Here is a 72089-nt window from a genome sequence, read left to right as displayed (position 1 = left end):
GCAAGCCTGAAATTGAAATACCTAGAAAGGTGACCTGAATCTTTGGGCCTCTAGAAAGATTTATTACCTCCTCAAGCAGCATCAAACAATTCCATGCGTGCACCACAAATCTATACCAAGTTTGATCAGGATCTACTTTTCCAAATCAGAATTAGCGCTAGAGCAAGCAAGATCAATGATATGGCCGTGGGACAGAGAAGGAACGAACAAACTCACCCCTCTCGCGACCTCCCTGGTAGATGCGCCGCCGCCGTGCACGACAGAGGGAGAAAAATGACTTGTGAAGGGGGAGCCGGAGGGAGAGGGCGGCCGGAGTAAGGCGGCGGAGGCCGAAAGGAGAGGGCGGCCGGAGGAGAGAGAGGGCGAGCGGCCCTATGGGGAACAGAAAGGAGTCGTGCGAGAGGGGGGAGCGATCTGGTGCGGGCAGGGGAGATTTCTTTAGTTCTCTTTTAGTGGGCCCGAGGATAACTAACCCAATTAGAACCTCTCCACTGGGCTAGTTTTTTTAGCTGGATTAGAGCAAACTAGCTCAAACTAACCCCTCTTGTTTCGATAATTTGAGGCTATTTCAACCCAAACTAGCTCTAACTCAGGGATCCAAACAAAGAGGAGTGTTACTGTACATGCTACAGTGTGGACCGTAGCACATTGTTTTTTATGGCCATATCACCACATTGTTTTCTACTGCTGGTTCACTGGGCTACCATGGTTCGCACTGCTGGTTCACTGGGCTGCTGTGGTTCGCACTCCTCCGACCTGAGTAGTACTCCCTCCGTTCCTAAATATAAGTCTTCGTAGATATTTCACTGTGGACCACATACAGATGTATATAGATGCATTTTATGTGTAGATTCACTCATTTTTCTCCGTATGTGGTCCATAGTGAAATCTCTCCAAAGACTTATATTTAGGAACGGAGGGAGTAGTATAGTACTAGTATATACCGCATCATTCTTTGCTCCTTCTTACTACTCCGATATGTGGGAAAGCCAGCATCCGGGTCGACGTGTCATGCACCAGATTAGAGCGCGGAACGGAAGGGGGGCATCACCCCGGTCGGAGCGCCAGTAATTCATGACTATAGTGAGTGGTCATATCACAAGTCTTTCCAGTAGTAACGCGCCGTCAAATCGCATAGCCCCACTCGCTCACCCTCCTCGCCTCTCTGTCAAACCGCCTACCCGAAAACTGCCGCGCGTACTGCCCGGGAAAAGTCCCGCCCTCAACTTTTAACTACGCGAAAATAGTTCGAGCTTGTTCGTTCTATATAAATACAGTACTTACTGTATGTTTATTCACCCGTGGGGTTGTTCAATGAATGGAGGGGCGGGGAGCACAAGTGAACAATACTGTAGTACTACTAGTAGTAAGTAGGAGTCGTACAGTAGTCACCTTAAATAGAGAGTTTCTTTTCTTTAATGCCACGTACACAAATTGAAACGCTTGTTGTGGAGAGAAAAAAGATAATCACTCCACTATATATGGACGCAGGGGCCTGAGCGCTTGCTTTACTAGGGTTGCTCTCTTCATTCTCTCATCCTCTCCAGATATAAACAAGACAGTGGTAGCGACATTTTCTCTCTGCTCACCGCTGGTCACAGATCCGGCCGGATCCCTTCGGCCGGTGTGTGTAGAGGACTAAAAGGTGCATCGTTCACGCGGTCATCGCCGCCGAGGGAGGAAACCCACAGCTGCCGGAGGGGCCCGATCCTCTGCCCGTGCCGTTCTCTCCGACACAGCGCCGGCTCGGGAGGTCCTCCGACACAGCGCCGGCTCGGGAGGTCCTCCGACCCTACTTCCTCCCTGTCGTATTGTCCGCAGATCCGACCTGTCGCTGCCGACATCCCGGCGACCCTCAGGTATAAGTTCTTCGAAAGCGGCCTTGCTCTACTGCCCTAGCTCCCCACGTGTCTGCATCTGCATCTTTTTCTACTCCCATCAGCTCTTCCAAAGCCACCTAAATTTTTAGTATTATTAGAGGTAAAGCTACTTCATGCATTCGAATCTAGTGCTTTGTTCAAACAACGAAGAAAGGGGGGAAAGTTGTAGCATGAATCTAGGACTTGATTCAAAGAGGAAATAATATGGTGAAAGTAGTAGAGACCGGATACCCAACCGGTCTCTTGGTTGAAAAGGGAAATAATGGGAAAATGCAGTACAAACTGGATAAGTAACAGATCTATTATTGGTTGAAAAAAGGATAGAAAGTGGCGGCTGGTGGACAAGTCAACAGAGTATATCCAGGATTAGATTTGCTGCCATCACATAGTAAAAGGTCTCCAAGATTAGATTTGCTGCCCTCACATAGTAAAAGGTCTCAGGATTAGATTTGCTGCCCTCACATAGTAAAAGGTCTGAGGATTAGATTTGCTGCCCTCACATAGTAAAAGGTCTCCAGGATTAGATTTGATGCCCTCACATAGTAAAAGGTCTCCAGGATTAGATTTGCTACCCTCACATAGTAAAAGGTCTCCAGGATTAGATTTGCTACCCTCACATAGTACAAGGTCTCTAGGATTAGGTTTGCTGCCCTCACATAGCATGAACAAACTCGGCATCACCACTTTATGCCTCCTTGTAGGTACATTGTGCTCATGCGTCCACTGTCGCATGTCCTTATACCAACCTTTTGCTGTTGTTAATGTAAGGGCGCATGTAAAATGAAGCGATCACACTGTTACCTTAGGAACATGTCTAGCCAGTGTTATTGTTAATCTAATGCCTCCAGTGATAAGATGCAATTAAACTGTGCTACAAATGGCACTCCTGCTGTTTTCCCCAGTATGACAAGTAAGTTGCTCCTTTACGCTGCTGAGTGTCCTGGTGTCCCCACGGTCCCATTCCCTTAAACCAACTCTTTAGCTGCTGTTGATTTACAGTGTCTGGTAAACAAGCAATGCCACCATTAAAGTAATCCCATATTTGAGGAATCTCATTGTTGATCGTAATGCTTCTGGTAACATGAAGCATTGCTGACGTTTTAAAATTTCTACTGTCCTTGCGTGATTGCCATGAACATAATTAAGATGCTTCTTTTCATTTTGTATATGTCTCTTATATTCTTATTGACCAGCAACTGTTTACTTTCTATCTTTTTGTGCAGATAGGGATATCCATTTCACCTTGTTGCTATTGTGACCTTTTGGTGAACTGCAAAAAACACTTTTTTTTGGAATGAGTGTCATGTGCAGTTCAACTAAAATGTCACGTGGGCAACATCTCTCAATTTTGGCGGAACTGCACAAAATGGTGATTGGAGTTTCCAAAATCTCCATCAAGTTCTGCTGGTAATCTCGTGCAACATTTTATTAGCCTTTGCAAGATGGAGCCGTCACTGTCACCACAATGGCACTTTATTTTAGTGGAACTGCACAAAAGGATAAGAAAATTATAGTTGCACCTTACATGAGCCGGACAGCCAACCTTAATGTTCCTCAATTTTAGTGCAACTACTAAAGAAGAACCTGCCAGCTCACAAGAGCAAGTACTTCTTGCTAGCTGAATGATGCAATCTTTGCTTCATTTCAGGTGAACTGCAGAAAAAGGCGCATGCATTGAATCATGGAACTCCAGGCAAACCTCATCCAAGTAGAGCTGGAGGTTGAGTTCAAGGAGGCCGCTATTAAAGCGTAATCATGCTCTCCTGTCTCCTTGTTTGTGCTGTGCAAACATGTTGTGCAAACAGGAATACTCAACTACAGATGTTGTGACGGTCAAGAGCATTCGCCAAGTTCTTCGATTGTATGACATGGCTAGCCAAGATGGATTTAATCCCGATATTCACTTTATCAAAAGGCTCTAATTGGTTGGTTCTGAATCTTGCAAGCTGGGAATCAGTGAGATGTGTAGGCATCTTTGTTGTACTTATTATTTGAATCTTATTTGTTGGTTCTGAATCTTGCAAGCTGGGAATCAATGAGATGTGTAGGCATCTTTGTTGTACTTATTATTTGGATCTTATTTGTTAGTTCTGAATCTTGCAAGCTGGGAATCAATGAGATGTGTAGGCATCTTTGTTGTACTTATTATTTGGATCTTATTTGTTCGTTCTGAATCTTGCAAGCTGGGAAACACGGCATGATGATGCAGAGGACAACAACCATAACAAACAGTTCAAACTTGGTAGTATTATCTTTGTGAAAGTGTGACAAATGTGCTGATCGTGTGCGTCCTGAGAATAATAATTCTAATTGTTGTGCATGTTGATCCTGTGGCACTGATAGAACGAGCGAATGCGTTGTTTGTTTTAAGTATAAATTTCTATTAAAGCTAATTAAATTTAAGTAAAGTGACCACTAACTCCTATTATTACAGTACCAATACAGACCCGCTCGTGAACCGACGTGTGGCCGAGGGTGCATCTTCTGCCGGGGGTGCAGCGGACGAGGGAGGGGTAGTAACTGTTGTCGCATGTACACACTCAGCTTACTGTTGAATACAGTTCCCCAAGAGCTGAAAAACGAACTGCTGCCGCCGCCTACACACTCGTTCACTCGAAGAGACTCCAATGGCGATCCGAGGGGTGAGCCTGCTGGATATGGACTTCAGCAAGGAGTTCCCCTTTGAGTTCGCCGTTCACTCCTATGGCTGCACCAAGTTGAATATGATGTACACCAACGATACGGACTCGGTGAAGCTCTACCTCACCTCAGTCCTATGGCTGCACCAGGTTCTGGAGCATTCGCCCGTTTCAACGGCAGCGCCGACTGCACCTTCGCTACGGTGGAGAGAAGGAAGAACGCGATGATTCGTCCATCTGGTGCAACAAGCTTGTCGACATCCAGAAGCAATACAAGATCATCAGCAACGGGCAGGAGAAGGACTCCATGGTTGACCTCGCTGAGACCATCATCGACCCCTGATACGCCAACATGAAAGAAGACGACGTGAACACGTGGGAGGTACCTCTGAATCTAGCCTACATAAGCTACGCGGCCAAGGACGCATACACATGCTACGACATGTACAGGCAGATCTTGGACATGAGGGCGTGTCTGCTTCCCGTAACCGACGAGTACACGGACAGCCGCAGCGTCATGATCAAGTGTGCCAGGAAGGTCTAGATGTTGTACTTTATCTATTTATAAGCACCTTTATCATCTGAGTGTTTCATGCATTAGCCTATGTGTCGTAATTATCTGTTTTGTCCGAAATATTTCTTTTAAGAACCCATTAACCCGATTGCTTTTTTTAGTGGCTATTTGCTTATGTATGTAAACTAGTTCACTTGTCCATAAAAAAACTAGTTCACTCGGCTGCCGTGCTTTGAATCTCCTTCCTCCCAACATATTCCCCTCCTCAGGTGGACCCGGCAGGTCTCTGAATTTTCTCCCACTTTCTTTTTCGATGTAAACTGAGTTTCTTCCCAGTACTTTCCCCTAGAACCAACTCAACTGTCCCACGTCTAGCCTAAAAAATAATAATACCCCACGTACTATTAACTCATCAAATTAAAATGATATTTTATTTCGTAAGTTGAAAGTTCTTACAAAATAATAATAATAATTGTTTATATATAACTTGGCAAGTTAACTCCTAGTGACTGCGTACATAAGCTTGCAAAGATTTTACTGACGTGCAATCATGTGTTTATGTTTTTATAACATTTCTCCGTCTAGCCCAACATGATATTTTCACCCAGCCCAGCAAGTCCGCGGATTTCAAGAAAAATGCAAATGGGATTTAAACAGGCTGCATAGATGCTACATCATTGTTTCACCCAGCCCACCAAATGGACTAAAAAAACAAATGGACTGGCTGACATGTGGGCCAGTAGGTCGAAGCCTAAGAAGGCGTTGGATTTACATCCAACGGCCGGCATTCTTCTTCAATCTCTCGTCTTCTTCCCCCAGCGCTGCCAGAACCGCCTGCTCCAGCCTTCGGCGTCCAGCGGCGTTGTTTTGCGCTCCTCAGCGAAACGCTACCCCGCCGACGGCCAGGCCATCCCTCCACTCCGCACCTCCTGTTATTCTCTGCCGAGTGTAGGCCCACCCCGCAGCCGAACCAGTCAAGTTTCCCACTCCTCTCCGTCTGCGACTCCACTGCCGCGTCTTCCCCATCTCCGGGTCGTTCCAGTCTGGGGCCTCGCCATGGTCCACCGCCTCGGTGCGCTCGGCGCGGTGTGGTCAACATACGAGAGTCATCAGAAGAGGACTGTACGTGGAGAGCCTGACGGCTGGGACCCACGAGGTCCATGGTCGCACGCAAGGAAAGTTCCTCCTTATTACGCACTGTACGTGGGAAGGGCTTCTGTATTTCGCGAAAAAACATTCCCCCCGCTGACAGGTCGGACCCACCAGCTATATCTTCGCACACAAGGAAGTGCCTCCTTATTACGCACCAAAAAATGAATACCCCCTGCTAGCTGGGACCCACCATAGTGGGTGGCTGACTTGTGGGCCTACTAAGTTGACGAGGACGGATGGCTTTGTCAACTTAGTCAATTTCAACGATTCTAGCTACAGTGACCGTACGATGTCCATCCAACGGCCATAGTGCTTCTTCAACCTCTGGTCTTCTTGCTCCAGCCGCCCAAAGCACCGCCGGTCGTGCCGCGTGCTCCTGCCTCTCGTGGACGGCTGTGATGCCGCGGAGGCCTCACCGCCCCTACTACTCCCACCGCTGGCCCAGGGTATCCCTCTACTCACCCACACCCCCTGTTATTCTGCGGCGACGGCAGCCTCACGCCGCAGCCGAACCAGTGAACCCTCGTACTCCTCTCCGCGTGGGCATCCACTACCGCGTCTTCCCCGGCTCCGCGTCGTCCCCTTCCTAGGCCTCGCCGTCTTCCACCGGCTTGGTGCTCTCGGCGCGGCGTTGTCAATGTGGTCAATGACCGACTTCCATCGGAAGAGTACTGTACATGGAGAGGCTGACAGCTGGGTCCACGGCCACAAACCCAGTTTTTTTGTGATTTGCCAAGTAAGTCGCTTTGTCAGGCCTGTTGGGCTGGAAATCTTTCAATACGAGGAGAGCTTCATTCGGCTGGCCGAGAAAATGGCCTATCAGTAATGAGAAATGGGCTGTACATTTTTAAAACACATCAAACTGGCATTTAGTTTCAAAAATCTTTTTTTCATTTCGAGATTTTAAATTACATTAATTTTTATGCGTGGAGAATTTGTTGGATTTTATATTGATATACATTTATTTTTAAAATCAGTTTGAATGTGAGTCGAAATTTAGGGATTAAAAACAGTTCGGACCGCACCGAAATATGCAAAATTTCGTATAATTTTTTAACCGTGGCCACAATATGGGTTGTAATGCTAACAAAAAGAATATGGGCTCCAAAAAAAACCTTAAGAATTAGCAAATGGGCTGTAAATTATTAGAAATAATGGCAGATGGGCTGTATGCTGTTTTCCACAGATTTGAGCCTTTCCTAAAAAAAAGGTTGACGCAAAAGCAGTGACTGTTGGATGTCCATCAAATGGCCGTCGTGCTTCTTCAATCTCTGCTCTTCCTGCTCTAGCCGCTCAAACAAGCGCTGGCGGGACTGCCTGCTCCCTCCTCCCCGCGGCCGGCTATGCTGCCGCGCAGGCCTCACCGCCCCACCGTACTCCCATCGCTGGCCTAGCCATCCCTCTACTCACACACACCTGCTGTTATTCTCCGGTGACGGCAGATGAACCAGTAAACCCTCGTACAGTCGTACTCCCCTCCGCGTGGGAAACAACTGTCGAGTCTTCCCTGCCTCAATGTCGTTCCCTTCCTAGGCCTCGCCGTCGTCCACCGCCCTGGTGCTCTCGGCGCGGCCTGGTCAACGACCGACATGCATCTGAAGTGGAATGTACGTGGAGAGGCCGACAGCTGGGTCCACGGCCGCACGCAAGGAAATGCCTCCTTATTACGCGCAAAATAATGATTCCTGCACCTGACATCAGGGACCCACCGAAAGGGCCTCTGTATTTCATGAAAAAAACGTTACCGCCGCTGACAGCTCGGACCCACCAGCTATATCTTCGCACGCAAGGAAGTGCCTCCTTATTACGCACAAAAAAAATGAATACTCCCCCTGTTAGCTGGGACCCAGTATAGTGGCAGGCTGACTTGTGGGCCTACTAAGTTGACGGGGACGGAGGGCTTTGTCAACTTAGTCAATATGCACGATTCTAGCTCAAGTGACCGTATGATGTCCATCCAACGGCCGTAGTGCTTCTTCAACCTCTGGTCTTCTTGCTCCAGCCACCCAAATGTAACACCCCAAAAATTTGACCTTGTTTTATTAATTAAAATTTTGCCAGGAAATTAAATTTTTATTTTTCTGGATTTCTCCTTTGATTTCAGAACCCCTCTTCTCTTTAATATTGTGGGTTTTTTCCTCTAGTGGAAACTTTTCAAAAGTATTATTGGACTTGTATGCTCTCTCAATAAAACAATTCTTTATCAGTGGATTTATTTGCATAATTGTTTTTCCTGAGCTTTATACTTTTAAAATGAACTTTCATAAATTTGGAGCCTCTTTTGCACTGCAACCCTTTGATAAATGTTTTTAAAATTTTCACCAAAATTTGGGGATGTCATGTGAGGTTTCCACATCACGTTTATGGAAAAATATTCTTTGGTCATTGGAGATTTTGAGCTCTACATCAATTTTCAAATCTGGTTCAGTAGGTATTTTTGCACTACAACCTATTTAAATATTGTTCTAAAAATTCTTCCAAGTGTTTGGAGATGTCAGTAGATGCTCATAATTCAACTTCATGCAAAAACCCAGTGTTGTTCTTTGAAAAATTTGAGTGAATCATCCTCATCTTCATTCTGCTTCAGTTTGGTGATTTGTACTGCAGCCCTATTTTATTTTGCTCTAGTGCCCTTGAGATTTTTCCTTCTTATAGTCCTCCCTACCAAACCCTTAAGTCCAGGAGATTGGACCCATTGGAGTATTTTTGGTGCATGCAATGATAGCCTTTAGTTTCTGCCCAAAACTGGTTTTCTCAAAAACTTGCACTAACAAATTTCTGTTTTTGGCCAAACTAACCGTACCACCTTCTTTAGCTCCTAAAGAGACTAGGATCTGGAGATTTTGGCCACCCCAAGAGTTGCCTAGATGCCCATGGCATTCTGTCGAACACCCTGTGTGTACGAACAGTTTTGGCATGTTTTCTAGTTTGCATTGTGAGCTTGAGCCCCTGACCCATCCAGCATGTCCACTAACCTCCTAGCTATCCCTAACCCTGGCCTGTTAACTACCAGCATCACCCAAGCTCTCTAGCACGCGCTGGCATTTCGTTGAGCTCCTGGCGTGCGTGCTCTGGGCGCGGCCAGAGCGCGCGTTTTGCACGTGCGTGCGCACTGGTCGCCGCGTCGCACCCCTGGCCCTTGCTCGCCTGCAGAGCCACGCCCTGCCCTCGCCCACTCACCAGTACCCTCCAAGCCTCCCTGGCGCCCTACAGCGCCGCCGTCAGGGCTCCCTTGGCGGCACGCCGGCGTCGGCAGCGGGCTCTGCCATGGACGGCGCCGCCCAAGCCACCCGCGCGTGCCAGCTGCCCCCTGGGAACAGCCCGAGCCTATCCACAAGCCGTCGGCACGCGCTCGTCGCCGCCACGTAGTCCTGCAGCTACAGAACAGCGGTCGCCGGCGATCCTATCCACATCCGCCGTGGGACCGACCTCGAGCGCCTATATAAGGGGACCCCAAGCTCAACCTAGCACTCAGGCAACCTCATTCTAACCCCCTAGTGCCCCCAACACCCAGCAATCGACGTCGGGAAGCTTTCTTCCCCGTCTCCGGCCAGTTCGGTCGCCGCCTCAATCCAGTGCAGTGCGTCGCAACCGGACCCTCCCCCGTCCATCCAACGCCACCAACCGTCTCCCCATAGTCTTGCGGAGCTGCCTAGCGCCTCAGCCTCGACCAAGGACCACCATAGCCCGAAGCCCCCTTTGCTCCCGAACCACCGTCCTCCGCGGAGCTCGCCGCCGGTGACTTCCTCCGTCCCCACCTGCCTAGCGCCCACCGGGAGGACCGCACTAGACTGGCGGATCCATCCCTGCCCTCGGGGCCCCGTGGGGAGCTGCCGTTCGTCGACGGCGATCGCCGGAGTCCTGCCACCGTTCGGGCAGAGAGGAGGGAGGAAAGACCAGTCAAACCTGACCAGTGGGCCCCCTGGACCCACTGTCAGTGACCCGCGCGCCCGCCCACTCTGGTTAAGTGAAAGCGCAAAAATCCCGAGTACGTCTCCTGTGCTTCGAAAGCGCATTTTCCCCCGAAACGTTTTCTTTTCTGGTTTTATTCAAAAACAAAACTTTGACTGGCTATATCTTTTAAAATAAAACTCCAAATGACTTGATTATTTTTCCTACCTCTCTCAAATTTCATCTAGTTTATTTTAAGATTTATTTGAAAAATATTTGGGACAACTTTTTGTACTGTTTTTGAAATATGTGTTATTTGAATATTTCTCAAAATAGGATTTTGGAGAAAAAGGCAACCTTCAAAAAGTGCACCCCCCACATGCATACACTTGAAGGCAAGCATTCTGAACCCTGGCTTAATATTTTTGGATGTTGTTGATACGGTTACAACATCACCTTGACTTGGAGCATACGCTATTTTATGTGACGATAAGATCATACGCATGAGTGCACAATGGAGATTTCTTTGCTGTTATAAATGGATATGCTGGTGATAGTGATCATCCTCGTAAGCTTCTCATGCATACCGGAAGGAAGTCGGGCGAGTCGCGGTCTTGGGTAGACGCGAGCTTGTCCCTAATTCCTCGTCGAGACGAGTATGTCCGGTATGGCATGGTGAGGCTTGATGAGTGGTGAGCTTACCTGTTAACGGAAATATTTTTTTTTGTTTTGATAATCATGCAGAGAATACTTGAAACTCCTGAGTCGGCCGTAGATCGAGTCTTGCCCAGTAACCCCCATACTTGCTTCGTACTACCACTTGTCCCTGCCATAGATAGGGTACGGTTCAGTAAGTTGTCAACCCCTTTCTAGCACACACCGTACAGAGAGGCCGTGATGAGGGTCCCATGGCCATGGATTAAAGCCAGTCATCCGGTCCGGGGGCATGGGTGTTTCGGTTGTAGCCGAAGGGGTAGCTCCCCTAGTTTGCGCGCGGTATAAATTTTGTGATCCCATGCTACGTCGAGGTTGTAGCCTCCCCACTTAGAGTTTCGCTTGACAGGTGTCGTGGGTGATTCCAGACACCGGTAAGTTAAGTTGGTGTGTGCAGGTCAGGCGTGTTTTCAATTAAAGGACCGTAGACGGAATTAGTCCCGATGGACTAAAGAAATCCGTTACCCGTGGGTAAAGAGTGCACCCTCTGCAGAGATTATACATCTATTCGAATAGCCGTGTCCATGGTTAAGGACTATAGTCTGGGATGGGTCAAGTGTCGGTCTTAGTGTCGGTCTTCGGAGGAGAAAACTGTTACACCAGAACTTGGATCATGACTTGTGACGATTATGATCATTATTATTGTGGACTAACCATTTACCTTATTTGAATTTTTGAGTATCCCTGGGACGGTTCTACCTCCTGGAATACCCACTGCAATTATTCTTTATAAGCCCTTTATGTGGTGTCGCATAGACGCCCGACTGTGGCATGCCTGCTATTTTCTCTATATTATAAGCCCTTTATGCGGTGTCGCTCAGACGCCCGACTGCGGCATGCTTATTATTTAAATTATCCTTTATAAGCCCGTTATGCGGTGTCGCTCAGACGCCCGACTGCGGCATGCTGATTATTTAATTATCCTTTATAAGCCCTTGATGCGGTGTCGCTCAGACGCCCGACTGCGGCATACTTGTTATTTAATTATTCTTTATAAGCCCTTTATGTGGTGTCGCTCAGACGCCCGACTGCGGCATTGTTAATTTATTTGCACCCTTTTCGAGGAGTCATTTCAGACACTCGATCACTGCATTCTATTTCTATATTGCATATTCATATTTTACCCACATGCGTACATCATGGATCTCGTATATTTCGTGCCAGACGTTATGATCATAGAATACTTCGGAGCATGTTTTGATATTTATTATACCCGTGTTCTTCATGTTTGCGAGTACATTCAAACGTACTCACTGGCTTGTCCCTGGCTATTGTCTTGGCCAGATTTCTTGCGTGGAGAAGAGCGTTACGACGACAGCCCCGGAACCTATGCAGTGTTGACAGCAGCCTCGCGAAGATAGGAGTTACCCTGGTCAGCTGTTCTTGTGGAAAATGGAGTCCCATAGACGCAGATGAAACGCAAACCGCTTCCGTCATCAACCACTAGAAACCAAGTGTTGTACTCATAGGCCACAATGGTCTTGTACTTCATATTTTGTACTTTGCTTGGAATTCTTGTATCAAGTTGGTGCCTCATCAGCTAACAGTAATCCTGGGGCTGGTGAGCACAAGGGCCATTTTTTGGAGAATTAATATCCCGAGAATCCGGTCCTGACACCAAACCAGCGCCGGTCGTGCCTCGTGCTCCTGCCTCACCGCCCCCTACTACTCCAACCGCTGGCCAGGCCATCCCTCTACTCACCCACACCCCCTGTTATTTTGCGGCGATGGCAGCCTCACACCGCAGCGAACCAGTGAACCCTCGTACTCCTCTACGCGTGGGCATCCACTGCCGCGTCTTCCCCGGCTCCGCATCGTCCCCTTCCTAGGCCTCGCCATCGTCCACCGCCCTGGTGCTCACGGCGCGGCGTGGTCAACATGGTCAAGGAACGGCTTCCATCGGACATGGACTGTACGTGGAGAGGCTGACAGCTGGGTCCATGGCCGCAGCAAGGACGTGCCTCCTTATTACGTGCAAAATAATTATTCCTCTACCTGACAGCGGGGACCCACCGGACGGGCCACCGTATTTCGTGAAAAAAACATTTGCCCCTGACTGCTGGGACCCACCAGCTACATCTTCGCACGCAAGGAAGTGCGTCCGGGCAAAAAAAACGATTCGCCCCCCCTGACTGCTGGGACCCACCAGCTACATCTTCGCAGGCAAGGAAGTGCCTGACAGTCGGGACCCACCTGGTCGAAGCGTACGTTGCGTTGTCATTCTGGTCGCGAACGTGTACGTACATATATACTGGTGGATGTAGAGTTGCGCATGTGTCGTAGTAGAGGCGCGTACGTGTCGTAGTAGAGGCGCGCACGTAGCATGTACACGTACGTACAGCAGCCAGGGTGCAAGAAAGAAAATACGGCCACGTATGTGTACATACGGGCGGGGTCTCCAACGCCTACTCGCGCATACGTACGGCCAGGGCTCGTGTACATGGCTGGGTCAGAACGGAGAAACAGCATCGTCGTCGTGTTCATGGGGAGGCAACGGAATGCGTCGTGTTCATGGGGAGGCAACGGAATGCGCCGTGTTCATCGGGAGGCAACGGAACGCGTTGGAGCCGACCGGCTGGGTCGGAACGGAATGCGTGGTCGTGTTCATCGGGAGGGGTTGGACGGAACATGCGATGGCAACGAGGCCTGGCGTACCGCACAACGGAGGAAACGGACCTCCTACGTTCGGAACGGGGTCCTGTTGATCGGGAGGGGTGTGGCGTACCGCAAAACGGAGGAAACAGACCTCCTACGGTCGAAACGGGGGTCCTGTTGATCGGGAGGGGTGTGGCATGCCGCAAAACGGAGGAAACAGACCTCCTACGGTCGAAACGGGGGTCCTGTTGATCGGGAGGGGTGTGGCGTACCGCAAAATGGACGAAACGGACCTCCTACGGTCGAAACGGGGGTCCTGTTCATCGGGAGGGGTGTGGCGTACCGCAAAACGGGACTCCACGGGATACTGTTCATCTCCACTGTCAACCTCCTCCAGCCTCCACGGGCTACCGTCGACCTCCTCCAGCCTCCACGGGCTCCTGTTCATCCAGCCTCCACCGCGCGCTACACCACCGGCTACTGTTCAACCACCCCTCCACGGGCACCCCTCCACCGTCTACTGTTCATCCAGCCCTCCACACCACGGGGTCCTGTTCAACCACCCCTCCACGGGCACCCCTCCACCGTCTACTGTTCATCCAGCCCTCCACCACACCACGGGGTCCTGTTCATCCAGAGGTAACGCCACCGCTCACTGTTCATCCAAACCCCCCCGCAACGCTCACTGTTCATGCCAGAGGCAGCATCGATCGGCTTCAGTTAGCAAGGAATCGCTCGATCAGGTTCAGTTAACAGCCATCGATCGATCGTTCGGGTTCAATAACGCGTAGCCTGCAGTGCAATCGCTCGGGTTCAGTTAGAGCCCAACGCCTCGCTCGGGTTCAGTTAGAGCCAACGCCTCGCACACACGCGCGTACGTGTACGAGAGAAACGCGCATCGCTCGGCCCCCGACCTCCGACCGTAACCGGGAACTCGCCGAAATTTTCCCGGCCCTCGCTTCTACCCCGGTTTTTTCCGTCATGGACGGCCCAAAGAATGTCATGCAGCTGCGCCTCCGGCCCGCCCAGGACGAAAAGCCCATTTTCTGTCATAATTTTTTGTCATAGAAGTAGGAGCCCACCAAATCTATGATGATACCGGGTTTTGTCACAATTATCGTCATAGAAGTGTCATATGTATGACAGAAAAAAATTTCGTTCGGCCCAAAATGTCACGGATGTGTCATTTTTTTGTAGTGACATTATTCTTCTGTGCAGCAATGAGGATAATCCTGAGATCACGGATCCAATCCGCATCATTGCTCCCATCATTTTTCAACTTAGTTTTCTCTAGGAACATATAAAAAAACAGGGGAGCTAAACGCGAGCTATTGATCTACAACATAGATATGCAAGTACTATCAGGACTAAGTTTGTGATAAATTAAAGTTCAATTAATCAAATTATTAAAGAACTCCCACTTAGATAGACATCTCTCTAATCATCTAAGTGATCACGTGATCCATATCAACTAAACCAAGTCCGATCATCATGTGAGATGGACTAGTTTTCAATGGTGAATATCACTATGTTGATCATCACGCTCGACCTTTCGGTCTCCAATGTTCCGAGGCCATATCTGCATATGCTAGGCTCGTCAAGTTTAACCTGAGTATTCTGCGTGTGCAAAACTGGCTTGCACCCGTTGTAGATGGACGTAGAGCTTATCACACCCGATCATCACGTGGTGTCTGGGCACGACGAACTTTGGCAACGGTGCATACTCAGGGAGAACACTTATACCTTGAAATTTAGTAAGAGATCATCTTATAATGCTACCGTCAAACAAAGCAAGATAAGATACATAAAAGATAAACAACACATGCAATCAAATAAGTGATACGATATGGCCATCATCATCTTGTGCTTGTGATCTCCATCTCCGAAGCACCGTCATGATCACCATCGTCACCGGCGCGACACCTTGATCTCCATCGTAGCATCGTTGTCGTCTCGCCAACTTATGCTTCTACGACTATCGCTACCGCTTAGTGATAAAGTAAAGCATTACAGGGCGATTGCATTGCATACAATAAAGCGACAACCATATGGCTCCTGCCAGTTGCCGATAACTCGGTTACAAAACATGATCATCTCATACAATAAAATATAGCATCACGTCTTGACCATATCACATCACAACATGCCCTGCAAAAACAAGTTAGACGTCCTCTACTTTGTTGTTGCAAGTTTTACGTGGCTGCTACAGCTGAGCAAGAACCGTCCTTACCTACGCATCAAAACCACAACGATAGTTCGTCAAGTTAGTGCTGTTTTAACCTTCTCAAGGACCGGGCGTAGCCACACTTAGTTCAACTAAAGTTGGAGAAACTGACACCTGCCAGCCACCTGTGTGCAAAGCACGTCGGTAGAACCAGTCTCGCGTAAGCGTACGCGTAATGTTGGTCCGGGCCGCTTCATCCAACAATACCGCCGAACCAAAGTGTGACATGCTGGTAAGAAGTATGACTTGTATCGCCCACAACTCACTTGTGTTCTACTCGTGCATATAACATCTACGCATAAAACCAGGCTCGGATGCCACTGTTGGGGAACGTAGTAATTTCAAAAAAATTCCTACGCACACACAGGATCATGGTGATGCATAGCAACGAGAGGGGAGAGTGTTGTCTACGTACCCTCGTAGACCGTAAGCGGAAGCGTTTATCAACGCGGTTGATGTAGTCATACGTCTTCACGATCCGACCGATCCAAGTACCGAACGCACGGCACCTCCGAGTTCTGCACACGTTCAGCTCGATGACGTCCTCGCCTTCTTGATCCAACAAGACGGGCGAAGTAGTAGATGAGTTCCGGCAGCACGACGGCGTGGTGACGCTGTTGGTGAAGAACAATCTCCGCAGGGCTTCGCCTAAGCACTACGAAAACTATGACGGAGGATAAACTAGAGGGGACGGGGTTGCTGGCACACGGCTTGGTGTTTCTTGATGTGTCTTTGGTGCTAGCCCCGCCCCTCTATTTATATGTTGAGCCCTGGGGTCGAAACTTGGAGCAAAAGCCTCCTCAAAGTCGGTTTTGCCCGAAAGGCAAGAGTCCCACTCGGACTCCAGGACCAAATGCCACAATCCTTGGCGTCTGGCCCAGACGCCATGGGCCTCGGCGTCTGGCCCAGGGCCAGTCGCCAGGGTCTCCGGCGTTTAGCCCACTGGCCTGCGCAAAACTCCTTTTGCACCGACTTATAGCCCTGTGGGCCTGACCCCTTGGCCTAACCATATCATCCAATATATGAATCTTTACCTCCGGACCATTCCGGAGCTCCTCGTCATGTCCGTGATCTCATCCGGGACTCCGAACAACATTCGGTCACCAACGTACATAACTCATATAATACTATATCGTCAACGAACGTTTAAGCGTGCGGACCCTACGGGTTCGAGAACTATGTAGACATGACCGAGACACTTCTCTGGTCAATAACCAATTGCGGAACCTGGATGCCCATATTGGCTCCTACATATTCTACGAAGATCTTTATCGGTCGAACCACATAACAACATACGTTGTTCCCTTTGTCATCGGTATGTTACTTGCCCGGGATTCGATCGTCGGTATCTCAGTACCTAGTTCAATCTCGTTACCGGAAAGTCTCTTTACTCGTTCCGTAATACATCATCCCGCAACTAACTCATTAGTTACAATGCTTGCAAGGCTAATAGTGATGTGCATTACCGAGTGGGCCCAGAGATACCTCTCCGACAATCGGAGTGACAAATCCTAATCTCGAAATACGCCAACCCAACAAGTACCTTTGGAGACACCTGTAGAGCACCTTTATAATCACCCAGTTACGTTGTGACGTTTGGTAGCACACAAACTGTTCCTCCGGTAAACGGGTGTTGCATAATCTCATAGTCATAGGAACATGTATAAGTCATGAAGAAAGCAATAGCAAAATACTAAATGATCAAGTGCTAAGCTAACGGAATGGGTCAAGTCAATCACATCATTCTCCTAATGATGTGATCCCGTTAATCAAATGACAACTCATGTCTATGGTTAGGAAACATAACCATCTTTGATCAACGAGCTAGTCAAGTAGAGGCATACTAGTGACACTCTGTTTGTCTATGTATTCACACATGTACTAAGTTTCTCGTTAATACAATTCTAGCATGAATAATAAACATTTATCATGATATAAGGAAATATAAATAACAACTTTATTATTGCCTCTAGGGCATATTTCCTTCAAACACCACTACCCAACTAGTTTTCCTTTTTCATGCCTCTCTAGCTTGCGGTTTTTAGATTATGAATTGGCGACTCTAGTGAGACCAGCTGAGCACTAGGCAGGTGGCGGGGCTCGGCTGAGTGCACGCGGTGTACATTGTAGCGTTCCGAGGGATTCCGGACCCGACTTCCGGTGACAGGCGGCTGAGTAAACCGGATTCAGGCCCAGCCGTACACTGACGACCAACAGTTGGGGCGTGCCATGCGGGCATCCAAGCTTCGAGACGTCGAGGCCACTACATGTTATATACAGAGCCACTGCTTGGATCCATACGAGGTTGTACTCAGTCGTGCGGAAGCCAAGGAGCATATGGCTATTGGGTGCAACCGGCAACCAGTGGGAGACGGTAGCACGAGATACTTACAACCGGTTTAGATGGTGGTCCAATAATAGACTAAGTGTTTAGTCATCTTGTTCTATTTTGCAGGTTGTGGCGCATTTACTTATCATTTTACTTACAACTGGTTTAGATGGCGGTCCAATATTTACCTTTTGCTTAATAATGCATGCATAATTCATATGCAAAGGCCGGGATAATCCTCCATTAAAAAAACATATATGTTACGAAATTGCATCTTTGTGAATGTCCAGACAGGGCACAGGTATGCAATTATTTAGTTTGCTATATAATTAGTTGTTTATTTTTATAGAATTAAAAGTTTTATTTAGAAAAATGCAAGGCTCACATCTTTTGGTGTCAAATGCAACATTTATTGATCTCTTCATTATAAACATTATATTTTCTTCATGCTTTTTAAATAACCATCTCTAAAATTCCGGGCATGCCACTATTCCACTCATCGGTAATAACAGAGGACGTAAGTGCTCCGTCCCGTGTTTGTGAGTTGGTAATAGATGCGTCTAGGAGAGAGAGAGGAGATATGTGTACATATTCATGAGTTCTATAAAGATCTCTTCTTGGTATAACCTCGGAGAGGAGTGGTCCTCGCCAATAACATCTGGTGCAAAGAATAATAAGTGCCCACCAAACGACAGTATCTCTCTTGAGGCCCCCTTCCTTGTTGGGGAGGGAGCTATCTCCTAATGAAATCCAACTCTGACCCTAGGCCCGATGGTTTGCCGTCGGTTTTCTCAATTCACTTTTGGGGTTCTGCCAAAGCAGTAGTCTTCTACATGTTCCAAGACTTCTTGTAGGGACAATAGCTAGACACGAGGCACAGATTTTATGAGATCCTTGTAACTTATGAAGTTAACCACGAAGTTAAAGTCAGACACCAAGGGTGGATATTTCTTAAACTAGACATCCAAAAGAAAATACTTTGTCAGTATAATCCGTTGTCAAACATGTCTCTCATGACTAGATGTATTCTTTAGAGAGACTGGCTGCTAATTCCGCATGACTCATTACATCTTTCTTAGAATGTGTCATACACGCCTTGTGTGTGGCACTTGCACATATATAAATTATTTATTCTCCATAACATGCCTCTTTTCCCGTTTTCCTTGCTATAGGCCACTTTGAACAGTGTGTATGACCGCCAATTATTTTCCCTTTTAAGGGAGAGTCTGATTGGTAATGTGTTTTGGAACCTCGGATCCGGTGAGCCCAATCAGAAATACCTTTTTTCTTATTGTAGAAAATTCTACAAGCAACTCCACATTTTTACTATTACAAATCCACAAAATATGTCTTTTTTGTGCAACTCACATGTTAAAGTATCTCCAAATGATTCTTGAAAAATAATTTATCTCCAAATGAAAATTCACACATATGTGGAATACACACACACACACACACACACACACACACACACACACACACACACACACACACACACACACACACACACACATATATATATATATATATATAACATGTATATGCATGAAATGCGACGACCAATGTAGTCCATCCTCTAGTTCTGCGATCTCATTCCACCCAAGCTCACTACCATAAGCTGAACTCAGCGGTGTACGAGCATGCCACCTTCTGCAACTCGTATTCTGGAGGACGCTATCTATTATGTGCCCGGTTAATATATAGGAGTGATGTCCAGGTGAGCTGGGGGCATCGTCATTTTTTTAGAAAGAAGGTGATTGCCCGGCTTTAGCGAACGGAAGCCCTTAAGTTCATACGAGGTTCCAAAGTAAATAAGACGATATGTTCACACACGCGCTCAAAAGCGAACATCCGATACAAACCCAAACTGGTCCTTGGCATGACAGTGAATAACAAGCAACACCCATTACGAAGACCACCTAAGTCGTTGTCCGGCGCTCCTCCTCTCTAAGGACGTGGACGTCATGAAGAACTCAATGGTCAACGTATCCGCTCTCCGGTTGATTTTCTTCCATAGCTGCATAAAAATAGTTATTTTGTATAGGGAGTTAGCCAGCTGCTTGATGAACACACCTTGATTTAGAGCTTTATTACGAATGTGCCACCGCGCCCAAGCCATGGCAGCAAAGGTAAACCATGCCATCCTACATGTCTGGCCCGGGAACCGGATAATAATGCAATACCAATCACCAAATGACACCGTAGTCCACAAACAACGGGTGACATCGCGGATGTAGCCCCACACGAATTGGGCACGATGCAAGAGAAGAAGATATGGTTGGAATGCTCCGCACCACACAAAGGACACATCCCATCTCAAGGGTAGACGTTCTCTAATCAATTACCAGAGGAAGATTTTAATTTTGACCGGAATTCTCGCCTTTCATATATATAAATTTAGCCGCACCACTGTGCAGGGCACTATATAAAGAGCTCGTGGTAAAGCCACCAGACGATTCAAGCTTCCAATGGAAGGAATCCTCAAGGTTAGAGGGGCCAATAAGGTTAAGCAGGGCCACCAACTGACGCCACTCGTCCCACTTTACGTACCAATTGATCGGCGAAAGGAAAGTCTCCATTGTTCACCCCTGCAACACTCACTAACCAAGGCATTCTGATCCTGACAAACAGCAAACATGTTCCGAAATGTTACTGCCATCGAATTGCCGCCCACCCGTTGGTCCAAACCAAAACAACCAAAACAGCATCGTCGATCGTGAACCAAGCATTGCATGCATGAAACTGCCTTTTTTCTTTGAGTTGGATCTCCCGTATTGTAAGATGATCCTATACTATACAAAAATAAGAGGGTATTACGTGTACCCCTTTACACAATCCTAGGAAAAAATCTTGACTAATTCAAAATCTTCAGTTTGAAAAACGATCAACTATAGTACGTACTACACAAAAGAAGCATCCGTAATTGTGTTCAATACTATGTTTTCTTCTCAATCCCTTAAATGCATGTCTTGCTTTCCACCCCTAATTAATCCACAAGAAACACAGGCTTGGCTATGTCATGCAGGTTGTTCTCCATTAGTTGTGCAAGGAAAGAAAAAAATTTCCAGCTGGGTTAGAGATTGTAAGACAGAGTAGTAATATTATTGGGTCACAACGCGCACTGTTTATTTTGTAAGATAAAGAGCTACCGAAAGTCTTTCAAGTCAGAGCAACCAATTCCACATAACTAACTTCCAGCGGACGACTACGAGCAGGATATGAAGGCGCCCTTGCTCCAGTGATGGTGTATAGTGCACGATTTCTTCCAGATGCATCCCAGTTTTATCTTTGTTGCACGCGCATGGTAGTGGTATCTTCTCCTCATTGACATCAGTGACGCAACTTCAGCTCTTGGTAGATAAGTAAAGACTATTGCTAGATAGTATCTTTCATTCTCATTTTGACGTGAGAGGCAGGCTCGCGACCCACGGGAGCGCATCACGCGCCCTATCGAGCACCACAGGCGTGACCGCGATGACGACCCTGGACGCGGCCGTGACGACAGGGACGCGGACGCGACAACTCGCGGAGCCGCGAGGGCTGGGGCGACCGCATCAGACGCAGCCTCTCACGTCAACCAAGGGACGCATCGCGCGACATCCGCCGCGATGAGGGGCGTGATGGCCGCCGTGATGGCGGAGGCCGTCGTCGCTCGGCCGAGCCGGCCACGGATGCTCCGCCTTCCATGGTGCTCCTGGGATCCGGCTCTGACAGCGGAGTCGTGGCCCGTGGCCTGGAGTTGCTCCCGGTGCAGGCCCCTCCCCTGCCTGCTCCTGGGCGTGGCCGCAGCCCGGCACGCCAGCTTTCGCCATGTTCCGCGCCGCGTCCTTCCCAGGATGCCCGCACGCCGCCTGCCTCCCCACCGCTGTCGCCAACAACAGTTCTCCCGCCAACGCCCCGGTCCAAAATAAGTGATGACCGCCCCTCCCCGCTCTCGCAGGCGCGGCCAAGCCAAGTACTGCTCAGTCTCTGCGCACCGGACTCCCTTCAGGCGCCGCTGCTCTCACCTGCCAAGCCGCCTGGCTTCGAGGCCTCCCCGACGCCTCCACTGCTATCCAGCGGGCCCCTGCGACGCACGCCCTCGCCAGTGCGGCTGCGAAGGAGGGCTGCTGGGGGTGGCGCTGTCGGCTTGCAATGCGTAGCGCCCCTCTTTGAAGAACGCCAAGAAGCCCTCTTGTCGTCCCCTGCTCCAACCCCGCCGAGGGTGCCGGCGGCTCGTCGGAAGACCATGGCTGGGATCACCATCTCCAAGACCGCTGGAGGGTTCGACATCAGCAAGCCAAAGGCTGGAGGCCGTCCCAAACCGGCACCAGCTGCTAGGGCAGCCGAGCTCCTTGTGTGCCGTAGCCTGGGCATCGTAAAAGACGGGGAAGACGTCACTGCTGCTGCACTGGACGCCTTCGCGGATCGTTTCAAGGATCAGCTGTCGCCCGACGTGATCGTGGCCATGCGTGGTTTGTTCAAGCTCGACGACGGCAGCGCGACGGATGTCGAGGACGCCCTCATCGCACATGGAGGGGGAGGTGCCCTGGACCTGGAGACGAGCGACGTCGGCGTCGCGACGCAGCTGGAAGCCAACTAGCTTTGGCTGTTTCAGCTCAGCTTCGGGTTATCAGTTTCTCATGTTACCAATGTATCTTTAGATGTTTGGATCACGTGTAAGGGTGCTCCCAGTACTGTGAGCAAGCTAACCGTCGGCCACTGGCCATGTAATCGTTGGACACCCCCTGTTGGCTTCGTTGGATGGAATGGTGCTGTTGTTATGCTTTGCAAGCCATGTGAGCTACTTCCGGCTTGTTCTAGGGATGTTCTGGGATCTGTTATTTCTGCTGGGACTGCGTTTGCTGCATGGCCAAGCTCCAGGGTTCTTCTAGTTATAAAATGTTAGAACAACCGATCAATTTCCTGAGTTGGAATGTGAGGGGGCTGAACTGCCCGGGTCGACGAACTACGGTCAACGCCACGATCGCCTCCTCGTCTTGTCATGTCGTATGTCTTCAAGAGACAAAGCTCGACAATGTAGATCAGTTCACGGCAGCCTTAGTAGGTGGGCAGAGACTGCGCAGTTTTGCGCAAAGACCGGCAAATGGCACTAGGGGAGGCATCCTGCTACTCTGGGACGATCTTCTTGCTGATGTGTCCAACATAACCTTCGCAACGTACTGCCTCTCCGCCATGGTCCGGGTGCGAGGGACCGACGTGCTCTTCAAGATCACCACCGTATACGGTCCCACGGACCACTCTTGCAAAGACGCTTTCTTTGCCAAGCTCCTGAGCCAGAAGCCACCATCGGGGATGGCTTGGCTTGCTTCCGGAGATCTCAACCAAATTTACCGGGCAAGAGACAAGAACAAGAGAAATGTCAATTGCAACAGGATTAATCATCGCTTCAGGGTAACGCTTCAGAGTTGTGAGCTCAAGGAAATCCACCTCCAAAACTGTCGGTTCACTTGGAGCAACGAGAGGGTAAACCCAACCTTGTGCAAACTAGACTCCTTCTTCTGCAACGCTGAGTGCGATACAATCTTCAGCACCCATGTTTTGAATGCACTCTCCTCCTCCCTCTCTGACCACTGCCCGCTTCTGCTTGCCGATGATAAGGGACCGCGAAGGCTTCAGGTCTTCAAGTTCGAAAACTTCTGGGCATCCATGCCCGGATTTAATGAGGTGGTTCAAAATGCGTGGAATGAAAGAGTACATCACACAGAGCCATACCAAGTCCTCTATCACAAGCTCAAAAAGACGGCGCTTCGCCTCTCCGAATGGAATAGGGGCCTTTTCTCAAAGGCAAAAGTCCACCACCATGCCGCCCTGTTGGTGATCCTCTGCCTCGACATTGCCCAAGAGGATAGGCTTCTTTCCGCCGATGAGCGCGAGCTCCGGGCTGGGCTCAAAAGACGAGTCATTGCCTTGTTTGTGCTTGAAAGAACTCGCAAGAAGCAATGTGCAAGAATTTCCAACATTAGGGAGGGGGACGCCAATACTAAATTTTTCCACCGTCGAGTTAATGCTAGACGGAGAAAAAACCACATCCACAGAATCAAGAACGAGCATGGGTGCACTAGTAGAAAAAGGGTCAAATGTGAAGCACAGTGCCGGTTTGATTTTGAGCCGGCACTAATGTGTCCATTAGTGCCGGTTCCAACAGCTAGGCGGACGGAGATCATTAGTTCCGGTTCGTGAGAAACCTTTAGTACCAGTTCGTGTCACGAGCCGGTACTAATGAGGCTGCGTCAGGCTGTGGTCAGGCTGGGGCCCCACGGGCACCTTTAGTACCGGTTCGTGCCATGAACCGGTACTATAGTTTCTTAGTAAGCTGTTTTTTAGTCCCACCTCACGAAGAGAGAGGCACTAGGAGCGGTTTATAAGCCCTGAGTGCAGAGACGATGAAGGAGAGGCGCAATGCTCATCTGCACGTTGCTTAGCTTTAAGCCTTGAGGAATAGTGTAGACTGCACGGAGCTATGTGCAGTGCAGTTTGCACTATTCCGAAAGGCTTGAAGCTAATTAACGAGCATTGTGCCTCTTTTTTATCTTTAATAACTTATTACAACTCCGGACTTCTTGTGTTACGGCAAAAACTGGACGCACTTCGTGTACAAACTGGACAATCTCTTTCGAAGTATCAGGGTTTCTGACGAGAACTCATCTGTTACATTTGCACTTCATTTTTTTAAACTTATTACAACTCTAGACTTTTTTGCGTTCCGTACACACCATTCAAAGCGACGTCATCAATTTTCAAAACTTTCTGACATTATTTGGTATTTTTTAGTCATTTACCGATTTGTTTAGAGAGCTAAATGACCGTGAAATTGAAAATCACTACAAAATGAACTCTGAAAATGTCAAAACTTGGCATGGTATCATCATTTCACACACATAGCATGTGCAAACGAGTAGAGAGGGTTACGGCAAAAAGTAGACGCACTTCGTGTACAAACTGGACAATCTCTTTCGGAGTATCAGGGTTTCGGACGAGAACTCATCTGTTACACTGGCACTTCATTTTTTTAAACTTATTACAACTCCAGACTTTTTTGCGTTCCGTACGCACCATTCAAAGCGATGTCATCAATTTTCAACACTTTCTGACATCATTTGCTATTTTCCAGTCATTTACCGATTTGTTTAGAGAGCTAAATGAGCGTGAAATTGAAAATCAATACAAAATGAACTCTGAAAATGTCGAAACTTGGCATGGTATCATCATTTCACCCACATAGCATGTGCAAAAGAGTAGAGAGGGTTACGGCAAAAACTGGACGCACTTCGTGTACAAACTGGACAATCTCTTTCGAAGTATCAAGGTTTCTGACTAGAACTCATCTGTTACATGGGCACTTCATTTTTTTAAACTTATTACAACTCTAGACTTTTTTGCGTTCCTTACACATCATTCAAAGGGACGTCATCAATTTTCAAAACTTTCTGACATCATTTGCTATTTTTTTAGTCATTTACCGATTTGTTTAGAGAGCTCAGTGACCGTGAAATTGAAAATCACTACAAAATGAACTCTGAAAATGTCGAAACTTGGCATGGTATCATCATTTCACCCACATAGCATGTGCAAAAGAGTAGAGAGGGTTACGGCAAAAACTGGACGCACTTCGTGTACAAACTGGACAATCTCTTTCGGAGTATCAGGGTTTCGGACGAGAACTCATCTGTTACACTGGCACTTCATTTTTTTAAACTTATTACAACTCCAGACTTTTTTTGCGTTCCGTACGCACCATTCAAAGCGACGTCATCAATTTTCAACACTTTCTGACATCATTTGCTATTTTTCAGTCATTTACCGATTTGTTTAGAGAACTAAATGACCGTGAAATTGAAAATCACTACAAAATGAACTCTGAAAATGTCGAAACTTGGCATGGCATGATCATTTCACCCACATAGCATGTGCAAAAGACAAAACAGAAAATAAATAAAACAGAAAAGACAAAAACTATATAAAAAAATTACTCAAAAATAAATAGCAGAAAATAAATAATGCAGAAAAGAAAAAACTATATAATTTTTTTTATATTCACAAAGAAACTAAATACAACAAAAAAACTACTCAGAAATAAATAGAAGAAAATTATATAAAAAATTGTTGGGGCGCTGCCCAGTGGGCCTGCCAGACCTAGGGTTTGCAAATACAGGCCCAGAAGGGCCAGCAGGCTCACAAGGCAGCGCGCCGAAGTTAGGCCAAGATGCCTGCTATATAGAGCAGTTCGAGACAGCAACCGTGCCGGGGCTTTTAAACTGGTGCGGGCGCCCCTCGGCTAGCGAGGTGGGAATAAACTTGCCCACACCGCTCCTGCGCCAGCGCACCCCTTTAGTACCGGGTCGTGGCTCCAACCGGTACTAAAGGGGCAGTTTCCCGCCCCTTGGCCTAGCGAAAATTGGCCTTTAGTACTGGTTGGTGGCTCCAGCCGGTACTAAAGGCCCCTCCTATATATATGGCACTTACGAAAAATTCAGTTTCATCGACCATCACTTCTTCTCCAACTACTTCGCGCGACATCGCCGCCACCGCCGCCGCACCGTCGCCCATCGCGCGCCGCCCTCGCAGGCCCCGCCGCCCTCGCCGCCCCCGCAGCCCGTCGTCGCCGTCACCGCCGTCGCCCCCGCCGCCCGTCGCCGCCGCCCCATACTACGTCGCCGTCTCGATCGCGCCGTCGCCCCCGGCCCGCCGCTCGTCGTCGCGCCGTCCCCGTCGCATCGCCGTCTTGCGCCGCCGCCCGTACGCCACCGCCCCCGCTCGTACACACACACATACACACACACACACACATATTTTTTTTACTTATTTTCTGTTTTCTGTTGTTTAGATTAATGTTAGATAAATTACGTAGATAACAATGTTAAAATGTTAATGTTAGATGAATTATATGGAAAAGATGTTAAATATTAATGTCAATTTTAGATGAATTAGCTAGATATAAATTAGGTATATATATGCAATTTGAACTAGTTGAGTTAATATAACTAGTTTATTTTTAGTATGAAAATTAATAGAACAAGTTTATTTTTAGTAAGAAAATTTAGGTATATGAGATTATTTGACCTAGTTGAATTAATATAACTAGTTTATTTTTAGTAAATGCTTAGTTGAACTAGTTGAATTAGTGGAACTAGTTTATTTTTAGTAAGAAAATTTAGGTATATGAGATTTGATGATCTAATTAAAATATTACTATATATATAGCTACTTTATATATTTTAGTAAGAAAATTAGTAGAACTAGTTTATTTTTAGTAAATTCTTAGTTGAATTAGTTGAATTAATAGAACTAGTTTATTTTTAGTAAGAAAATTTAGATGTCTGAGATTTGATGATCTAATTAAAATATTACTATATAGAACTAGCTACTTTATTTTAGTAAGGAAATTAATAGAACAAGTTTATTTTTATTAAATGCTTAGTTGAATTAATAGAACTAGTTGAACTAATAGAAGTAGTTAAATTAGTTGAATTAATAGAACTAGTAAATGTTTAATGTTTCACCTATATGAACATAGGAAATGTCGTCTGACGACGAAAAAGATTTCATTAAGTGCGAATTCTGTGAAGACCAGCGCGGCCTGTGCGACAGAAATTTCCTTATCGATGATAGGCGCTTCAGCATCAAGCTGGATGAGACCTTCGAAGTGGATACAGTAAGTCACAACGACAAGTCTTTTTTCATAATTAAGCATGACTTATATATGCTTCATTTGCTTCAAGTTATAATTTTAAATTTTCACTATTCTACTAGCGCATCCCCTGCCATGCAAGAATTTTTTGTCTTGGATAAGATTGGTTTCAGTGCTATGGAAACTATGGAGGTAAAGAGAGTTTACCTGAAGACTGAGCATCGTTATACTTTCAACGTCAAATTATACAATGCAGACACGTACACCTATTTTGAATGCAAAACTTGGCAAGCACTATGCAAGGCTTATGCATTTGAGCCTGATAAGGTTATCACCATTGATATTCGTCCGGAAGATGATATTGAAGGTAATAGAGACATCTGGGTCGATGTGCAGACGCCTCCAGTTCTACCATTATGTCAGTTTCTCAACCATATTTATGTCTTTGATATTGTTTATTAAAAAATAGTTGACAACTAATTTCTATTGATAGCTTATTTCCATTCAAGCAAACATGTCCGGCGGTTGGTAGACATGACCTACTACTGTCCCGGAGCTGAACTAAACTGCGAGGAGATAAGTCATTATGTTTCATGGCTTGAGGATCTTGATGCTGTTAAGAGAAATCATTTTCCTGAATTTGAAAATGTTAGTACTCAAAACGTGCGACCAATAGTGATCGTATTGAACTACGGTCACATGTATTTAGGAAAGATGGTAAGATTTTTACTATTAGTCCTCAGTGCATCTTTTGCATACATTATTTTTCAAGCTAAACTTTCATTGCTAAGTATATTAATTACTATACGATGTTCTTCAACAGGGACTCCTGATGACAGTTGTGCCTCAGTGGATCGAGACTAAAGGTCGCATGTCAATTGTTAGCTTACGGCCAAGATATCCTACAGTGCACATGAGTGCATTCAGGATTTCTGAAAGCGATAAATGCTTAATAGTGAAAGATTGGAGCAAAATTGTTAACGATCGCAGAGAAGTACTAGGGGGCAGCAATCAGAAGCGCAGCCCACGATTAGGAGACATGTTCATCTGCATGCTCCAATATGATGAATCAGGAGAGCTATACATGTTCTATGCTATTTTACCTGAGAGAGAGCAGCAGGAGTGATTTAGCTAGTTATCATGCTCTTAGTACTTGTTGTCCTCTCATGCGTGTCCGTGTTCTTCGTCCTGAACTTAATCTTAAAGAGTGATTTGCTTTTGTGGTGTTATGAACGCTTATAATATCATGACCATGTTGAACTCGATGATATCTTTGCTAGCTAGTATATACTGTTGTCGGTGATGATATGATGCAAGAGTTTTTACATTACTATGATGATGATGAGTTATTATATCATTTATGAAAGAAACCGCATATTAGTTTCAACTGGATGGATCCTAGCTAAGTGATCAAGTATATGCCATATCCATATTACTTAGATCACTAAGTGATCAAGTAATATGTATATGGCATATACTTGATCACTTAGCCCCTAACCATCCTTTCCTAGCATCATAAACTTGCCATGGATAGCTTCATAAACTTGCCATCTTGCTGTAGGTATGCTTGTTTTGTCATGCATTGCTTTGTGGTGAGTGCATCAAGCTCACCAAGATGCCTTCATATTATTGTTTCTGCCATGCTCTGTTTTTCTGCTAAGTCTGAAACCTGTTAACAAAACTTGCTATGTTTACATGGTTACCATCATATCTTCTGGTCCTTTTTGGCTTATGGTCAGTAAGGGACTTTTGTCATATGCATTTAGTAGAATACTGCCATGCCTTGTTTTACCATGTTAAGTTCTTGTAGCATATTGATTTCGTGCTCTGAACATTGCTACCTGATGCTGTTTTCTGCCATGTCCAGTAATTTCAACAAGTCTGTGAACCTGTTATCTTTTGCGCTTTTGACATGCTTGTTTAAGCTTGATAAGTTGTGATCTAGCCGTAGCTCAATGTTCATCTTTTGTCAAGCATCTCCTGTAGATTACTACCATATGCTTTGTTGCTATGTTGGAGTGTTGTAGCATAGTTACTTGTTGCATTTTAAGAGCTATCATGCTGCCAATCGCAGATTCGTGTCATTTTTGTTTTGCTTGCCATTTGCAAACCGTGCATCCGTTTCCGGTGATCTTTATATTGATTTCAACCGAAATCATCTCACCTTTCCAGTGGCATGCTTGGTTTGCCATGTTACTGCCTTGTTCATCATTTTCCTTCCGGAGCACGCATATGCATCGCATATCATATCTCGCATATCATACATGTTTTGCATCATGTTGCTTGTGCATTTCTCGTGATTGATTGTGGTTCCTTTGCTTGTGTTCTTGTCTTGGGTAGAGCCGGGAGACGAGTTCGTGAAGGAGGAACCTGTTGAGTACGCTTACGAGGATCAAGCTTTCGACAACTCTGAGAACCTTGCAGGCAAGATGACCACCCCTCGAAATCACTTCTATCTTTGCTTTGCTAGTTGTTTGTTCTTTTGCCATGCTGCGCTACCTATCACTTGCTTTATCATGCCTCCCATATTGCCATGTCAGCCTCTAACCATCCTTTCCTAGCAAACCGTTGTTTGGCTAAGTTACCGCTTTTGCTCAGCCCTTCTTATACCGTTGCTAGTTGCAGGTGAAGTTGAAGTTGGTTCCGTGTTGGAACATGGATATGTTGGGATATCACAATATCTCTTATTATATTAATGCATCTATATACTTGGTAAAGGGTGGAAGGCTCGGCCTTATGCCTGGTGTTTTGTTCCACTCTTGCCGCCCTAGTTTCTGTCATACCGGTATTATGTTCCTTGAGTTTGCGTTCCTTACGCGGTTGGGTGATTTATGGGACCCCCTTGACAGTTCGCCTTGAATAAAACTCCTCCAGCAAGGACCAACCTTGGTTTTACCATTTGCGACCTAAGCCTTTTCCCTCGGGTTTTCGCGAGCCCGAGGGTCATCTTTATTTTACCCCCCCCCCCCGGGCCAGTGCTCCTTCGAGTGTTGGTCCGAACCGAGCAGCCTGCGGGGCCACCTCAGGGAGACTCGAGGTCTGGTTTTACTCGTAGCTTGACTTATCCGGTGTGCCCTGAGAACGAGATATGTGCAGCTCCTATCGGGATTTGTCGGCACATCGGGCGGCTTTGCTGGTCTTGTTTTACCATTGTCGAAATGTCTTGTAAACCGGGATTCCGAGACTGATCGGGTCTTTCCGGGAGAAGGTTTATCCTTCGTTGACCGTGAGAGCTTATGATGGGCTAAGTTGGGACACCCCTGCAGGGTATTATCTTTCGAAAGCCGTGCCCGCGGTTATGAGGCAGATGGGAATTTGTTAATGTCCGGTTGTAGAGAACTTTTCACTTGACCCAATTAAAATACATCAACGGTGTGTGTAGCCGTGATGGTCTCTTCTCGGCGGAGCCCGGGAAGTGAACACGGTTTGAGTTATGATTTGACGTAAGTAGGAGTTCAGGATCACTTCTTGGTCATTTCTAGATGACGACCGTTCCGTTGCTTCTCTTCTCGCTCTCTTTTGCGTATGTTAGCCACCATATTTGCTTATTGCCTGCTGCAGCTCCACCTCAGTACATCATCCTTTCCCATAAGCTTAAATAGTCTTGATCTCGCGGGTGTGAGATTGCTGAGTCCTCGTGACTCACAGATTCTACCAAAAAGTTGCAGGTGCCGACGATGCCAGTGCAGATGATGGGATCGATCTCAAGTGGGAGTTCGATGAGGAACGTGGTCGCTACTATGTGTCTTTTCCTGATGATCAGTAGTGGAGCCCAGTTGGGACGATCGGGGATCTAGCATTTGGGGTTATCTTATTTTCATTCGGATCTTGACCGTAGTCGGTCTATGTGTGTATTTTGGATGATGTATGAATTATATTTATGTATTGTGTGAAGTGACGATTGTAAGCCAACTCTTTATCCCATTCTTGTTCATTACATGGGATTGTGTGAATATGACCCTTCTTGCGACAAAACCACAATGCGGTTATGCCTCTAAGTCGTGCCTCGACACGTGGGAGATATAGCCGCATCGTGGGCATTACAAGTTGGTATCAGAGTGATCTAAGTAATATGTATATGGCATATACTTGATCACTTAGCTAGGATCCACATGCATCCAGTCGAAACTAATCTGCGATACTTTCACCTAATGATTTAACAACTCATTATAATGTAAAACAATCACTAAATTAAATTGAAAACACAAAACTAAAGGAAAAATAAAAATTAAAACCAAAACACACCCTAACATTTAGTACCGGTTGGTGTTACCAACCGGTACTAATGTCCTACACGCATCCGGGCCTGGCTCGTGCCACGTGGTGGCACGCTAGCGCCGGTTCGTGCTGAACCGGTACTAAAGGGGGGGCCTTTAGTCTCCACTCTTTAGTGCCGGTTGCAGAACCGGCACTAAAGGCCCTTACGAACAGGCGCTAAAGCCCGGTTCTGCACTAGTGGTGGGTCACCGAGCATCAAGCCAAGGAGAAAGTAATCCAAGACCACTACTTAAATGTCATGAAGAGAGGCCCCAAAAGCCACAAAGATTTCAACTGGGACGAGCTAAATTTAGAACCCCTCGATCTACATGGCCTTGACTCCCCGATGACTGAAAGTGAGGTCCTTGAAGTAATCAATGACATGCCAAGTGGAAGGCCCCAGGGCCGGATGGCTTCACGGGCCTATTTTTCAAGAGGTGCTAGAACATTGTCAAGGCCGACCTCATGAGGGTCATTAGCCATTTTGACTCCTTGCATACTACAAACCTCCAGGGGGTCAATTCCGCAAATGTGGTGCTCCTGCCTAAAAAAGAAGGGGCGGAGGGAATCGCTGACTATAGGCCCATCAGCCTCATCCACGCGGTGACAAAAATTATTGCGAACGTGCTCTCCCTAAGGCTTGGCCCTCATATGTCAAGGCTCGTTTCCAACGCCCAAAGTGCCTGCATCAAAACTAGAAGCATCCACGACAACTTCATGTATGTCCGCAATCTCGCTCGGCGCCTTCACAAGAGCAAGACCCCTTCCCTTCTATTCAAGCATGACATCCGCAAGGCCTTCGACACCATGAAATGGGAGTATTTGCTCGACCTACTCCAACGCAGAGGATTCCCAAGCAAATTTAGGGATTGGATTGCGGCCCTCCTTAGCTCCTCTTCCTCGAGGATTATCCATAATGGTATTGCCGGCGACCCAATTAAGCATGGACAGGGCCTTCGGCAAGGGGACCCCATACCCCCATTGATTTTTGTCATCGCCATTGATCCGGTCCAAAGAATTCGTGAGGTTGCTACGAGAAAGGGGATCCTCCATAAACTGAGGGGAAGGGGTGCCACGATGAGGACCTCCCTATTTGCGGATGATCCGGCCGTCTTCTTGGCTCCGATCAAAAGAGACATTGATAACCTTGCAGACATCTTGAGGGACTTCGGTGAGGTCACGGGATTGTGCACCAATCTACACAAGACCTCTTTTGTGCCCATCCATTGCAACCACCTCGATTTGGGTCGCCTAACCCAAAGGTTCCCAGCAACTAGGACCTCCTTCCCCCTGCAATACTTGGGGCTCCCTCTCTCAATTTGACAATTAAAGTTGGTGGATCTTCGGTTTTTAGTAGACAAGGTTGCGAGCAACCTAACAACTTATGCGGGCAAAAACATCACCACCATCGGTCGAACTGCTCTTGTCAAGTCCGTGATCACCTCTCTGGTGGTCTGCCCCACCACACCATTGGTCATCCCGCCAACCATCCTTCTCAAGGTCAACAAGCTTGAGAGAGCTTTCCTTTGGTCTGGTTCAGACAAGACGACGGGAGCAAAATGTAAGGTGAATTGGGAGATTGTTTGCCGGCCACTTCAATATGGGGGACTCGGGGTTCTCAACACCAACAAGTTTACGCGTGCCCTATAGTTGCGATGACCGTTGTATGAATGGAGGGAGCCCACCAAGATGTGGGTGGGGATGGGAAACCCATGTGACGAGGAGAACCTAGAGTTTTTCTATGCATCTACCACTATCATCGTTGGTAACGGTGCAAAAACCCCCTTCTGGGACTCACCTTGGCTCCTTGGGCGCAAACCGAAAGACATTGCCCCGCTAATTCACGAAGCGTCCACGAGAAAGAATTGGAAGGTTCGAGAGGCCCTCAAACACAACGCGTGGATTCTCAAGATCAAACCTCCCGCCAACGTCTCCGCGGAGCACATCACACAATTCTTCACACTTTGGGCGCTTTTGCATGAGGTCCAACTCGATGAGCTCACCGAGGACGACATCCTAAGCATACGGCTAGTGGGCTCTACTCGGCGACATCCGCATAAAAGGTGCAATTTTTAGGGATGGTTCTCTCACCCATGGATTAAATGATATGGAAGGCTTGGGCTCCCCCAAAGGTCAAGTTCTTTGCTTGGTTGGCTCTACAAGATAGAGTTTGGACCGCCGATAGATTGGCGAAGCGTGGGTGGCCCAACTGTGGCCAATGCCCTCTCTGTAAGAGAGTACAAGAATGTGGGTCTCATCTCTTCTTCAAATGCCGCTACACTCGAAGGCTTTGGTCTTTGATCATTGACAAATACTACATTCTCGGACTTGACGCGTCCGGTTGGCCCTTGTTCGACTCGGTTGAGGCTTGGTGGGCAAGTACCTGCGGCAACGATACGCCAAACCGCCAAGCTAAGGCGTGCGTAACCATGCTTGTTTCATGGACTATCTGGAACGAGCGAAACGCAAGAGTCTTCAAGCACAAGAGCGCACCGCCGACATTATTGCTTGCCTCCATCGAGACGAGGCCAACATTTGGGTCATCGTCGGTGCAAAGAAATTAGGGTCTATTATTTTGCGAGAGTAATCTCATGTCGTGTATTCGGGTTACTTGTAACAAACTCTATTCTCCCTTATTTAATGGATGAGGCAAAGCTTTTGCCTCTGTTTCAAAAAATAATCTTGAGCAAGTAGGTGTCCACAAAATTTCGTGAAGATATACAGTACCACATGAATACATGATGCAGATGGATGACTCGAATGATATGGTCTCAAGGATGAGCTCCTGCAGATTTATACATATAAGGAGTTGTACTAAAACAATAAGGCCGCAAGGAGGGCTAAATTCCATCTACCTCCACGTCAGGAGGAGGCCCACCATAATCATGGTACATTTTACCAGTAGTCCTTAATCCAGTAGTAATGTGCCAGATCAGCTCTTTGTTTGTTTGTTTTGGACACAAAGACTATAAGGGAGGCCTTTACAGTATAATGGATGCAACAAACCCAAATGTTAAGTACCATGCTTTGAACTTGGGTGGGTGGGAAGGCATCAGCCCCTTTGAACCACTAGACTATGCCTTTGTCTGCGATCAGCTATTTGTTATATGCATGGCAGTATTTTTATATTTCTTTATTTCATCAGGGGTAATCTGATGCAGGCTAGCGTTGCTCACACCTCTTATTTCTCTGCCCCCCCCCTTCTCTCTCTCCATCTCATACCTCTTGTGTTGTGCCGCGTTGCCAACAGCGACAAGGGTGCCGCAACCATCTGTTGGAAATATGCCCTAGAGGCAATAATAAAATGGTTATTATTATATTTCCTTGTTCATGATAATTGTCTATTGTTCATGATAATTGTCTACTGTTCATGCTATAATTGTATTAACCGGAAACCGTAATACATGTGTGAATACATAGATCAAAATATGTCCCTAGTAAGCCTCTAGTTGACTAGCTCGTTGATCAATAGATGGTCATGGTTTCCTGACCATGGACATTGGATGTCGTTGATAATGGGATCACATCATTAGGAGAATGATTTGATGGACAAGACCCAATCCTAAGCATAGCACAAGATCGTGTAGTTCGTTTTGCTAGAACTTTTCTAATGTCAAGTATCGTTTCCTTAGACCATGAGATCGGGCAACTCCCGGATACCGTAGGAGTGCTCTGGGTGCATCAAACATCACAACGTAACTGGGTGACTATAAAGGTGCAATACAGGTATCTCCGAAGGTGTCTGTTGGGTTGGCACGAATCGAGACTGGGATTTGTCACTCCGTATGACGGAGAGGTATCTCTGGGCCCACTCGGTAATGCATCATCATAATGAGCTCAATGTGACTAATTAAGGAGTTAGCCACGGGATCATGCATTACGGAATGAGTAAAGAGACTTGCCGGTAACGAGATTGAATGAGGTATGGGAATACCGACGATCGAATCTCGGGCAAGTAACATACCGATGGATGATAACCCACAAGTATAGGGGACCACAACAGTTTTCGAGGGTAGAGTATTCAACCCAAATTTATTGATTCGACACAAGGGGAGCCAAAGAATATTCTCAAGTATTAGCTATTGAGTTGTCAATTCAACCACACCTGGATAACTTAGTATCTGCAGCAAAGTACTTAGTAGCAAAATAATGTGGAAGTAACGGTAACAGTAGCAAAAGTAATATTTTTGGGGTTTGTTGTGATTGTAACAGTAGCAACGGAAAAGTAAATAAGCGAAGAACAATATGTGAAAAGCTCGTAGGCATTGGATCGGTGATGGAAAATTATGCCGGATGCGATTCATCATGTAACAGTCATAACATAGGGTGACACAGAACTAGCTCCAATTCATCAATGTAAATGTAGGCATGTAGTCCGAATATAGTCATACGTGCTTATGGAAAAGAACTTGCATGACATCTTTTGTCCTACCCTCCCGTGGCAGCGGGGTCCTAGCGGAAACTAAGGGATAATATTAAGGCCTCCTTTTAATAGAGTACCGGACCAAAGCGTTAACACATAGTGAATACATGAACTCCTCAAACTATGGTCATCACCGGGAGTGGTCCCGATTATTGTCACTTCAGGGTTGCCGGATCATAACACATCGTAGGTGACTATAGACTTGCAAGATAGGATCAAGAACTGCCATATATTCATGAAAACATAATAGGTTCAGATCTGAAATCATGGCACTCGGGCCCTAGTGACAAGCATTAAGCATAGCAAAGTCATAGCAACATCAATCTCAGAACATAGTGGATACTAGGGATCAAACCCTAACAAAACTAACTTGATTACATGATAAATCTCATCCAACCCATCACCGTCCAGCAAGCCTATGATGGAATTACTCACGCACGGCGGTGAGCATCATGAAATTGGTGATGGAGGATGGTTGATGATGATGACGGCAACGGATTCCCCTCTCCGGAGCCCCGAACGGACTCCAGATCAGCCCTCCCGAGAGGTTTTGGGGCTTGGCAGCGGCTCCGTATCGTAAAACGTGATGAGTCCTTCTCTCTGATTTTTTTCTCTCCGAACACGAATATATTGAGTTGGAGTTGAGGTCGGTGGAGCAACAGGGGGCCCATGAGGCTGGGGGCCGCGCCCAGGGGGGCATGCGCGCCCCCACCCTCGTGGACAGGTGGAGGCCCCCCTGACGTGGATTCTTCTTCCAGTATTTTTATTATTTTCCAAAAATAAGTTTCGTGGAGTTTCAGGTCATTCCGAGAACTTTTGTTTATGCACATAAATAACACCATGGCAATTCTGCTGAAAACAGCGTCAGTCCGGGTTGGTTCCATTCAATTCATGCAAGTTAGAGTCCAAAACAAGGGTAAAAGTGTTTGGAAAAGTAGATACGACGGAGACGTATCAATGGACAAAGGGAATTCTAGGATTGATTGAATCCCTGACATCGTGGTTCATCCGATGAGATCATCGTGGAACGTGTGGGAGCCAATATGGGCATCCAGATCCCGCTATTGGTTATTGGCCGGAGAGGTGTCTCGGTCATGTCTGCATGGTTGCCGAACCCGTAGGGTCTACACACTTAAGGTTCGGTGACGCTAGAGTTGTTATGGGAAATAGTATGTGGTTACCGAAGGTTGTTCGGAGTCCCGGATGAGATCCCGGACGTCACGAGGAGTTCCGGAATGGTCCGGAGGTGAAGATTGATATATTGGACGAAGGGTATTGGAGTCCGGAATTGTTCTGGGAGTACCGGGTGACGACCAGCGTGTCCGAAAGGGGTTTCGGAGGCCCCGACAAGCGTTGGGGGGCTTATGGGCCAAGGGGAGGGGGCACCGAGGGAGTCCTGGACTAAGGGGTCCTCGGGTGTCTGGCCTATTATACATGGGCCGGACTGATGGGCTGCGAAGACACGAAGACCGAAGACCATACCCGTGTCCGGACTGAACTCTACTTGGCGACCAATTATGAAGATTCCTTCTTATGTAACCGACTCCATGTAAACCCTAGATCCCCTCGGTGTCTATATAAACCAAAGGGGATAGTCCGGAAAGGACTACACATATACACATTACCATAGTCATAGGCTAGACTTCTAGGGTTTAGCCATTACGATCTCGTGGTAGGTGAACTCTTGTAATACTAATATTCAACAAGATCAATCAAGCAGGAAGTAGGGTATTACCTCCATAGAGAGGGCCCGAACGTGGGTAAACATCGTGTCCCCTGTCTCCTGTTACCATCGATCCTCGACGCACAGTTCGGGACCCCCTACCCGAGATCCGCCGGTTTTGACACCGACATTGGTGCTTTCATTGAGAGTTCCACTGTGCCGTCGGCAAAAGGCTCGATGGCCCCTTCGATTGTCAGTAATGACGTCGTCCAGGGAGACAACTTCCTTCCCGTACAGATCTTCGTATTCGGCGGCTTCGTACTGCGGGCCAACTCGTTTGGCCACCTGGAGCAGATCGATAGCTACGCCCCTGGCCATCAGGTCAGATTCGGAAGCTTGAACTACATTGCGGATATCCACAGAGAATTGATCTTCAAGGGATTCAAGCCCGCGGCAATCGCTCCCCCTCACTCCAATGAACGTGACTTAAATCTGTCATCGGATCACGCCTAGGAGATAGTTCCTGCGGCTACAATGGCCTTAGAGCCAAAGCAGATCGGGCCCTCCGAGGCCACAGGGTCCGCGCCATTGGAGCCGTACACGGCCTCAACGCCCAGAAATATTCGCCCTAACGGAACTTCGGACTTGTCTCCGGCTATAAGTTCCGGACTGTGTACGCCTGCGGACACCGAGCTAGATCTTCGAGTTCAGCGCCGCTGACGTTTTCCAGCACTCGCCTTTGGGTGACGTGCTAAAATCTTTAAAGAATTTGTCCTTGGAAAAGGACTCACTGCCGAACTATGTCCGGTTCTAGCTAGAAACAGATGACGAGGAATCTTGCTTCCCACCCGCCTCCCACTTCACAGCCACTATCGATGACTTAACCGACGTACTTGACTACGGCTCCGAAGACATCGACGGTATGGACGACGATGCCAATATGGAGCAAGGCCAAGGCCCGCCATTCACCGGACGTTGGACGGCTACCTTTCTCGAGAAAGAGTTTCTCTCGAAAGAATTGAGTGGGAGGAAGATAGAACTTGATGAGATTTTGAACCTTTACTTCGACCAGAGAATAGCGCAGCACAGAAAGATGTTTCTGTGGTACCTACCTCAGTTGAAGAGAAAGCTAATGATGATGATCATAGAGCTTCAGATCAAGTTACTATCAAACCTCGTAGGTCGACAAGGGTGTGTACAACTTCTGAGTGGTAACCCTGTCTTAAAGGTCATGTTGTTGGACAACGACGAACCAATGAGCTATGGAGAAGCGATGGTGGGCCCGGATTCCAACAAATCGCTGGAAGCCATGAAATCTGAGATAGGATCCATGTATGAGAACAAAGTATGGACTTTGGTGGACTTGCCCGATGATCGGCAAGCCATTGAGAATAAATGTATCTTTAAGAAGAAGACAGACGCTGATGGTAATGTCACCATTTATGAAGCTCGACTTCTCTCAAAGAAGTTTCCGACAAGTTCAAGGAGTTGACTGTGATGAGACTTTCTCGATCATAGCAATGCTAAAGTCTGTTAGAATTATGTTAGCAGTTGCTGCATTTTGATTTACGAAATCAGGCAGATGGATGTCAAAACAAAGTTTCCTTGATGGTTTCCATGAGGAAAGGCTGTATGTGATACAACCATAAGGTTTTGTCGATCCTAAGCATCCTAAAAGGTATGCAAACTCCAGCGATCCTTTTATGGACTGGAGCAAGCATCTCGGAGTTGGAACATACGCTTTGATGAGGTGATCAAAGCATTTGGGTTTATACAAAGTTTGCAAGAACCTTATATTTGCAATAAAGTGAGTGGGAGCACTACAACATTTTGATAACTATATATGGATGACATATTGTTGATCAGAAATGATGTAGAATTTCTGGAAAGCATAAAGGGTTGTTTGAATGGAGTTTTTGAAAGGAAGACCTGTGTAAAACTGCTTACATGTTGGGTATCAAGATCTATAGAGATAGATCAAGGCGCCTGAGAAGACTTTCATAGAGCACATACCTTGACGTGATTTTGAAGGAGTTCAAAATGGATCAGTCAAAGAAGGAGTTCTTGCCTGAGTTGTAAGGTGTGAAGTTGAGTAAGACTCAAAGCTCGACCACGGCAGGAGAAAGGACGAAGGTCGTCTCCTATGCCTTAGCCATAGGCTCTATACAATATGCCATGCTATGTACGTCACCTGATATGTGCCTTGCCACGAGCCTGGCAACGGGGTACAAAAGTGATCCAGGAATGGATCATGGGATAGCGGTCTAAATTGTCCTTGGGAATAAGGAAATGTTTCTCGATTATGGAGGTGATGAAGAGTTCGGCGTAAAGGGTTACGTTGATGCAAGCTTTAACACCTATCCGGATGACTCTGAGTAGCAAACCAGATATGTATAGTGGAGCAACCATTTGGAATAGCTCCAAGTGGAGCATAGTAGCAACATCTATAACATGAAATAGAGATTTGCGAAGAACACACGGATCTGAATGTTGCAGACCCGTTGACTAGAACCTCTCTTGTAAGCATAACATGATCAAACCCTAGAACTCATTTAGTGTTAATCACATGGTGATGTGAACTAGATTATTGACTCTAGTAAACTCTTGGGTATTAGTCACATGGCGATGTGAACTTTGAGTATTAATCACATGGCGATGTGAACTAGATTATTGACTCTAGTGCAAGTGGGAGACTGTTGGAAATGTGCCCTAGAGGCAATAATAAAATGGTTATTATTATATTTCCTTGTTCATGATAATTGTCTATTGTTCATGATAATTGTCTATTGTTCATGCTATAATTGTATTAACCGGAAACCGTAATACATGTGTGAATACATATCGTAATATGTCCCTAGTAAGCCTCTAGTTGACTAGCTCGTTGATCAATAGATGGTCATGGTTTCCTGACCATGGACATTGGATGTCGTTGATAACGGGATCACATCATTAGGAGAATGATGTGATGGACAAGACCCAATCCTAAGCATAGCACAAGATCGTGTAGTTCGTTTTGCTAGAGCTTTTCTAATGTCAAGTATCGTTTCCTTAGACCATGAGATTGTGCAACTCCCGGATACCGTAGGAGTGCTTTGGGTGCATCAAACGTCACAACATAACTGGGTGATTATAAAGGTGCACTACAGGTATCTCCGAAAGTGTCTGTTGGGTTGGCACGAATCGAGACTGGGATTTGTCACTCCGTATGACGGAGAGGTATCTCTGGGCCAACTCGGTAATGCATCATCATAATGAGCTCAATGTGACTAAGGAGTTAGCCACGGGATCATGCGTTACGGAACGAGTAAAGAGACTTGCCGGTAACGAGACTGAATGAGGTATGGGAATACCGACGATCGAATCTCGGGCAAGTAACATACCGATGGACAAAGGGAATTGTGGGATTGATTGAATCCCCGACATCGTGGTTCATCCGATGAGATCATCGTGGAACGTGTGGGAGCCAATATGGGTATCCAGATCCCACTATTTGTTATTGGCCGGAGAGGTGTCTCGGTCATGTTTGCATGGTTCCCGAACCCGTAGGGTCTACACACTTAAGGTTCGGTGACGCTAGAGTTGTTATGGGAAATAGTATGTGGTTACCGAAGGTTGTTCGGAGTCCCGGATGAGATCTCGGATGTCACGAGGAGTTCCGGAATGGTCCGGAGGTGAAGATCGATATATTGGACGAAGGGTATTAGAGTCCGGAATTGTTCCGGGGTACCGGGTGACGACTAGCGTGTTCGAAAGGGGTTTCGAAGGCCCCGACAAGTGTGGGGGGGGGGGCTTATGGGCCAAGGGGAGGGGCACATCAGCCCACTAAGGGTCTGTGCGCCCCTCCCACCCCATCTCACGTAACGTGGAGAGGTGGGGGCGCCTCCCCTAGGGCAGCCACCCCTCCCTGCTTGGGGGGCAAGTTTCCTAGGGTTGGGGGCGCCCAAACCCATCTAGGGTTTCCCCTGTGGCCGCCGCCCCTCCCCTAGGGCGCCTCCTCATCCCCCCTTTGTGACACCCAAAGTTTTATTTGGCTTTTTCAAATTTTTATTTGATTTGAGGGAGGTGATTTAATTTTTTTTAAAGAACTCTCCCTCTCAAAATATTTTTCTTTTATGACAAGTGTTTTGTTTTGGATTCACCCAAGACTTGGTTCTTGGTCTTGGAGGTTCTCCCTTTTTATTTAGACTCAAAACCAAAATAACTTTCACTTGGAAAAAAAAATTCTTTTGAAATTCTTTTAAAATAGCCCTATGGCATTTGTAGTGATCTCTCCCCTTTTCAAAAATCCCTCTTGCCATGACATGAGTGGAAACCACTTCTCAAAAGCCTTCCCTCATCTTGGGATCATGATGTACTTCAAATCCAGCAAGTTGAACCCCTCCATATATTTATTTCCATTTATTTCTTATCAAAAACAATTTCTGCCTTCTATCTTGATCCTTGGAGGTTTACAAAGGAGCTACCCTTTCTGCTTTGAGTTTTGTCTCCAAACCAATTTCCCTAGCTAGTCCTTTGAACCCTCAACCAGGATCCATGAAGATCCACTGGTCTCCAGTTCAAATTTTTCAAACTATACTTGCTGCAAGTTTGGACCAGATTTGCCAAATTTGATGAAATTCATTTGAATTCTTCTCCTAAAAATCTGAGAAAATCAGGCACCCTCTGGGTGCATTGAGAGGTCACCTCACCAAGTCCCAGCTCCAGAAAAAAAATTCTTGATGCCAAATCATTTTGTCGAACACCTATTGGACACTGTTGCTGTCATGTTCAGTTAATTCAGAGATACAGTGTCTGAAACTACTGTCGTTTTCTTCAGTGTTCGTTGTCAATCTCGCCAGTGCCGCGGTGTCGCTGTGCGCCCTGCGTTTCCTCCTTGTCCTCTGCACCGCACGAGCGCCTGGAAGGTTGCGGACGTCGGCGACGAGCAGGAGAGGGTGCGCCACCCCGTGACCGACGGCAGCGGCGGCTTTGCAGCCGCCACAGAGAGGCGCAGCGTAGACGGCGCCGCCGGAGGCCGCCGCGTGGCCTTCCACTCCCCCGTGCGCGTTGCCACCCTCGTCGTGAACCGCTAGGCGCGGAGCGCGCTCTCTGCCGCCGCCGTGCCCGTACGGCCGCCCCGGCGAAGACCGGCGCCATTACGCCAAGCCCGACCAAGTTTAGCAGTGGAACGGGACCAGTAACTCTCACTGATGGTGCCTAGCCTCCTAAACCCACTAACCATCCACTGCCTCGCCGTAATCGCTCGCCGGAGATTTCCCGTTCACGGCCACCCCCTCGAATCGCCTATAAATAGAGGCCCCGAGCTCCAACTAGAACCCACACCACCTCTGCACACCTCCAACACCACGCCTAGCCACTGGAAGAGCCCCGAGGGAGTCTTCTTCCTCAACTCCGGCTGCCGCGACCCGCCACGGGATCCAGCTCGATTCGCTCCCGTGCGTGCACCTCTACCTCTCAGCTCTTGCCAGTAGCTTCCTTATGCATCCACTCTCCTGACCCGCGCTTCAATTCGGAGTTTGCAGCACCCACCGGAGTTCCCCACCATCGCCCGAGCCGCCGTCCGCCGGAGAAAGTGTCGCCGGAGAAAGTGTCGCCGTCGACGTGGTGCTCTCCGACGACCAAGTCCACCACCCACCGATGCGGAAGGACACGCTGAACCTCTTGGTACCCTCCGATCTCCCTGACTCGCCGTGGTTCGACGCCGGCGACCACCGCAGCCTTCGGGCGCCGGCGAGGATTTGAACCTGACATGTGGACCCCCACGTCAGCCTCACTTTCTTTTCCCCTCGAACCGTTTTCTGTTGGCGCCTTCGGGCAGAATACGTTTTCTCTTTGGGCTGGTGCGTTTCTCTCCGAACCGTTTTCTGTTTTCTCAGTTAAGTCCCTGGTTCTTTTCTGTTTCATCACAGATTAGTCCCTGGACTAAAACCCTAATAACTTTTTAATAAAAAGTGATTTTTGGGTGATTCTTTTTCTGACAGTCTTATATTTTTGTCTAGTTTTTTATAGTATTTATTTGGAAAAATTTTGGGACAACTTTTATGCACGCGATGATTTTCACGATAGTACACGTTTTCGCTATACTGTAGGTTCCGGAAGAGGTGACGGAGCCGCGAACTTCGCCGAGCTAGACTCCGACTTCTCCGAACCAGGCAAGCATGTTTGAACCTTTGATATGATAGGTGTTTTGCATGTTTGCTTGAATGGTTGTGCATGGCATATGAGCATCGGTGAGTATCTCGTTGCATGTAAGGCAACTACCCGTGTGTTCCGAAGTTACCGTGATCTCTGATGAGAGATGGCCTAGTCATGTGGTGACATGAAGGGCAGTAAGGTGGTACTGCTGTAGCATGCCAGCCTTCCGTCATCCGATAAATGCCGACGTTAACGTGGACGGAGTCACGTTACCGTCCTTCCCCTTTCGTGCTACCACATGTTTTCTGCAAAGGATACGGTTTAGTAAGTTGATAACCTCTTTCCGTGTACACACCAAATGGAGGGGCCGGGATGAGGGTTCCATGGCCCTGGATTAAAGCCAGTCATCCGGTCAGGGGGCATGGGTGTTTCCGGTTGGGACCGAGAGGGGGGCACCCCTTAGAGCGCGTGTATATAAATTTGATCCCATGCTACGCGAGGTTGTAGCCTCCCCGTCTCAAAGTTTTTCTTGAACGTTGCCGAGGGTGATTCCTGGCTTCGGAATGTTGAATGGGTGTGTACTGGTTAGACGTGTTTTCTCCTAGAACACCGTAAACGGAACTAGTCCCCGCGACTACTGAAATCCGTTGGCTGTGGTTAAAGTACAAACTCTGCAGAGTCAAATCCTTCCGAGTCATCGTATCCATGGTTAAGGGCCGTGATCAGTGAACCCATATCTATGTCAAGTCCTCGTGGTATTTTTTTCCCCGGTGAACAAGCTTGATTTGTATATTGGTTGAACGTTATTCCATGGATGGACTAACCCTGTTATTCATTTCATACCTGATTATGCCCTTGCAATGTTTTAAATTCTTGAGCTACTGGGATATCAAGTTATGAAATATAAGCCCTTTATGTGATGTCGCTCAGACGTCCGACTGTGGCACTCTTGTTATTTATTTTTGATATAAGCCCTTTATGTGATGTCGCTCAGACGTCCGACTGTGGCACTCTTGTTATTTACTTTTGATATAAGCCCTTTATGAGATGTCGCTCAGACGTCCGACTGTGGCATGTTTGTCTTTTACTTTCAATATAAGCCCTTTATGTGATGTCGCTCAGATGTCCGACTGTGGCGCGCACTGTCTGTTACTTTCAATATAAGCCCTTTATGTGGTGTCGCCTTGACGCCCGACTGCGGCATTGTTATTCTTGCATTTTCCTCTCGAGGAGTCATTCAGACACTCGTTTGGCCCTCAGTATTTACTTTGGGATTTCGGGAGGACTACCGCCCGACTTCTCTTTTATTTCCCATGCAATGTTGTCTATATGTCTGAGTGCGCTTGTTAATCTGTTCATATGCATCATGTTTACATTTGTTATATCTTATGTCCGAACTGTCTTGCGAGTACTTTCATAGTACTCACCTGGCTTGTTGATTTGGCCAGATGTTGACGAAGGCGATCTCTTGGATGAAGAGTTTGATAGTGAGTCCGACGCCTAGAGGAGTTCCAGTCAGTCCCGTGCGATCCTGGATATTGGTCACTTGTATTATATACGCTTCCGCCACCCACCATCAGTCTCCTCGAGCCTCACTCCGACGCTCGAAGAGTTGTTAGATTCAGGAGTCTTGTCACCCACTTCGCTGTGTTATTTCCACCACCGCTTTTATCGTGAGTTAGTAGTTATGCCACCCTATCCGCCGTCTTGTTTTATCGGCATGCTTGTAATAAATTGTTGAGCACTCTCCGCTCAACCTTGTATTATATTCAGTACTCCTGGTATTTTCGTCTGTGACCAAGATATTGTCTACCAGTGAGAAGGAATTCTTCTTTACTGGTCCGTAAAAGGGATCGGTCTCTCAATAAATATTTTTATTGGAAAACCGGTCGTGACAAGCTTGGTATCAGAGCCAGGTTGACTGTAGAAAGCCACTAGGTGCGATCGCTAATCGGTTATTAGCGTCTTTAGTGCTTTTTCAGCATTTTGCAATTGTAGCTATTTTCTGTTGGTCATCATAAATTTATGACATGACTACTCGGAATTTTTGCCTACTTTTGTAGATGGCTAGCAGCAACTGCGAGACTCGGGTGTTCACTAATGTGCCCGAGGGGTTTGTCAAACTCCTCGTCTCCATCACCAAGCTCGCGATCGGGCCAGCGACTCGTCCGGAGTTCACGCTTTACCAGCACAAGCTCAACGACGACGTGTCTATGCACCAGGCCGTGGTGCAATTCAAGGGAGGACGTTCTGCGTCTCGCCACTTCCGTTTTGTGGGAAGGGCCATGCCTACGGAGAGGCATGCCATGCAGATGGCAGCCCGTGAGGCGATAGCTCGCCTTCGGGACATCCTTCCTATGATGAAGACTCGTCGTTACCGCTACCTCCCATGCCATGTGCCATATACTTGTCACTATGCATTCGCCTGCCATAGGGGAGAGCGAGATGAAGCCATCGAGATGGTTGTGGAGTATCTCAAGGCTCTGGAGGAATCTTTCGACAACCTCGTGGACGATCTTGTGGCGGCCCGCATGGACTTAGTCCGGGGCGGTCCTGCCAGCAGGAAGGAGCTTCTCCACATGGCACCGCCTCTGACATTCGTCTCATCCTCAGCATCTTATGCACCGGCCATTTTGGCCACTGCTCGCCGTCTGCCTACCACTGAGGAGTTCGACCGAGTCATCGGTCCTACTCCAGTCAGAGCTGCACCGCCTGCCGCACCCGCACTACCGCCTATCGCACCCGCGCCATCACCGCAGCGCAGTGCTACGCGTCTGGAGCCTGCTAGAGAGGAGGTGGAAGTTGAGTCTCCTGCACCGCTGAGTCTTGCCCTCGGCAAGGGAAAGGACATCGTCACCATCTCCGACTAAGAGCGCCGAGTAGCCGCGCGTTGTGTCTGCATGTATGATGTGTTTTATATGTACGTTAGTTTGTAGTAGTTGTGTACGCTGCATGCCAGAGGAGTGTGCTAGTCTAAATAACATGTCAGGAATGTGTACGCACATCCTGAGTGCTGTATCATGTGTTTGCTTTTTGCGTGTAAGATTTGTGCTAAGCGGTCCTTCTCCGTGCGAAATCGTTTATGTTTTCTTGAAAAATCTTGAGGTTTTTAAAATTTTATTTTTGCCTTTGCAAGATTTTTCTTGTGCCACAAAGTTCTTCTCATGAGTTTTGCTAAATAATACCCCAGACTGGAAAAATGTCTCGTCCGTGGAATCGTTCCATGCCCAATCAGCCAGAAGAGGTTTATGGAACACAGACCAGCAACAACTTCACTCAGGGACAGTCTAGTCAACAGGACAGCGAAGCAGCCCTATCTCAAGTATGCCGCCTTTTCGAGCAAAGCCAACAGCAACACCAAGAAATGATGAATCACGTCATCAATATGGGGAACCACCGTGAGCCATATCAACCACACTCCATGTTGACTGAACTGCAGAAGACACGCCCTCCAACGTTTGCTCACACTGATAGGCCACTTGAAGCCGATGATTGGCTTCGTGACATCGAAAGGAAGCTGATTATTGCTCAGTGTTCAGATCATGAGAAGGTGCTTTATGCACCCCACTACCTTACTGGAGCAGCTGCAGCATGGTGGGAAAACTTCCTACACATGCATCCCAGTGAACACAACATCACCTGGGAAGAGTTTAAGGAAGGCTTTCATGGGGCACACATCCCAGGAGCATCATAAAAATCAAGAAGAGAGAATTTGATGACCTCAAGCAAAGAGGCATGTCAGTAACAGAATACAACGGTCAGTTTACCCAGCTATCTCGTTATGCCTACGATGAGCATATGACTAAGAACAAAAGGATGGAAAAGTTTTTGGACGGCCTGGCACCAGCATTAAGATGCCAACTGGTCGTGCACACTTTCCCGGATTTTAAAACTCTGGTTGACAAGGCCATTACCTTGGAGAATGAGCGCCGTAGTCTGGAGGATATCCGCAACCGAAAGAGGGATAAGACGACTCTCGCTCGCAACAACCGAAGCAAGACTGAGGTTCAGAGGACTGAAGCAAGGAAATCCGCGACTAATGATCTAAGGCCAACCAGACAGTTTCATTCCAGGGACAAGGACTTCACATACCGTCCAGGGGTCACTTGCTATGCTTGTGGTGAAGAAGGGCACTATGCCAAACAGTGCCCAAAGCCAAGAAACTCGGCCCCCAAACCAAACAACGGTGGGAACAATCCAGCCCCCAAGCGCAACAATTTCAATCCCAACAACAACCACAGGAAGGGTCACCTGAACCATGTGACCAGGGAAGAAGCGCAGAATGCCCCAGACATCGTGCTCGGTACGTTCCCTGTCAACACAGTACCTACCACGGTTTTGTTTGATTCTGGAGCTTCTCACTCGTTCGTTTCGAAGAGTTTTGTTTTGCAACACGGTTTTCCGATACTCCCTTTGGAAAAATCTATGATCATCAAGTCCCCCGGAAATAAGCAGATCGCTCAGAGTTACTGCCAAGGGGTGATCATTGAGTTCGAAGGACTAAAGTTCCAAGCAAATCTCATCGTGTTGGAAAATAAGGGACTGGATGTCATTTTAGGGATGGACTGGTTGACCACCAATAAGGGATTTATTGATTGTTTCAATCGGACTGTGATTCTCACCCATCATCACGGCAAGACAATAAAGGTTACAGCCCAGGAGAGACCACGGTCACGGCAACCAAAATTGAACAAAGTGGACATTTCCGAACTGAGAAAAGTTCGAGTGGTGTGCGAATTTCCAGACGTATTTCCTGAAGAACTACCAGGCATGCCACCAGATCGAGAGATAGAGTTCAACATTGAACTAGCACCTGGCACCACTCCCATCTACAAGAAGCCTTATAGAATGGCACCCTCAGAATTGGTAGAATTGAAGAAGCAGATAAAGGAATTACTGGACAAAGGTTTTATTCGAGCCAGCTCCTCACCTTGGGGTTCGCCAGTATTATTCGCCAAGAAAAAGGATGGGACACTAAGATTGTGTATAGACTATCGAGCTCTCCATATGGTCACCATCAAAAACAAATATCCGATGCCACGGATAAATGATTTGTTTGACCAGCTCGCACGAGCCAAGGTGTTCTCAAAAATTGATTTGAGGTCGGGATATCATCAATTAAAAGTACGGACAGAAGATATCCCTAAGACAGCATTCACCTCCAGATACAGATTATATGAGTTCACAATGATGCCTTTTGGGCTAACGAACGCCCCCGCATATTTCGTCCACCTCATGAACAAAGTGTTTATGAAATTCATGGACAAATTTGTTGTGGTATTCATTGATGATATTCTGGTATACTCAAAGACACCAGAAGAGCATGCTGAGCATCTCAGAATTGTTTTGGGAGAATTAAGGAAACATCAATTGTACGCCAAATTTAGCAAGTGTGAATTTTGGCTAAGGCAAGTTGGTTTCCTAGGCCATATATTAAACCAAGAAGGCGTGGCTGTAGACCCAGAAAAAGTCAAAGCCATACTTGACTGGAAACCACCCGCCAACGTGACAGATGTACGGAGTTTCCTAGGAATGGCCGGATATTACAGAAGATTTATTGAAGGATTCTCCACTGTGGCAAAACCAATGACACAGTTGCTCAAGAAAGACAAGAAATTTGTATGGACGGAAGCATGCGAGAAAAGCTTCCAAGAACTCAAGAAGAAACTAACAACCGCACCAGTCTTGACTGTGCCAGACATACACAAGAGTTTTGAAGTGTATTGTGACGCATCCCGAAAGGGCCTCGGATGTGTGCTGATGCAGGATGGCAAAGTTGTCGTGTATGCTTCCAGACAACTACGGAAGCATGAGGAAAATTACCCAACACATGACTTGGAACTAGCAGCGGTCATCCATGCACTCAAGGAGTGGAGGCACTTTCTGTTGGGAAATCGCTGTGAAATATATACGGACCATAAGAGCCTTAAATATATTTTCACACAACCAGAGCTAAATTTACGCCAACGACGCTGGTTGGAATTGGTCAAGGACTATGACGTCGGCATTCACTACCATCTAGGGAAAGCAAATGTAGTGGCTGATGCCCTTAGTCGGAACCCCAGCCCGGACAACGACAGTCCACAGAACATAAGGCCTGAGTTTCAGCAGGAGTTCGCTAGACTCAACATGGTGTTAGTCTCTGAGGGCACCGTATCAAATCTGGAGATACATCCCACCCTAATGGAACAAATTAAGAAGGCTCAGCAAGGGCACGCTAGCATCGAAGGAATAAAGAGGAAAATGAACCTTGGCAAGGCTTCAGAGTTCGTCACAGACAGTGAAGGAATATTATGGTACGGGGACAGACTTTGCGTACCTAACATTGAGGAACTCAAGCAACAAATACTAACCGAAAGCCACACCGCTCCATACTCGATCCATCCTGGAGGGACCAAAATGTACAAAGACATTCAGGAAAGATTTTGGTGGCACGGTATGAAAAGGGATATAGCCGCATTTATTGCTTGTTGCGATTCATGTCAACGCATAAAAGCCGAGCATCAAAAGCCAGCAGGGCTACTCCAGCCAAACAGAATACCTGAGTGGAAATGGGATGAAATTGGGATGGACTTCATCGTCGGACTACCTCGATCGCAACGCGGAAATGATGCCATATGGGTCATCACAGATAGGCTAACCAAGGTAGCACATTTCATTCCCGTAAAGACAACCTACTCCACACAAAGGCTAGCCAAACTTTATCTCTCCCGTATAGTTTGTCTGCATGGAGTCCCAAAGACTATAATATCAGACCGGGGCACTCAATTTGTCTCTAAATTTTGGGATCACCTACAACAAGCTCTGGGCACGCAACTAGCATTCAGTACAGCGTACCACCCTCAGACTGATGGACAAACGGAACACGTGAACCAAATCCTAGAGGACATGCTGAGAGCCTTTGTGCTCACCTATGGATCCAGTTGGGAAGAAAGTTTGCCTTATGCCGAGTTTGCTTACAACAACAGTTACCAAGCCAGCTTACAAATGGCACCCTTTGAAGCATTGTACGGACGAAGGTGTCGTACCCCACTGAATTGGTCAGAGACAGGTGACAGTCGTATCTTCGGCCCAGACATGCTCAAGGAGGCCGAGGAGAAAGTTAAACAGATCAGGGACAGACTCAAGACAGCTCAAAGCCGACAAAAAAGCTATTACGATCAAAAACATCGTGAGGTCAGCTTTGAACCCGGTGATTTCGTATACCTATGAGTGTCTCCTATGAGGGGTCTGCAACGGTTCAAAATTAAAGGGAAGCTAGCCCCGAGATTTATTGGACAATTCTATATAGTTGCACGAAGAGGCACAGTGGCCTACAAACTAGACCTACCCAAAGAGCTGTCAGACGTCCATGAGGTGTTTCACGTCTCACAGTTGAGGAAATGTGTAAGTAACCCGGAGAAGCATGTATCTCATGAAAGCATTGATGTGCAACCAGACCTCACCTACAGAGAGCGGCCAGTAAAGATATTGGAAGAGTCTGAAAGGAGGACCCGTCAGAAAACACCAAAAAATTTCAAGGTTCAGTGGAGCAACCACACCGAGGATGAAGCTACATGGGAAAGGGAAGATTTTCTCCAGGCAAAGTATCCATATCTATTTGAGGATCAGCTGAAATCTCGAGGACGAGATTTTTCCTAAGGGGGTAGGTGTTGTGACACCCAAAGTTTTATTTGGCTTTTTCAAATTTTTATTTGATTTGAGGGAGGTGATTTAATTTTTTTTAAAGAACTCTCCCTCCCAAAATATTTTTCTTTTATGACAAGTGTTTTGTTTTGGATTCACCCAAGACTTGGTTCTTGGTCTTGGAGGTTCTCCCTTTTTATTTAGACTCAAAACCAAAATGCCTTTCACTTGGAAAAAAATATATCTTTTGAAATTCTTTTAAAATAGCCCTATGGCATTTGGAGTGATCTCTCCCCTTTTCAAAAATCCCTCTTGCCATGACATGAGTGGAAACCACTTCTCAAAAGCCTTCCCTCATCTTGGGATCATGATGTACTTCAAATCCAGCAAGTTGAACCCCTCCATACATTTATTTCCATTTATTTCTTATCAAAAACAATTTTTGCCTTCTATCTTGATCCTCGGAGGTTTACAAAGGAGCTACCCTTTCTGCTTTGAGTTTTGTCTCCAAACCAATTTCCCTAGCTAGTCCTTTGAACCCTCAACCAGGATCCATGAAGATCCACTGGTCTCCAGTTCAAATTTTTCAAACTATACTTGCTGCAAGTTTGGACCAGATTTGCCAAATTTGATGAAATTCATTTGAATTCTTCTCCTAAAAATCTGAGAAAATCAGGCACCCTCTGGGTGCATTGAGAGGTCACCTCACCAAGTCCCAGCTCCAGAAAAAAAATTCTTGATGCCAAATCATTTCGTCGAACACCTACTGGACACTGTTGCTGTCATGTTCAGTTAATTCAGAGATACAGTGTCTGAAACTACTGTCATTTTCTTCAGTGTTCGTTGTCAATCTCGCCAGTGCCGCGGTGTCGCCGTGCGCCCTGCGTTTCCTCCTTGTCCTCTGCACCGCACGAGCGCCTGGAAGGTTGCGGACATCGGCGACGAGCAGGAGAGGGTGCGCCACCCCGTGACCGACAGCAGCGGCGGCTTTGCGGCCTCCACAGAGAGGCGCAGCGTAGACGGCGCCGCCCAGCGCCGCCCAAGCCACCGGAGGCCGCCGCGTGGCCTTCCACTCCCCCGTGCGCGCTGCCACCCTCGTCGTGAACCGCTAGGTGCGGAGCGCGCTCTCTGCCGCCGCCGTGCCCGTACGGCCACCCCGGCGAAGACCGGCGCCATTACGCCAAGCCCGACCAAGTTTAGCAGTGGAACGGGACCAGTAACTCTCACTGATGGTGCCTAGCCTCCTAAACCCACTGACCATCCACTGCCTCGCCGTAATCGCTCGCCGGAGATTTCCCGATCACGGCCACCCCCTCGAATCGCCTATAAATAGAGGCCCCGAGCTCCAACTAGAACCCACACCACCTCTGCACACCTCCAACACCACGCCTAGCCACTGGAAGAGCCCCGAGGGAGTCTTCTTCCTCAACTCCGGCCGCCGCGACCCGCCACGGGATCCAGCTCGATTCGCTCCCGTGCGTGCACCTCTACCTCTCAGCTCTTGCCAGTAGCTTCCTTATGCATCCACTCTCCTGACCCGCGCTTCAATTCAGAGTTTGCAGCACCCACCGGAGTTCCCCACCATCGCCCGAGCCGCCGTCCGCCGGAGAAAGTGTCGCCGTCGACGTGGTGCTCTCCGACGACCAAGTCCACCACCCACCGACGCGGAAGGACACGCTGAACCTCTTGGTACCCTCCGATCTCCCTGACTCGCCGTGGTTCGATGCCGGTGACCACCGCAGCCTTCGGGCGCCGGCGAGGATTTGAGCCTGACATGTGGACCCCCACGTCAGCCTCACTTTCTTTTCCCCTCGAACCGTTTTCTGTTGGCGCCTTCAGGCAGAATATGTTTTCTCTTTGGGCTGGCGCGTTTCTCTCCGAACCGTTTCCTGTTTTCTCAGTTAAGTCCCTGGTTCTTTTCTGTTTCATCACAAGTTAGTCCCTGGACTAAAACCCTAATAACTTTTTAATAAAAAGTGATTTTTGGGTGATTCTTTTTCTGACAGTCTTATATTTTTGTCTAGTTTTTTATAGTATTTATTTGGAAAAAATTTGGGACAACTTTTATGCACGCGATGATTTTCACGATAGTACACGTTTTCGCTATACCGTAGGTTCCGGAAGAGGTGACGGAGCCGCGAACTTCGCCGAGCTAGACTCCGACTTCTCCGAACCAGGCAAGCATGTTTGAACCTTTGATATGATAGGTGTTTTGCATGTTTGCTTGAATGGTTGTGCATGGCATATGAGCATCGGTGAGTATCTCGTTGCATGTAAGGCAACTACCCGTGTGTTCCGAAGTTACCATGATCTCTGATGAGAGATGGCCTAGTCATGTGGTGACATGAAGGGCAGTAAGGTGGTACTGTTGTAGCATGCCAGCCTTCCGTCATCCGATAAATTCCGACGTTAACGTGGACGGAGTCACGTTACCGTCCTTCCCCTTTCGTGCTACCACATGTTTTCTGCAAAGGATACGGTTTAGTAAGTTGATAACCTCTTTCCGTGTACACACCAAATGGAGGGGCCGGGATGAGGGTTCCATGGCCCTGGATTAAAGCCAGTCATCCGGTCAGGGGGCATGGGTGTTTCCGGTTGGGACCGAGAGGGGGGCACCCCTTAGAGCGCGCGTATATAAATTTGATCCCATGCTACGCGAGGTTGTAGCCTCCCCGTCTCAAAGTTTTTCTTGAACGTTGCCGAGGGTGATTCCTGGCTTCGGAATGTTGAATGGGTGTGTACTGGTTAGACGTGTTTTCTCCTAGAACACCGTAAACGGAACTAGTCCCCGCGACTACTGAAATCCTTTGGCTGTGGTTAAAGTACAAACTCTGCAGAGTCAAATCCTTCCGAGTCATCGTATCCATGGTTAAGGGCCGTGATCAGTGAACCCATATCTATGTCAAGTCCTCGTGGTATTTTTTTCCCCCGGTGAACAAGCTTGATTTGTATATTGGTTGAACGTTATTCCATGGATGGACTAACCCTGTTATTTATTTCATACCTGATTATGCCCTTGCAATGTTTTAAATTCTTGAGCTACTGGGATATCAAGTTATGAAATATAAGCCCTTTATGTGATGTCGCTCAGACGTCCGACTGTGGCACTCTTGTTATTTATTTTTGATATAAGCCCTTTATGTGATGTCGCTCAGACGTCCGACTGTGGCACTCTTGTTATTTACTTTTGATATAAGCCCTTTATGAGATGTCGCTCAGACGTCCGACTGTGGCATGTTTGTCTTTTACTTTCAATATAAGCCCTTTATGTGATGTCGCTCAGATGTCCGACTGTGGCGCGCACTGTCTGTTACTTTCAATATAAGCCCTTTATGTGGTGTCGCCTTGACGCCCGACTGCGGCATTGTTATTCTTGCATTTTCCTCTCGAGGAGTCATTCAGACACTCGTTTGGCCCTCAGTATTTACTTTGGGATTTCGGGAGGACTACTGCCCGACTTCTCTTTTATTTCCCATGCAATGTTGTCTATATGTCTGAGTGCGCTTGTTAATCTGTTCATATGCATCATGTTTACATTTGTTATATCTTATGTCCGAACTGTCTTGCGAGTACTTTCATAGTACTCACCTGGCTTGTTGATTTGGCCAGATGTTGACGAAGGCGATCTCTTGGATGAAGAGTTTGATAGTGAGTCCGACGCCTAGAGGAGTCCCAGTCAGTCCCGTGCGATCCTGGATATTGGTCACTTGTATTATATACGCTTCCGCCACCCACCATCAGTCTCCTCGAGCCTCACTCCGGCGCTCGAAGAGTTGTTAGATTCAGGAGTCTTGTCACCCACTTCGCTGTGTTATTTCACCACCGCTTTTATCGTGAGTTAGTAGTTATGCCACCCTATCCGCCGTCTTGTTTTATCGGCATGCTTGTAATAAATTGTTGAGCAGTCTCCGCTCAACCTTGTATTATATTCAGTACTCCTGGTATTTTCGTCTGTGACCAAGATATTGTCTACCAGTGAGAAGGAATTCTTCTTTACTGGTCCGTAAAAGGGATCGGTCTCTCAATAAATATTTTTATTGGAAAACCGGTCGTGACACCCTTCCCCCTATATATAGTGAGCGAGAGAGAGGGCAGTCGCACCCCCTTCCCCTGGCGCAGCCCTCTCCTCCTCCAACACCTCCTCCTCGTCCATAGTGCTTGGCGAAGCCCTGCCGGAGAACCACGAGCTCCACCACCACCATGCCGTTGTGCTGCCAGAGCTTTCCCTCAACTTCTCCTATCCCCTTGCTAGATCAAGAAGGAGGAGACATCCCTAGGCTGTACGTGTGTTGAACGCGGAGGCGCCGTCCGTGGCGCTAGATCGGATCTTCTGCGATTTGAATCGCCGCGAGTACGACTCCATCAACTGCGTTCCTGTAATGCTTCCGCTTAGCGATCTTCAAGGGTATGAAGATGCACTCCCTCTCTCTCTTTGCTAGTATCTTCTAGATTGATCTTGGTGACACGTAGGAAAATTTTGAATTATTACTACATTCTCCAACACCATCCTCGCGGACTGTGCTGAGTCAACTCTTTCTCGTCCACCATTTTCCTACCCCCAATGCCAGTGATAATGACCATGATGTCTCGTTCTCCTCCTACATCTCCCTCGCCTCCTCTTTGTACCCAGTCTTCCAAATGACCATCTCCCTCACCTCCTCTTTGTACCCAGTCTTCCAAATGACCATGCTAGACTCATCCCTCTATGCAAAGGGTAACAACGACCCCGCCCTCACCTGCATTTTCTGCTTAGTTTAGGGAGTCTCTAATGTGGATCATCAAAATTCCCGCAAATGCAAGACTAGGCCGTCAGGATTTTGGCCATCCAAGATGGATCAACAAATTGGGGTAGACCAGTCCGGACGTCTGAATCGCAAAAACTGACCCGGAGTTGGAAGGGGGGAGGGCGAGCTTCCGGGGAGTATGGACATCCGGCGTGTCAGATTTTGACACCTCGGACCCACACCAAAAACCGACTTGAAACCCGTGTATTTTACCACTGCTGATCTCCTCGTCCGCTTTTGAATACCAATGTCACCCCCATACCCTCTCAGATACTGACTAAGCCTTGTCGGACCTCCGTGGATCCACCGATGCGCCTGCCCGTGTAGGCCTACACCGATGTCGCACTAAACTGGACCCGACCGCAGCCCAGGTACCCTCCGCCCTATTGACGATATCCATAGCGGACACCGAAAAACAACAACTGCTCGGTCAAATGCCATAGTGAAATTTCTTGACGTTCTCATTTTTTGTTTCTTTGAAGCAAACACAATGGATTCTTAAGAGGAGTACTTCTGAGCCAAGTTAATGGATTCTTCTACTTCAGATGCGTGGGGGCAAGTTTCCTAGGGGTGGGGGCACCCAAACCCATCTAGGGTTTCCCCTGTGATTCTTCTATAAATGAAACAAAGTTGATGATGATGATTCTTGAAGGAATTGAGCGTGCGGAGAGGCATGTTCCAAACTTCAAGGGTTCATCGGCGGGGTGAGTGTTGAATAGGCGTCGGACAAGGTGGCATGTTGCTCTCTACGAGGACTACTTTGCCTCCAATCCACTGTTCGAACCCTATTTTCTGGCGTGGACTCCGGATGCAGCGACCATAGTTCTTGCGCATCATGCAAGGTGCCAGGTCCTATGATGATTACTTCAAGCCGAAGACGGATGCCATTGGCCACCATGGGTTCTCTGATCTCCAGAAGTGCATGGCTGCATGATTATGCATAACATGATTGTGGAGGATCGGGTGAGGCAGTTTGCCATGATCTGGATTATCAGCAGATGGGTTATCTATCTAGCTTCAAAGCAAACTGGCAATGTTTGAGAAATTTTTTGAAATGCATCGCCGGGTTTGAAATCGAGGAACTCATACAGAGCTATAGAATGAGCTGACTGAGGATTTGACGGCGATTCATATGAACAATTAGAAATGTGTCCAAATAACTTGAATTCAAATTTGAACTATTTTATTTCATATTCATGTTTGGATTGCAATGTTTTTATTCGAATTATTGTTGTATTTGAATATTTAAAATTGAGTTAACAATGGAATTTATCTTTGATTATTTTCAAAATTTCGAGTATAAAAAAGGAAGGGGCGAACATTTGGTGATCATGACTAGATGGCCGACGCCCGGTTGGATGTCCGCGAACACATTCGGATTTGCGGGCGGAAATTTGCTGATCTATGTTGAAGATGCCTTTAATCTTTTATTTGTGTTGATGCATAGGCATTCTGATACAGAGCCACAATCTGCATGCAAATGATTCCCTAAATAAACACGTCTTCCGCCTGATTATATGTGTCATACTGTGTTATATCTTCTTCCTCTTAATGCTGCGAGTGCATTAGAATTCAGAGTTTTTCTGAAAAAGGTGGAGACATATTAGGCGCTACAAAACATGTGCCAAATTGATTAGGCTTCATGTGTTGTTCCTGCTTCCCGTACATCTTGTGCGACATATTTCAAAATCACATGGAGTGTTCTCTGCTCGCAAAGCCGCACACGTTTCCTGAACACATGAAACTCGAAGCGAAAGAGAGCAGCATGTTCCAAAGAACCTATGTTTTTTAACACAGTACAGATGCAAGCGCTCATATACACGCGCATCCACTCACCCCTATGAACACACACGCACACCTTACCCCTATAAGCACCTCCGAAAGACTGAGCTGGCATTTCATCTTGAAATTTACGAAGTCATCGTAGGCACCTCGTCGTCGACGGGAACATCTCCCCCCATTGAATGCGCATCGTCGGAAATCCTGAAATAAATCCAGAAATAAATGCGAGCACCAGGACTTGAACCCTGGTGGGCTAGGATACCACAGTCCCTCTAACCATCCAACCACAGGTTGGTTCGCAAAGAACCCACATTTAGTTCAATACATTGAGCGGTATTTTTTTGAGGAGGACCCCCGGCCCCTACATCTGGACAATGCATGCAGCCACTTTATAATTATTCACACAAGACCTTACAAAGTCATACAATAGTAAGACTAAAGCCACCGTCTAGACAATATCTGTCGCTACTCCTATCCAGTTGATGTAGGGATGCTGATAGTCTGGGCCTAATACCAAACAGACCTCGCAACCAAACCTAACATCTAAGACCTGAGGTCCCAATCAGGACGCCTGCCGGGTATGGGGCACCCACCAGTCCGGCGCATTCCTCAACCAGGACGCCTGCCGGGTATGTGGCCACTGCAGCCACCTGCCATCAATCCATCTACAGTGATGTACTGCTGCATCTACCTTACCCGGTCTAGCTGCCAACGATGCCACCACGATGCCAGACAACGCCACCATCCTGCGCTCGTCCATCATCACACGCCCACTGGCAAGACCCCGCTGCTGCAAGCAGCCGAGACCCGCCGTCATCGACGCGAGAGAAGGCACGCCACACCACCTCACGCCTCTTCCATCTAGCGCCGCTCCACAAATGATGCACCCAATAGGGAACACGACACCGCAGCACCGCCATCGTCCGATCCGGCGATCTTAGGATTTCTCCCAGAGCGGCACGAGTAGGTTGGCGATAGTTGCTTGACGATGCCTTCATCAAGGTAACAACGTTGACGCCGCCATCGCCCGCCATGACCGGAGTCGACTTGGTTTTCGTCGGCGACTATGTCTCCCCAACTCGCCGCCGGTGCTAATAGTGGGATCCAAGATCCGTCACTACCAGCCTGGCCAACTGCCTTCGGTGGAGAAGGCAGCCACCACCACCCTGCTCGGGCCAAGAGACCCGGACGTCCTCCTGCCGCGAAGATTACCGAGGAGGGATCTCCTCTTGCCGTTGTCGAGACGAAGCGCAACCGTAATGGATCTCGATCTAAACCCCTCGGGCCCAGATGAGATCTCATCGCAGCCAAAATCTCATCCGCCAATGGCCGCCGGAGATCTCTTGGCCACCGCCAACCCGCTGCGCACTGCCGTTGGAGGAGGAGGGAGATGGACGCCGCTGCCCCCACGGGTTACCGCCGGTCGAGGCTACGCCGCCGCTGCCGCCTCACCACAGGGGCTTCGCCCCGCGGCGTCGTCAGCGACGTCGGCGGTAGTGGGATGCGATGGGGGTGGAGGGCTGAGGGCGGTGTGTGCGGGGACTCCCCGGGGGCGGCGCGACGCCGCCGCCTCGGGGGAGAGAAGTCGGCTCGGGGGAGAGAGGTCGTAGCCCTTCCTCATTGAGCGGTATTGATCCCCGCTTGCTGCTCCAATGGTTACTAGATCAGGATCGCGCCTTGGCACGAGGGTGCCGGTCCCAACATTTGGTCAAGCCCGTGATGCTAAGTTGGTAGGAATTGACGTTTTGGTGGCGCGGCTTGCCACCCATTTCCCGCCAAAGGACACGCAACCAAATATGAATAATCATTTTAAATACAATAGCGGAATAGTATGCACAGTAATTTTAGCGGACTCGAGTTGTCTGATTACAACGGTAAAACTATAGAAGTATCATATACATTACATGAATCATACATAAGGCAACTTGCCACATAATCCCTCTATGCTTTGTATGGCTAAATGATATCATTCCAATCAGCTTGATTAAAAAGTTCCTTAAACGAAGGATATGATGCATGGAAAAGATGGTCCAACTTAAGGTTAACATAATTGGTCAAAAATCAAATGAATAGACGCATAACAAATAAGAACACATAAGCAATGCTGCAAAAGAATGTGTGGTACATGCTTCTCTTGGGAAGCAATAATTGCAATAAGATAGTTTCATAAACTCGGTATTACAACTGAATAAACCCAATATACACGAAATGGTTTCAAGCGCAATGTAGGTACACAACCATAGAAAGCTTAGTTGTCGCGGGCCAGAGTATTTACTCCGCCAATTTAGACACCCAATTATCAAACATAAAGACAAATGTTTGGTGGTTTTCATTGAATAAATACACAAATGCACATACTTACAGGTTGACAACATTAGAACACGCACTCTCTTCTTTAGGAAGGGAGAGATGCATGTCTCCCTAGTGGATGCAACAATAATTCATATTTTTTGTTGAAGAGCGAGTAAAAGGCCTGCCATAGAGCAGTCTTCATAGTAAATGTATAGTTGCCTCATGACTGTCACCACAACATCTGGTTTGATGGCCGTATAATGAAAACCCTCGTATGCGTCAACATTACCCCTCGAACAGATGTGCACCGTTCATTTCAAGCCACCTGAGAGAAGATGAGCATAGTACAAAGGTCAAAAATCAAATGCATCTTCCCAAAACATGTATGCATCTTCAACATTAATGATGGTTATAATCTTTCTTCAGAAACACAATGAACAACAAATTTATAAGCATTGGATTGGTTATTGTTCAATTCAGAAATAAAACCAATCTTTTCTCGAATGTAAGTGGTATAAGTACAACAGTCGAGTACATAAAAAAATTCTATATTTACAAAAAAAAGAATCATCAAATGCAATGCCTGATAGCAATAGCAGGCCATTACATTAAGCGCAAAGACAGAAAGGAAGCACTAAGGCCCATCTCAGTTATGATAGCAAACAAGGTTTTGTTGGCAGCCTCTGCTACAGTTGCAACCATGAGAAGGTAGTAGAAATGATAGGGATCGCTCGGCACGACCACCATCTCATCGCGCAACAGTGCAAATTCAGTGCATATAAGCAGAATGAAGTGTCAGAATACGAGAGCAGATGAGGCATATATTTATCATTAAATACAAAGGGAATAAGGCAATGAAAACCAAAAATTACCTGTGATTTGGACATGTAGTAGAATCACTCTCCCTCGGAGTGTTATCCCTTATGCTGATAGAATCCTATGTTTCAGGAGAAGAGCAAGGAGGATGTGTCGGTGCATAGATACCTAAAAAACACATACATTGTCAGTTCAGAATTATCCCGTACGCGAAAAGCTTTGTTTCACACATTCACTGAGCCTCTACTAAACAGAGGCACTTCAAGTAAAACAACCGCCAACAAACAATAGAAGTAAACTAACTTGCAAGACACTTTTGATCGAGGACACAAAAGTGTTCGGGCACACCAGAATCCGGCATGAGCTTTCTGACTGCTCATGAAACAAATAGTATGCAACTCGCTTTTCAAATTTCCTATTCATAATTTGGATGCCACTCTAGAGTAAGAAAGCTCTACACAATAATGAATCGTGGCAAAGAAGGCCTCCGTAAATATTTTCAGATCTGAGACCCGTGGAGTTAACACTCCCAACATTCTAGCATGTAAGTTCTTGTAGGAGGGTCAAAGGAAAAAAAACAGTCAGCAATCTGACCCTTTATATGTCTTAGACTCTTCCCATCATGGCTAAGAGTAAAGGAGGTGGTCATAAATAACAGATGCATTAAGTTATAGAATCAACATGTACCAAAGTAAAAACATATGCTTGAGATAACTTGGCAGAGAAGAACTGAAATGTCCAACATGGGTCCCTCTCACGAAAAAGGGTGCTTGTATCCAAATGTTCTCACGACTTACTTATGCAACCACAAAACTCTTTGACAAAAACATGAGGCTGCTATGATTTAATATTATTTAGACTCTCGTGTGCAATTTAGCCATTTTATTGATACTATTAAAAATGCAAGAAAATGTTCTTAGTAATGTATTTAAAAATTATGTAAACATGAGCCTGGCCATGAACGATGCTTCCATTATAATTTTAGTCACATATACAATACGCATTCTGACCAGGATGCAAACCAAGAGCAGCATAGCAACACGAAATAAATGTACTAAAAGGATAAATTAATGGGGATAAATAAATCAATGAAAAACAAAAAGATGAAGACTGATTTTATTGACAACTATCTAAAGTAAAACATTTTCGCCAATTTTAAAAGCTCGCGCAAATATGCATATTGATTACAACCATACTTCAACCATGTATCCAGTAATTTGTTGTTTACTCTCATAATTAAGAGAATGCTCACTACTTGTAGGTATACATGTGAGATAGAGACATGTGTGCTCCAAATTATATATACATCTAAAAAGAAATAAAGAGAAATCCCACCTCAAAGTTTCTGGGTGATTGGACAGCTGAGAACCCTGATTGCTAGCCATTGAGCTTACTGTGTATTCCAAAGCTGCAAAGAAAGGACAATAGTGAATCACTACTAGGAAAAGGGCTATAGACAATATGCACACTAATGGCGCACCAGACATGTGGTGCGCCACTACTATATAGCAGTGGCGCACCGTGTGCTAGTGCGCCATTAGTGTGATAGACACTAATGACGCACCACAACTCAGGTGCGCCACTACTAACAATTTTTTTCTTTTTTCCAAAAAATACTAATGGCGCACCGTGTGCTGGTGCGCCATTAGTGTGATAGACACTAATGGCGCACCACAAACATGGTGCGCCACTACTAACAAAAATTGTTTTTTGTTTTTTCCAAAAATACTAATGGCGCACCGTGGCACAGTGCGCCATTACTAGTGTTAACTAGTAATGGCGCACCAGTCACCCCGTGCGCCACTAGCTCTCCACCCCACATCCATCCACCCATCCATCCATCCATCTAGAGAAAAGGCACTCTGCAGCACGGCCTCTCCCTCTCCCTCTCTCGCTCGTCTCTCCCTGCTCCCTCCCCCCACCCACGAAACCCTCGCCGCCGCTGCCTACGCCGCTCGATTCCGGCGTGTTCCGGCGGCCCTCGCCGGCGCGCAACACAGATCCGTGCTCCCCTGCCGCCGCTCTTCCCTTCCCTCCGGCCAGATCCGCCTCTCGTGGCCCCGAGAGCTCACCCACGACCCCTCCCCATGGCTAGGGTTTCCAGGGTGGTGTCCCCTCCAACTCCGGCGTGTCGCTGGCGACTCTGCTCCGCCCTCTCCGACGCCCACCGCAAGTCCCACGGGTGGCTCCGCCTCGTGGTCGGTGCTCCTGCACCCGGTGGCTACGGGGCGGACGCACGCAGCTGGTAAACTCCGACGAGACGGCGGTGCACTGCATCGGCTAAAGCACCCCCATGGTGAGCCCCTCTGCACTCCTCTGTTCCCCCCTTTTCCTTGTATAATGATGCTTCACATTGCTTGATATGAATGTGATTTTGGTCAATCTTCACTTCCGCCTAGCTAGCTAAAAGAAACGTGTGTTTGTTTATGTATGCTATAACAAATCCCGTACGTGTATGCTAGCTAAAAGAAGCAACCAAGCTAGTAGCTTAATTGATATACAGGAAACTAGCTAGATGTGCGTCCCTAACAATGTGTTCATCAGGTCGCTCTCAGGTATCGTTTGAGTGCGCCAATTAGTTCGACCAGCCTCTATGATTTATTCTCATAGTTGCTGGAGTGCTTCTATTTGTGAAAAATTCGACGCAACAAAAAAATGTTAATCAGTCCGCTCTCTCAAAGTCAAGTTTGGGTTGCTGCATATGAATGGATTTCTTTTCTCAGTTTGGGAGCTAGGTACTGGTGGAGGTGGTGTATCCATAGATAGCATACACTTGCACATTTTTTTGAGTTCTTCTGTTGCGAATGAAAACAACCATCATGGATCTCCTCTGTTTTCAAGCAGCTTGCTTCTCCATGTATGTCTTATGCAGCATATTCATCTTGCTCCTCTTTTATTCAGTAGCAACGGAAGTTGATGAAATTTAAGTGTCGTGTTGTTCTAGAGATGCGGGGAGGGAGGGACGTCCATGGATTGGACTGCAAGGATTGGATGCAAACCAATGCACATGCGGAGGAGAGATGCAAGCCATGCCATGACCAGAAGGTCCCTGCCGTGAACCCCTTCCCCTTGACGTGTATAATCATGCTCAACATATGATTTTTTTTAATCTTCAATTCAGCCTAGCTAGTTGTTGTAGTAGTTGCTTGTCTCCTTCCAAATGTTGCCCCAGTCTGTTGAGTTTCTTATTGCTCCAGGTAGTACTGCTATTTTTCTGCTCTGCAATTTGACGTGCATGGTTCCAGGCTCCCAGTCTACCACTTTTGTTGTTGTGATGTCGAGATCTGCTTTCTTTATTATCACGAGTTACAAAATTAGTAGGAAGTAAACTTTTGTTAACTTGTTGACTGAACCAATGGAACTACTGTTATATTTGATTTGTCGCTCAACTAGTTCTGCAATGATTGGATCGAATGATGGCATGACCCTACTGTTATCATTGCAATTATCTTGGTCTTATAGATGTTATTGTTCCTGTCATATAGCAAATGCTACTTTCTTTATTAGTTGGCTGCTGGTTCTATTTGTTCGTATGTATAAGTGCTAATGTTTCTTTGTTATCTTATAAAGGATATAGTCCTTCATTTGTATATAGCTGTAACTCTCTTATTGATCAACATATATTGATTCATCTCTTTACTGCAATTACTCTGTAGTTCATGACTTGCTCCCGTAGTGGTATAAAATTATAGTTTCTCTTTCAAGCTGGTATTGTGTTTGATATATACTAGTCTTTATCTAAATACCATGTATTGGTATTTCTTGTATGGTTTAGTACATCATCTACTGGTGGTTTAGTTGTATATTGTACAGGACATAGTCCTGATGGTTGCATGTATTGATAATTCTTTCTTTGCATTAGCTATTTCATATGTTTCACATGATTTAGATGCATGCTTATACTCCTATCTATACCAGGTGCATGTGTTGTGCTTGTGTACCTATATACAGAATAGTACCCATGTGTAAGTGGGTGTATGTGTTCTGCTTACAGCAGATGTTTAGTAAATGTGCTATCAATGGCCTATTTCTTCTTGCAGGTTATGGACTATATTTTTCCTTGCCAATTCCCTCTCTCTTAAATCTGATTTGGACAGATGCTACACTGGTCTCTTCACTTTCTTTCTTTCTCTCGTACTCTTACTGATAAGAACAGGTGCTCCTTAATCTTGCCATGCCAATGATGGTGTCCTGAGGTTCTCATCATTACTTAACAACAGATGCTGCACTACTTACCATGTAATTCTGGAAATATATGCTCATATCTAGTTCTGCATAAAAAATGACAGTATTGACATGTTATAAATAGTTTGTTTGTCTTTCTATTTATTTTGTTACATTTTGCAGGGATAAAGTGAAGAAAAAGAAGAAAAGATTACTAAGAGATTAGTTTTAGGATTTTCTTTTATTTCCTTGCAATTTTCCTTTTATTGGAAACTTGTAAAGACATTGTAATATTCTTACTATAATAAAAATTATGATTCTATTTCATTTTTTTAAATTATTTTTCCTTATAGGTTGTTTTCTGTAAATTTAGATTTTTTTTGTTTTCCAAATACATTACTAGTGGCGCATTTAAGCCCTTATTAGTGGCGCACCTTCCTTTATTACTAGTGGCGCACCTATAAGGTTATTAGTGGCGCACCTGGAGGGAATACCAGTGGAGCACCTAATGATATACTAATGGCGCACGGCGTGATGCGCCATTAGTATCTGGTATACTAATGGCGCACCAGTGGTGCGCCATTAGTATTTAATACTAGTGGCGTGGTACTAGTGACGCACCAGTAGTGCGCCATTAGTAGGCAAAACTGGTGCGCCACTAGTAGGCCTTTTCCTAGTAGTGAATAGACCAACCAAACATTATATATATTGTAAGTAAAGAACCACTAGTAGAAAACAGGGCTTTGGTCACAGGGCAGTATTCACATTAGTCCCGGTTCAGTCACGAACCAGGACTAATGTGAGCATTCGTCCCGGTTCGTGCGGCTAAGGCATTAGTCCCGGTTCACCTGGGCCCTTTAGTCCCGGTTGGTGCCACGAACCGGGACTAAAGGGTGCGATGCCCATTAGTCCCGGTTGGTGGCACCAACCGGGACTAAAGCTTAGACCTTTAGTCCCGGTTGGTGCCACCAACCGGTACTAATGGGCTTTGAGGCATTAGTACCGGTCCATGGCACGAACCGGTACTAAAGGTCCCATTTTCAAACTCTACCCCCCCTATGGACGGCCTTTTCAGTTTTAGAAAAAACAAAAGAAAAAGATGGAAATGTCAAAAAAATAAAATAAAATAAGTTTCCCATGTGATATGTGGTCTAGTTGTTGGGAAAATTTACAAATATGAATTTCGACTTTATTTGCAAAATCTCTCTGGAATTTGTAAAATGGGCATAACTTTTGCATACGAACTCGGATGAAAAAGTTTTTTATATGAAAAATCATCTACTCGAAAAGTTACATCCGAATTTAACATGGGGAAACCCCGTTAAACATTTTCAAAATCCTCAAAAACCTAACAAAAAAAAGTTACGGGGCTTTTAAGATCTAGAGTGGAAAAAATCGAAAAAATTTCAAACTTACTAGTGGCGCACCTAGTAACAGAAAAAATATAGTTTCAATTTTTTTTTGGAAAAAATGTGCTCAAATCTGGTCAAACTATGGTCAAACTGTGGTCAAACAATGGTCAAACTAATTATTCTAGAATATTAGTGTTACTAAATAATTATTTCAGTTATTTTGAATTTTGGTCAAATCTGGTCAAAAACTGTGGTCAAACTGTGGTCAAACTAATTATTCTAGAATATTAGTGTTACTAAATAATTATTTCAGTTATTTTGAATTTTGGTCAAATCTGATCAAACTGTGGTCAAACTGTGGTCAAACAATGGTCAAACTAATTATTCAAGAAATATTAGTGTTACTAAATAATTATTGTTTTTTAAAACAATAGTTTCAAACTCAAACAGTGAAATGTGTCACTTCATGCTCAAGCAAAATTCGTGAGGGTTAATAGGATTGACATCTTACTATTGTGAGGAAAACAACAAGTGCTAACTTGGAAACGAGGGAGAATAGAACCCGGAAGTTAGGCGTGCTCAGGCTGGGGGAGTGGGAGGATGGGTGACCGTTCGGGAAGTTAGATGATTTGGAATGATGAGGGGTGATTAGAGATTAGAGGATAAATTGAGCAGTGATGAGGGGTGATGATTAGAGATTAGAGGTTAAAATAATTCAGAAATTTGAAAATCAAAAAAAAAAATTCAAAAAAAATCATAAAATTTCCTTTAGTCCCGGTTGGTGTTACCAACCGGGACTAAAGGTGGAGCTCCACGTAGCCGCGGCCTTTAGTCCCGGTTCGTGTAAGAACCGGGACTAAAGGGGAGAGGCATTAGTAACGACCCTTTAGTCCCGATTCAAAAACCGGGACTAAAGGGCCTTACCAACCGGGACAAAAGCCCCTTTTTCTACTAGTGAACTTTGATCGCGATATGCAAGTTCTATTACTCTCGGAGCGAGATACACACACACACACACACACGCACACACACACACAGAGGAGCTTGCACCACCACCATAAAAAACATAATCGTATTCTTTTCCTCTTTCAGATATTATTGAGAATATATAGATAGAGGTTCCATTTTGAGAATAATGCAAGTCTAACCATAATGGATCATCAAGAAAACAATCAAAACTTTTGGAAATTGGAGGTTGAAGTTTGTGATAAGCTTTGTTAAAATGGAACCATCTGGATTTTAACATGAAATAGCAAAAAATGAAATTAACCTTCCCCTATAGCCTGCTTGGGTGCCAGGTCACAATAACCTGTTGTCTAAACCACGTGGCCGCGGCCTTTAGTCCCGGTTCGTGTAAGAACCGGGACTAAAGGGGAGAGGCATTAGTAACGACCCTTTAGTCCCGGTTCAAAAACCGGGACTAAAGGGCCTTACCAACCGGGACAAAAGCCCCTTTTTCTACTAGTGAACTTTGATCCAGATATGCAAGTTCTATTACTCTCGGAGGGATAGAGATACACACACACAGACACAGAGAGAGAGAGAGAGGAGCTTGCACCACCACCACAAAAAACATAATCGTATTCTTTTCCTCTTTCAGATATTATTGAGAATATATAGATAGAGGTTCCATTTTGAGAATAATGCAAGTCTAACCATAATGGATCATCAAGAGAACAATCAAAACTTTTGGAAATTGGAGGTTGAAGTTTGTGATAAGCTTTGTTAAAATGGAACCATCTGGATTTTAACATGAAATAGCACAAAATGAAATTAACCTTCCCCTACAGCCTGCTTGGGTGCCAGGTCACAATAACCTGTTGTCTAAACCACGTGGCCGCGGCCTTTAGTCCCGGTTCGTGTAAGAACCGGGACTAAAGGGGAGAGGCATTAGTAACGACCCTTTAGTCCCGGTTCAAAAACTGGGACTAAAGGGCCTTACCAACCGGGACAAAAGCCCCTTTTTCTACTAGTGAACTTTGATCCAGATATGCAAGTTCTATTACTCTCGGAGGGATAGAGATACACACACACAGACACACAGAGAGAGAGAGAGGAGCTTGCACCACCACCACAAAAAACATAATCGTATTCTTTTCCTCTTTCAGATATTATTGAGAATATATAGATAGAGGTTCCATTTTGAGAATAATGCAAGTCTAACCATAATGGATCATCAAGAGAAAAATCAAAACTTTTGGAAATTGGAGGTTGAAGTTTGTGATAAGCTTTGTTAAAATGGAACCATCTGGATTTTAACATGAAATAGCACAAAATGAAATTAACCTTCCCCTACAGCCTGCTTGGGTGCCAGGTCATAATAACCTGTTGTCTAAATTATGCATATCCATGGAAGATTTCTGCGAAAGAATCAAAATAACATACACCTACTTCAACCCAAGTCTAAACCTATAGCAGTCTTGATCTAGTTGCTATTGTACCTTGTCAGTTCTATAAACAATAAAGTTCCACTGGGAGCAGATAGGAAATCAGCACTACCATTGATGAATTTAGAAAATCCAGGAGCATAGATATAGGACCAGGGCATTCACATGTAAACCAGAGCATCACAGGAGCTTCTATGATAACAACTAAACAACTACAGCAGCACAAGGGTAGACGATGCTGGGGCATGAAGGAGATCTTTGCCACTCCTGTTCTAAATCATCAGTTCCTCTTTACACGATGATGGGATCCTCTAAGGCTCTAGACTTTGCATAGAAATGATACAGAAATGGCGATATAAATATATAATTGGTTGGAAGCTACAACGATCCAAAACATATCGACATCCTGAAGTTAAAAATCAATATAATTAGTGCAAGTTCTTCAAAAAAAAAGTGAGGCGAGTCTGGTAACCTTGCTTTAACATATACACCTATCAGTTAAAAAATATACAACATCGAATCATATATGAGTTTGGCCGGAGATGCTATATTTGAACTGTTAGCAAAGACTATGAATAATACAAAGAGGCAGATGGAGTGATCAAAAGCAAGCAAAAACTGATCATTCAGCAGCAAATATCTATCAATGCAAAACTATATTCAAACTATTAGCAAAGAATTATGTAAATAATAGAAATGGAGATGTTATATCAATGGAGAGCATGAATAGCATGAAAAAAATGCACATCAACAGTGAGCACAACAGCATCGCACATTCTTTTTTGGCTTTATCAGCTCATAAGCAGACAAAAGATTTTTGACCAAGGCAATGATGGTCGACAAACATTCACTTGGAATAATAAACTGACACGTGTTAGTAATTTTATTTATAGTGACACCTAGTTAGTATCTAGGGTTCGTTAAATTGGCAGTTGCTATACTGAAACCAAATCATATAATCTTTGCTTGGTTTTTTAGGCAGGGTATTGTTCACTCTCTAAGCACCCTAAATAAATGGCACAGGTATATAACAGTTTCTTTGATGTGTTTATTTTCAAATAATCAAAACTCAAAAGCTTCACTGAACTTGTGTTAGCCTATTAAACATTGACTCACCAGTTTTGGATCGCTCATTTTTCACTCTGAATGTTGCCAATATCTGTTTTAGCATTTGTTTCTTTTCATACAGAACAATGAATGTATACATGCTAGTAATTGAGCAGTAAAATCATGTATTACGTTGGCAATAATATAATGATCCAAACTAACACTTACATACGCAATTCACATCAAAACTTTTCTCAGAAACAAAAACAACTCTTGCATAATACCCGCAAAGCACAATCTTTGATGTAACTCACAAACCCAATCAAGCCCATAACGTTAGCAGACCCTCATTCCCGGTGAATGTACCCATTCAATATTCCAATTATCAACCCCCGTCCCGCAAAAAGCAAACGATAATATCACTCCACAACTTGCTTGGATTTTTCATCGAATCCTTCGTAGTTCCAAATTCAGAAATGATGTGACTGCAATTTCCAAGTCAGTGAAGCCTAATAATTAATTAAGAGGGCTATTTCATCGAAATAGATAAAGTTTACTGGCATGACTCATTAACAATAGAATAATATCAGAAATCCTCCTTGAACTTCTCATGAAGAACCAATAGCGTCGCCAAACCATAGTTTATAACAGAATATATATTGGACGAATCCTACACACAAGTCAATTGTTATAACCAATGAATAGGAAACGCTGGAGACAGCTGAGTTGTTATTGTTGGTTAGTATTGAGAAGGTTAGGCATATCCATCATTTTTTTAACCCAGAAAATAGACCATCACCGATAACCAAAACCAAACAAAATATTACACTTTATATAGAGTACCTGAAAGATAAATGAGCTTCTCTAGACGCATTTTGCTACACAAACATGTTATGGCTTAGCTACTGACATGGCAATGGGCTAGCTATGTAGGAGAGATTGATGATGGCCCGGAGAGAATTTGGAGAAGCACAGGACAAAAACTGCAACAACAATCAAGTTTAGCAAATGGAATTAAATAAAGGTTATCAGTATTCTTATTTGACACAAGTTCTGTCTAATGAGTACTGACATATGTGAGCCACTGAAACATGGTGGTGGCATCTCACATTTAGAAAAACACTATCATCATATACTCCCCATCCAGAAGAAGAGCACGTTGAAATACATCAAACTAATAAAATTGCTAGTTAATAGTGCCTTACGGATTGGAAGCTGTGGAAAAATATGGTAACGCATCTCCTCTGGTTTCATACTTCCCATTTCTAGTTGCTGAATAATAACCACAAAAGGAGCGATAAGGAAAACAAAAGGTCAAAAAAGAAAATACATAATCATGTTTTATTGCTTTTGTTTCAATAAAGTACCAAGTAAAGCCTTTGGGATAGTGTGGATGATGGTTGACTTGATTTTCTCCAAAAACAGAAACTTTTGCTCTCAGTTCAGGAAATTTGAAACTGCACCGGAATGTGATTTTGATCTGAGTTTTTTACAGGTGATAGATATACAAATTCTCTACATTTTCCTAATTTTTTAGAATTTTTGGAGTAACATAAGTATGGTTGGAGTACAGATTACTACAGAGTGTTTTGTTTTTGACAGATTCTGTTTTCAATGCATAGTTTGCTTGTTTTCTACTTTCTATGGCTTATATTGCTCAATATAAATTATAGAAATGATATGATACAGTAGGCATTTTGTGGAGGCAATTATGAATCTTGTCTTTGGCAGTACCAAAGTGAAATGGTTTGCTCTTTATCATACTAACCTATCTCACGAAGTTCCGTTAAGT

At 46.1% G+C, this 72089-nt stretch overlaps 1 protein-coding gene and 1 long non-coding RNA gene across 2 annotated transcripts; both read left to right on the top strand.

Annotated features, from left to right (window-relative positions):
• Window positions 1-22786: 22786 nt before the first annotated feature.
• On the top strand, window positions 22787-33476 carry LOC141026900 (uncharacterized). The gene is made up of 3 exons (XM_073503778.1): window positions 22787-23839; window positions 32340-32997; window positions 33181-33476. Exons 1-3 carry the CDS (start codon window positions 22787-22789, stop codon window positions 33474-33476), a joined length of 2007 nt encoding a protein of 668 aa, XP_073359879.1.
• Window positions 33477-63061: 29585 nt separating this feature from the next.
• LOC141028009 (uncharacterized) lies at window positions 63062-65878 on the top strand. The gene is made up of 2 exons (XR_012190127.1): window positions 63062-63643; window positions 64292-65878. It is a non-coding gene; the product is annotated as an uncharacterized lncRNA (long non-coding RNA).
• The last annotated feature ends 6211 nt before the right edge of the window (window positions 65879-72089 follow it).

The sequence above is a fragment of the Aegilops tauschii genome, chromosome 7 (genome assembly GCF_002575655.3).
Source record: "Aegilops tauschii subsp. strangulata cultivar AL8/78 chromosome 7, Aet v6.0, whole genome shotgun sequence".
Taxonomy (NCBI): domain Eukaryota; kingdom Viridiplantae; phylum Streptophyta; class Magnoliopsida; order Poales; family Poaceae; genus Aegilops; species Aegilops tauschii.
The sequence above is the reverse complement of the archived record's forward strand: the minus strand, read 5'-3'. Positions and strand labels throughout refer to the sequence as shown.

Excerpts from the sequence above, each read along its gene's own strand:
- LOC141026900 (XM_073503778.1), top strand. The coding sequence starts at position 22,787 with ATGGCCAAGCTCCAGGGTTCTTCTAGTTATAAAATGTTAGAACAACCG. Across the intron at positions 23,840-32,339 it reads GGGCTGGGCTCAAAAGACGA|GGGGTCAATTCCGCAAATGT; the intron begins GTCATTGCCTTG and ends ACAAACCTCCAG. Across the intron at positions 32,998-33,180 it reads AGACATCTTGAGGGACTTCG|TAGACAAGGTTGCGAGCAAC; the intron begins GTGAGGTCACGG and ends TTCGGTTTTTAG.